The following is a 71,306-nucleotide window of genomic DNA, read 5'->3' on the forward strand; positions in this document are numbered from 1 at the left end:
TAGTCAGCGTTTCTCAAAGTGTGGTCCCCGGGCCACCTGCATTACAGTCAACATGGGAAGCTGGTTAAAAGGAAGACATTCAGGCTCTACTCGGTTTGGAATTTCAGACTCAGAAGATCTTAAGTAGGGCCCTAGGACGAGCATTCCTAAGAATCTCCCAGGTGTCCCCAACAAGACACTAAAGTTTGAGAACCACTGCTCAGGGTTCCACCTGGGAGAGAGCACCTGCGTCCCTCCACACACCTGGCTTAAATTGGGAAAGCTCAAAATGTCACTCGCGTGCTTAAACCTGGGGGTGTTTTCCGACCCGACCCCTGGAGTCAAACGCACCACCCCGATGTCCACCAGGAAGCGAGGGAGGAGCTTCCGACCCTTCCCGGAAACCTAACTCCCCCGAGTGCATAAACGAAGCTGCCCCAGACCCCCAGACGCCGCCAAATAGTGGGGGAGGGGAGGCTGGGGCCCCGCCGCCCAGAGGGGGAGGAGCCGGCCTGCCAGCTCGCCCCTCCGCAGGAATTTAGGGGGTGGGGGGAGCTCCAGAAAAAGGCGCCACATCCAACCGGCGAAGAACCTCTCCCCCACCCAACGCCTGAGGTGGGGGGGATGCCGTCCCGTTCCTAGAGAAATTGTGGCCCCGCCCCCTCCTGCAGTGGGCAGGGCTTCGCCCCTCCCCCCCGTGGAGGGGGCTCGGCTAGCCCACCCCCCACGTCCCCCACTGAGCCCCCTCGGCGGCCCGCCTCACCAGGCGCGCGGCCTCGGCCCACGTGCGCTCCTTCTTCCTCTTCTGTTTGTCCTTCATCCTCCTCCTCCCCGGCGGCGGCGCGCTGCGTCAGTCGCCCACGGCGGCGGCGGCGGCGGCGGCGGCAGCAGCGGCGGCAGCCCCGCGATCGCTAAGGAATGCGGCGGCTCCGCATAACCACGGGGTCAGAGGTCACGGCTCCAACCTCCGCTTTCCCGCTCTGCTGAGGGGCCGAGACAGGACTGGCGGTGGGGCAGGAAGGCGAGAAGCGGCTTTCCCTTCGGCGCCCGGGTGTGTGCGTGTCTGTCGTGGGTGTGTGTGTGTGTGAGTGTGTGTGAAGAGTGAGGAGGGGGAGTGTGGGGTTTTTTTTTTTTTGAACAAAAACAAACCGAAAGGGCGGCTGGGAATCGTAGTCCCGACTGCCTCTCTGGCCTCCCCCGCTCCGGAAGAATATGGCTGCAAGAAACGCTTGGACCACACTTCCCGGCGTACCTCGCGGTTCTTTTCCGCCCTCCCCTACCTTCCTCCGCCTCGCGCAGAGCTCGGTAAAGAAGGGGCACGGACAGTCGTTCGGGAAGAGACGGGGCGGAGTCTCGCGAGGTGCGGGAACTGGCTGGGAGCCTGAGGCATTCTGGGAGGCGATGCTGGGAAGGGGCGGTGGCTGGGCTCTCCAGCCACATTTAACCCTTTCGGCTCTTCTCGCATCCCGGCTGCTGGGCGGTTAAGGGTGGAGATGGAGAACTGGTGGTATCTCGACTCCCAGTGCCCACTTTGTGCCTCTCCCCGCCTAAACGGTTCTCACCGACACTTCACGAAGATGACAAGGGACAGGACTTTCCCTTTTGGTCCTGCCCTAAATGACTCACTGCCGCATAATAATGAGACAATGAGACACTCATACCAGTAAAACGGTTATTCCACGTTTGATGAACCTAAACAGTTCCCCATTTCCTCCTGTGCTGTTATGCTCCTAATACCGCTATGTTTGCAGAAGCTGCACCCGCAGCCTAGAGCATTCTTACCATTTGGCTAACTTCGTGATAATGAGGGGTAAGGAACTTGGACTTCAGGACCATACTGACCAGAATACACTTGAGGCCTTTTCAGAGGTGTACCCTGAAAAGAACACAGGCCCTGGAGTCAAGTGGACCAATGCTGGAATCTTGGCTAAGTCACCCCCCCCCCCGTATCGACCTAAAACTAGAGCCTCAGTTTTTTAATCTACATTAGTCTAATACCTCACGGCACTATTGGGATTAAAATTAACATAGAACACTTGGCAGATTGGAAGAGGGTGTGAAGGGAGACCTTGACATTAGGTCCATATAATTTGGCTCCTGGCACAGAATGAATGTTTAGTAATTAGTATAAGCTGAGAGACAATGGACAATGGACTTAGCCTCTCTGACCCTTGGTTGCAGAGTATGAAATGAAATGAGGTTCAGAGTACTACATAGGTTTTCTGTACTTATTTGTCCAGAAACAATCCTAAAATCAGTTTTAAGCTGGATTAATGAACAGCTCTTAACAATTAGGGAGGCAGGGTCAAAGGCCACATTTGAAATGTTTCCCTGGGTGAGGAAAGAACCTTCTCCCTGATGTTAGCACATGGAAGAGCCAGTGCTTCGAGAAGACCCATACTGTGCTGCCTAACCCTAACACCATGGAATCCAGTGCTCCTGCTTTAATGCTCATCACACAGATGTTCCCGCCCAATAAACAAAATACCGCCCAGTGAACAGACTGTAAAAGGTTAACTAAAAAATCTTTCTCCCCTTCTTACTTCACCCCAAGAAAGTGGAAAGGAAGAACAACCCCCTACCACCACCACCACCACCACCACCACCACGACCTGATTTTTTTGACAAAAGTTGTTTTTAATCTACAGCTGACAGTAACCTTTGACAAGTCATTTGACTTGTTTCAACTGTTTTCTTCTTGAGTAGCTTCACCCTCCTGTGACCTCCAAGGAGTAACTAGAAAAGATTCACTCAAAAATTTACATGTTTAATACAAGCCCTGAGGGTGGAATAATGTCCTCTCCAACAACCCCCCCCAAAACCATCTATGCCCTAGTCCCTAGAACCTACGACTATGTTACATTCCACTGGGAAATTGATTTTGAAGATAGAATTAGGGACTATAGAACAGCGAGATTGTCCTAGATTATTTAGATGAGCCCTGTATAATCACATAGACCCTCAAGAGTAGAACACCACCACAGAAGACATGCTTTGGAGAGATGCAGAAGAATCAAATTTGAAGCTTGAGAGGAACTCAACCCAGTGTTGCTGGCTTTGAAGGGGGCCAGGAGCCAGGGGACGTAGGCAGCCTCTAGAAGCTGAGAACACGCCCTGCCAGCAAGTAACACGACCTCAGTTCTAGAAATTCATGGAACAGAATTCTCACAACCTGAATGAACTTGCAAGCCGGTATTCCCCCCCTCCCGCCAAGTCTGCAGAAAGAAATGCAATCCTGGGGCGCCTGGGTGGCACAGCAGTTAAGCTTCTGCCTTCAGCTCAGGGCGTGATCCCGGTGTTATGGGATCGAGCCCCACATCAGGCTCCTCTGCTATGAGCCTGCCTCTTCCTCTCCCACTCCCCCTGCTTGTGTTCCCTCTCTTGCTGGCTGTCTCTATCTCTGTCGAATAAATAAATAAAATCTTTAAAAAAAAAAAAAAAAAAGAAATGCAATCCTGCCAACACCTTGATTTTAGCCTTATCAGAGAACCAACTGAACCATACTATACACGGACTTCTGGGCCACAGAAAGTGTAAGACGTAAATGGATGTTGTTTTAAGCCACTAAATCTGTGGTAACTTATTCCAGTGGCAAAAAAAAAAAAACCACGAATACACTGGAAATGCCTTTAATTCTTTCAGCCAATAGTGACTGGCTCTCACAGTTGGGTCAAACCATGGGGGAATCCAGATGTGACTATTTCAAGGTCTCTGCCCTTACAGAATCAACCAGAAACTAATGACATCATAGTTAAGTGTGAAAAGAGTATGTTCAGAGGACTGTACAAAATATGTTGAAAAATTGATTTTAGTCCTTAAACCTTAAGTAGCTGTGATTTTTTTTTAAGTGAACAAGACAAGTTTATTCTTTTGTCAGAAGCACCAAAAAACAAGCCTCTTTCTCTCTCTCTCTATGTATATATATATATTTGGTGTGTGTTTTTATCACAGTGCTTTTATTACAAATTATCTTTGAAGTCAACACAGGTGCCACAGGATAGTCTAAGATAAACAGGACTGTATTCAACCCTGCTCTGTTTGGGGATGAGTCACTGTTTTCAAACTGCACAGTTATGAGCAAAGCACACATTCAGGAATTTGAATAACACACCACTAGCAGACCCAGGAATTCCCAAAAGGACAAATACACCTCCTGAAACTAACTGTGAGCTAATAGATTGCCAGGGGCTTTTGACCTCAACAGTCCTGGGGCTGAATCGTCTTGCAGTCATTCTCCAGCTGACTGGCCTTGGTCAAGTTCTGAAACTTCTCTTTGACTCAGTGCCATCATTTGAACAACATGATGCATAAACTCAAAAGTGTGGAATTGGGATTCAGTAGGATCTTTGTAAAGTGCCTAGTACACAGGAGACTTCACTAAACGCCAGCTCTCTGCCTCGGGGAAGGTTCAGTCTGAAGTACAATAAATGCCTCATTTTTATACTTCAGCGAACTAAGCTCTGGAATAGAGTTTGCCACTCTTAATGAAAGTTCTCTTTCAATAATTCTGTCTCCCATTTTCCAAATGAAGTTGAAGTTCAGAGGTCAAATTCCACCCCCCTCCCCAGGTTCCAGATGATTAAATAAGATCACATTTACTAAACTTCCAGAATAGCAGATGATCAACAAATGTGTGTCTTTCCTGTCCCTCCCCGTTTCATTTCTTTGTATGATTTTGGGTTTAATGTCTGTGCTCATGTTAGCATCTCAGGTTCATCATCACACACACTCCCAGCATCTGGCACAATCTTGCACACAGCAGGCACTCACTCTGTTGAATGAATGACCTTACTCAATAATTACTTTATTGGACAAAATCCCTGAGGATTTATTTCCCATTGAAGAGCCTGAAACAGTTATTTATAACATGGCCAAGCAGAACTGGGAAAGACTGAGGCAAGATTTCACCCAAACATATCTGTGCAAATTGTAAACATGCTCAGGAATGAAGACTTCATGACCTCCCTATTGTCTTTGGGCACAGAATTGGCCCGCATCATGGGGAGCCCTCACTCAGCTTACCTGCCATTCACCATCATTTAAGTCCACTCCTGTTTTTCAGTCTCCCGTGAGCCTAAAAAAAGGTGTTTAAATTTCATTTGCCCCACCCAAATGTTAATAATGGTTACTTCTGGGTTGTAAGACAGAAGTCAGTTTTTGGTTTGTTTTTTTTTTTCCTACAAAGTATTACATTTTTTTTAATTGAAAAAAATTTTTTTCGTTTAACCACAAAAGAGAGCTTTTCAATTATGGTGGCAGATGTAATGTTTTTCACTTCTTTATACCTGTCTGTATTTTCCAAATCTTCTAGAATGAGTATGTGCTACTCATATATGAGTATGGTGAAAAAATGAAAATGTTAATGCTCAACAGTGTGATAACATCTTTAATAATAATTCTTCCTTTCATTTTACTTAAAAAGATTTGTGGGACCCCCTAAAACGGCCTCAAAGGATGACCTGACCTAGTTTTTACCAAAATTGTGGAAAATATCAGCCCCCTTCCAGATTCTTTAAGGTTTTCAGATGGAGATTTCAAGCCCTCACTAAGGAGCCCATCCCAATTTTTAATCTCTCTTAATGCCAGAGAGATGTACTCCTTCCTACTATAAATCTTTCTGGTCTCAATTTAAGCTATTTTGTCTTTCTCTGCAAAGAAGGAAAAGAAACTTTAAAGTGCATTTTAATACCAAAATTCTAAGAGTGGTGGTGCTAATGTGATGACTGATAGATGGGTTATTTCTTCCTTTTCAATGTTTTATAATGAAAGCAGCTTACACCCTGCCCCCAATGGCTTTTCTCCCTCCCCTTCTTTAAGGATCGCTAATGTCTGTGTGTGAAGTTAAAGGCTTAGATAAATGGCTTTCACAGGCTTAGCTATATCACAACTGCCATGAGAGGTGAGTGAGTAAAATGGCAGGGTGAGTAGAGCAAAGGAACTTTCCCTAGATCCCACAGTTAGTTGTGCTGCAGTCAAGACTTGGACCCAAACTCCTCATTCCAAACTCCTAAGGCACTGGTACCCAGCTTCCAAAACGGCCCCCAGTGATTCCCAATCCTGATTATTCACATCCTTTTTAGTCCCCACTTGGAAGAAGGCTGATCTGTGGACCCAAAAGGATATTTTGGAAATAACTGTGTGTGGCTTCTGGAGCTAGGTCATAAAAGACATGGCAGCTTCTGCCTTGTTCTCTGGGGGAAGCCAGCCACCATGTCACGAGGACACGCAAGCAGCCCGATGGAGAGGTCCACATGGCAGGAGCCCCAGACAAGCTTTCAAATGACTTCAGCCCTAGCCCACAACTTGACTGCAACCTCACGAAAGATCCAGAACCAGAATCACCCAAATACAGTACTTCTGGATTCCTGACTCACAGAAACTGTATGAGATAAATAGATATTTACTATTTTAAGGCACTACATTTTGAGGTAATTTGTTACATAGCAGTAAGTAATTATCACATAGTACCTCCCTCCTGAGTGGTTCTTACATTTTGTGAAGTCTACCAAAAAGCACAGGACCTTCTTTCCAGATCAATTTTTACCCAGACCCAACAGCACAGGGCCTGACACAGAGTGGGGGCTCTCAGGTTGCTGAATGGATTCGTTCAGGCAGGATTGGGTGCTCAGGCCGGTCTGCAGTGGAGGAGGAGCAAGAGAGGGGTGCAGAGTCATCCTGGAAGCCTCCCTGACTGTTTCTTCAGCTAGGCTTTCCCTGCTGCCCTATACTCATTGAGTCTTTTACACGCCCATAGCACCCCGTGCTTCCTTCAAACTCTAATGAGGAAAAATACAATTCACTCTTGACATTGATGATGACATCTTCAATGTCTGCTTTTGAATTAGACTGTGAGCCAGATGAGGTCAGGGACTGTAGGCCTATTTACCGCCCTGCCCTCTGTCCCAGAAGACAGGCTCCTGACACTAATACAGGATCGAGCACCTTCTTTCATTGTCATGGATAAAATCCTACAGGGATGTAAGCTCTGTTCTGAGCCCTGGGGATTAACGGCCCAATTAGACACAGTTCTGCTATTACATAGCCTGGATTACAAGTGATGGCAAACCAATGTGGTAGGGGCCCTAGTGATAGGAGTCTGGGCCAGAGGGAGCCTCTTGGAGCCGAAAGAAGAGAGGATGCCCCAACGCTGACACTAGGTAGGGGAGAAATTATTTCCTAACTCAACACTTAACAGCTACCCTGGGTACAAAATAAACATTTAGAAATGAACAACTAGATACTGAGAACAGACTGGTGGCTGCCAGAGGTGGGGGTTGAGAGGTAGGCAAAATGAGTAAAGGTGACAAACTTCCAGTTACAAAACAAGTCATGGGGATGCCGTGTATAGCACGGTGACTATATAGTTAACACTACTGTGCTATATATTCGAAAGTGGCTAAGAGAGTAGATCATAAAAGTTCTCATCACAAGAAAAAAAATGTGTAACTCTGTGGTGACAGATGCTAACTAGACTTATTGTGGTGATTGTTTCTCACTATGTACAAATATCAATTCATTTTGTGGTACACCTACATTAATATAATGTGTCAATGATATCTCCATTTTGAAAAATGAATAACTTTTGTATGGACTAACAATAACCCCATTTGAACATAATGGTGGATAAAAGATCCCATTCACAAGAACAGTAACAACAACAAAAAACTTCCACCATTTGCAAATAAAGTTAACATAAAATGTGCACATGTTATATGGAGAAAACGATAAACTCTACAAAGGAGCATAAAGTCTGAACCAATAAAGATCAGAGATGGCCTTAGACTGGAAGACCCTGTAACATGCGGATATTAATTATCCCAAAATTAGCCTACCAAGTAAATGGCATCCCAGTCAAGATTCCAGTGATCCTAAAATTCAACTGGAAAAACAGATGCATCGTTTCCACAACAAAAGGACCTAACATTTACTAACCATTTACCACTATTCCATGGACTTGATATGTATGCCTCATTTCAGCTCATCTTCACAAAAATACCATAAGGCAGGTACCATTACTACCAACATTAGACAGATGAGGAAGCAGAAGTTCAGAGGCAAAAAAATAACTTGCCCAAGATCACACAGCTAGTGAACGGCTGACCTGGGATTGAAGCTCGGACTGGCTGAATGGACCCAAGCTCCATGAATTTAACCACTCTGCCCTACTGCCCAAAAAAGTTTGAAGAAGATTAGTGAGCTGGGACTTGTTCTACCAGATATTAAAATGCATTAGGTAGCTATGCCAACTAAAACAGTGCAATTTTGACGAAAGAAAAAACAGGCCAATTAAACTGAAGGGAGCACAGAAATAGAACCGAGTGTATAAGAACTGTAGTGTATGATAAAGGTAACATTTCAAACTGGTGGAGAGAAGATGGAAGGTGATAAATGGCACAGGACCACTGGGTAGCCATTTGGAGAAAAAAATCCACCTTGGTCAAAGATTTATATGTCATGAAAGAAACAACGGAAGTATTGGAAGAAAAAAAAACAAGTGAATATTTTTATAATCCTGGGACTGGAAGTATTTCTAAGCATGCTATAAAAGTTAAAAAAAAGATCCATCAAGTGAGATCTATAGATTTGACTACATACAATTAAAAGTGCATATGTTGCAACAAAATACCATACACAAGGTTAAAGACAAACAGCGACATGGGGGAAATATTTGTCACATACACAACAAAGAGTTAAGATTCCTAATAAACCGAGTTCTTAAACCTCAATAGGAAAATGGTCAAATTACAATGGCCTAAGCAGGCAATTAACAAAAGAAGACAAATGAAAGTAAATATTTGAAGAGATTGTCAATCTCACTAGTAATCCTGGAACTATAGGACTGAGACACCATTTTTCTCTTTCTTTCTTTCCTTCTTTCTTTCTTTCCTTCTTTCTTTCTTTCTTTCTTTCTTTCTTTCTTTCTTTCTTTCTTTCATTCATTCATTTATCTTAGAGGGAGAGTAGGGGGAGGGGCAGAGGGAGAGGAAGGAAGAGTCTCAAGCAGATACCCCGCTGAGCATGGAGCCTGCCACGGGGCTCAATCCCATGACCCTGATTTCATGACCTAAGCAAAAACCAAGAGTCAGCTGTTTCACCGACTGAGCCACCCAGGTGCCCCTACATACCATTTTTTTAATAGACCAGACTGATAAAGCCTGACAGAATCCAATGTTAGCAAGGAAGGATATGGGAAGACAAGCACAATTTCTGCGCTGTTGGTGGGAGTGCAAATTCACACGGGTCATTGTGGGAGGCAGTTCAGCAGTATGTAAACAGATGATAAGGGGAAAAGCCTTTGATCTAGTAATCTCACTTATAGAGATTTATCCCAGAGAGGAAATTAAACAAGTGAATCTTACACAAGCACAATGATCTCTGTACAAGTTTGCTTAATACAGCATTGTATAAAATAGTAAAAATCTGGAAGTGACTTCTGTGACTATCAATAGTGTTAAGTAAATTCTGGTATTCCATCAAATAGATTACCAGGCAGCCATTAAAAATGGTATCATATAAGTCTATATTTATGAACCGGACATATGTCCAGAACATGTTATTGAGTAAAAACTGGACAGATGTGTACTATGAACCCATGTATACTACGAAGATCAAACTAAAAGTTTACATAAGGAGTTACCTAAAAGATTGGCCATCAGCTAGCTATGGTTATTGGAATTTCCAGTGATTTGTCATTACTTCTTCAAATGTTTCTATATTGTTTGAATTTTTTGTCATCAGAATATATAATTCTTATAATCAGACTATTCAATAAAGCTCACTGAATTTTGATTTAAAAATAGCACTTAACTGAACACCTGTTATACAGCCTAGAAACGTTTCATTATCACATTCATTCCTTACCTCAACCCGACAAGGAAGGTATTATGCAATCATTTTACAGGAAAGAAGGCAACTCAAGGCTCAGAAAGGTTAGCAACCTGAGCTGGATGTATCAGGATGTGAACACAGTTCTGGTTAACATACAGGACTCTCTCAGTAATGCTGCACTGTTACTGATAACTAATATTGCAATTGCTATTTAATAATATATGCCTCTTATTATATGCCTAGTAAGTGCCAGGCATTTGATGGACTCCCAAAGCAATAGAGTTGGTATTAACCCTCCCACCAAGGTGCAATCGCTTGCTGCGGGTAATAAGTGCTAACCCAAGTTTTTCCAGCCACAGTCAGGCTTTCCTCCGCCTGGCCTCTGGGCTCCCTCCATCTGCCCTCCTGACCACACCTCACTGCTTAATAGCCCCAGCATCCACCAAAAGTGGAAGTCACTAAATGCTGGCTGAAAAGAAGAAAAAAGAAAGCTCTACACCATAAGGGACACGGATTTCAAGCAGGCAATTCGAGAGGAGCCTCGGAGGCTGAATGAAATGTGATTGAGCGGAGAGGAGGTAAAGCTTGAAAGAAGGCAACACGCTCCCAGTCCGTCCCCAAGACACCTACCTCGATGTGCGCTGCCTGGCTTTACAAGTGCGGTCACACGGTGACTGTGATAGCTACCATTTATGGAGCGCTTGCCACGGGCCGGGCACCCGGTGGTTTACATACACTCTATCTTCTTCATGCATATTTTATTCATTTTGATGATTATCATCCTTGTGATTATTCTTTACTTTCTGTCTCTCTCCACTAGTTCCATGAAGCCCTAGGAGGGCAAGGTTTTCTCCCTGTTGTGGTCACAACAGTGCCTGGCAAATAGGTGGCTCAGGTCATCACTAAACCCTCCCCAGAGCCCTGTGAAGTGAGAATGACTTTGACCGAGGAGCCTGGGTGGCTCAGTCGGCTGTGTGTCCATCTGTTGGTTTCTTGGTTTCAGCTTACATCATCATCTCAGGGTCCTAGGATTGAGCCCCGCCTCAGTCTCCAGCTCATCGGGAAGGCTGCTTCTCCCTCTCCTTCCACCCCTCTCCCTGCTTGTGTGCATGCGCTCTCTCTAAAATAAATCAATCTTGGAAAAAAAAAAAAAATGAATGACTTTTACCTTCACTTTACAGATGAGCAACTTGAAGCTTAGAGGCAACGAGTGACTTGCGAAGGTACAGATCCAACAAGAGGACTACACTAAAAACAGATCCGTGGACTCTCTCTCTCTCTTACCTCTGCAACCATCTGCATTCAGAAATGTCCATTCTTAGCCTGGACGTTGGGAGTCACCTCCAGCCTGCAGAACTCCTTAATTGACTAGCAATGATAAAACACTGCAACAATTACCAGTCGCTAAGCACTTGCTACATACCAGGCACGTTCGCAGTGACTCACAGCAACTTGGAAAATAATTGCTATGACCCCTTTCTGACAGTTGAGGAATCTGAGGCCCTAGGGAGGTTAAGAAACTGCCATAATCACAAAGCTAGTAAGTGGTGAATTCAGAATTCACAATTCAGCAGCATGGATCCGGTGCCCACGTGTTCGCCACTGCCCGTGCTGCCGCAGGAAGGTGATGGACCAAGAGCCAGCAGCAGGAAGGGCCGGCGTGCCCAAAGCACTCACAAGGCAAGGCCGGTCTGCTTGGCCCATTAGGCATGCCCTCATGTGCTTCTTCATGTTCTCTTTAAAACCTCGCAATTGCCCTGTGAAGTTATAGATGAGACCCAAAAAGAGCCAGACCTGTACAGAAAATTGACCGGTGGCTGCCTGACGCCCTGCCGTTGGGAGCAAGGGTGGAGTGGCTGCATTTGGTGCATTAGGGTGAGGAAAATGTTTTAAAATTAATGGTGGTGATGGTTGCACAGCTCTGTGAATACACTAAAAACCAGTGAATGAGACACTTTAAATGGGTGAATGGTGTGGTAAGTGAGTTATATCTTAATCAAGCTTTTTATTTTGAAAGTAGGGAGGACAGATAGGAGGAAGTGGCAGCGGTGGAATTTCCACTGGCTTCAGATCAAACACCCTGGAACCACTGGTACCACCGTGGCCTTTTCAATTTCTCTTGCTTCACGCATCCAGTTACCAGAAATCAACACACACCCTGAGGTGCCTACTTCTCCTCTCCTCTCCCAGTACCTGGTCCAAGTCATGGCCCCTCACCCCAACTACTGCACCCCTTCAAGCAGTCCCCTCGCCTTGCACCCTTGCTCACTACCTCTGTTCTCCACAAAGCTGCCAGACAGATCTGTTTAAAGCATTCCTGTCAGACTTCCCTCTTTTGCTTAAAAGCCTCCAATGGTCTAAAAATAAAATTCACTTACAATTCAGAGCTGGCCCCCGGCCACCTTTCCAAACTCACTGCCCACCAGCCACTCTCGCCTCCTTGCTGTCCCCAAACACACTCCCACCTCCAGGCCTCTGCACTGTGGTTCTTTTCCCTGGAATACTTTTCCTCTGGGTACCAGATACCCACATGCTTGCTCCCTAATTTCACTCCGGGCTCTGCTCAAATGCCGCATATCACCGTTGCAGAGAAGCCTTCCCTGACTTCCCAATCTAACCCAGCTCCCACCTTCCCCAGCTTGGCACTCTTGTTGGACTTGCCTTGTTTTCCTTCAGAGCATTTCTGACTACCCAACATAACACATACTTCTTTTTTGTTTGTTTTAAGTAAACTCTACCCCCAATATGGGGCTCAAACTCACCACCCTGAGACCAAGGCATGCTCCACCCACTGAGCCAGCCAGGTGCCCCAACACATACTTCTTTGTTAACTATCTGTCTCCACCACTAGAATGTGACATTCCTGGGCATGTTTATCCTGGAACGCCAGGACTAGAACAATGGCTAGAACACAGTAGATACTCAAAAGCTGAATAAATGAACCTACTGCCAAAGCTTTGGCTTCTCTCGCTGCCCCTCAGATAATCCAGGACACTCCTTATTCAAATCTGTGACCCTCTCTGGATCCCATCAGAGGTACCCCTGACAACCTGGACTTGGACTTAATTTGTGAATGGCAGTCATTCCCTACAAAACTGGGAACTCTGGAAGGTCAAGGGACTGAGCTGTGGCTCAGGCCATGACACCCACCACAGACTTGAACAGCATACTTAAATATGGATAAAGAAGAGAAATTTCAAAACTAATAGCAATTTAATTTCTCTCTTCCCAAAGGCAGCAACCTTTCAGCCCACTGCACTGAAAAATGCCTCAGCCCCAGTCCTAGGAAACTAAGACCTTGAAGTCAAGTTCAAGTGCTTCTTGGAATTCCTTGGGTAGCGAGCTGTGCCAGGGAAAGCTCCCTGCAGAATGGAATCTGCCAGCCGAGCCCAGAAAAACCTGTGTGAACAGCAGGCAAACTTAAAGCAGCACTTAGTGAAATTGCTTTCTGTTACCTCAAAGAGAAATAATAGCATACGAGGCTGGCTTAAGGAGAAAATGCTCAAGTGTAAATGCCATGTTACACACACACACACACACACACACACACACACACACACATGCCTTCAAGGACTATCTTCAGGCTGTGTCATGAAGTCAAGACCCTTCCCAGCCCAGTTATTCTCATTCCCATCACTCTCCAGTTCCCCAACCACCAGAAGCCCCTCCTTCATATCGTTCCCTTTGTCTGGCACACTCCTCCCTCCTTCCCAGGTGGGTAAAACCCTACCCATTTTCACAGAGTACAGCTCAAATGCTGTCTCCTTGGCAAAGCCTTGCTCCACCTCTCCTTCCTGGAGTGGCACATCACCCCTTAGACGTGAGGACAGCTGTAGGCATCACACCCATACAATCACCCAACTCGTATAAGGGTCACACTTGGAGAAGACTATAGGACATGCCCTCAGGGAACTGTCTGGTAGGGGAGAGGAAAGCAAAAAAACAAAAAACAAAAAAACAACAAACATAATCATAAGTTGGGAAAAGGGCTGAAAAGGGAAACAAGATGAAAGGATACCACACAGTCAGGTGGAGATGGGGAGAAACCAGAATGGAGGCTTGGGGAAGGTTTCTTGGAAGAGGTGATGACATTAAACAGGTACCGGATGGATGAGTAGGAGGTAGCCCACCAAAGAGTGGGGAGAAGTTTCCAGAAAGAGGACACAGGACATGTGAAGGTGCCGAGGCATGAAAGCAGTTGGCATAACCAAGGAACCAAAAGGAGGGCTGTGTGGCCCCAGCCTCGAAGGGCTGGGAGAGCAGTGTGAGGAGAGGAGGCAGGTGTTCTCGTAGGTCCTAATTGCTCTGAACTGTGTCCTCAAAGGGCCTGAGAACATTCTATTCCTCCCCATCTCCAGTGCAGAGCAAGCCACCTGGCACAAAATAGGCATTCAACAAGTTCCTGAAGGCTACACTGCCCCCAGAGATGCAGGAGAGCCACCTCTCTCTCTGCCCAGTCCCCCACTCCAAAAGCAAGTCCCTGGTTGGCTCACCTAACCCAAGCACCCAGCGATGGTTAACCACAGTTCTGGGGATGGAAACAGGGGTCAAAACAGGAGCAGCTGCAAGAGCTACGGTTACGTCCTTGACAAATGCTACTGACAACCCAGTTGACAGATGTGACCACATGATCCGTGGAGACCAGACTCTCGGGGTAAACTTCAAGCTTGCCAAAATCACATGCCCAAGACTGAAGCCATTAGCGTGAAGTTCAAAATACAGTTTCCAAGGTCAAATGTTAACTATTCACAACACCCTGACAACCAAATATATGGTTTTTTCTTCCATTCAACAAGCAAATCTTTGATTCTCCAGACACCAAGAATTCCGACCCTAAGTGGGGTCAGCGCAGACTCCACAAGTTAAGGGCTCAGTCCCACAAGATCACCCCACTTCTGATGCCAGTTCAAAGTCCCAGGCTGCCACTTGTACTTCCAGCCAACTATCAACTGGCTCTAAGTCAGGGGTTCCTATGACCCACACAAGTTCGATCATTGCTAGAACAGCTCGCAGAACATAGGGGCGTGTTTAGTTATGACTATTATGATAAAGGATGCAACTCAGGAACAGTCAAATGGAAGAGATGCACAGTGCAAGGTATGGGGGGAGGGGGCGGAGCCTCCATCCTGTCTTCGGATGTGCCACCCCCCCAGCACCTCGATGTGTTCACCAACCTGGGAGCTCTTGGAACCCCCATCCAGTAGGGGCTTTTACGGAGGCTTCACTACATAGGCACAATTGACCAAATCATTGCCTATTGGTGATTAACCCAATCCCGCTCCTCCCCCCTCCCAGGAAGTCAGCAGCTGGGGCTGGAAGTTCCAACCCCCTAGTCACAAGATTGGTTCCTCCAGCCACCAGCCCCCATTCGGAAGCTATCTAGGGACACACCTAGAGTCACTTTATAAGCATAGGTTCAGGCAGGGTTGAAAGGTAATACCAAAAAATCCTCCTATCACCTCGGTCACTCAAGAAATTCCAAGGGTTGTAGAAGCTCTTCAGGGACAAAGACCAAACATCTATTTCTTACTGAATCACACAAGACTTGCGTAGTTTCTTGATTTTTTTTTGTTTTTTTTTTTTTTTAAAGAACCACCCAGCAGATGAGAAGACAACTTGGTGAGCCACAGGAATTTCCAAGTTGCCCAGCCACCCTGCCCTATACCTCCCTTATGAATTAGCCCCTGGCCTATCCAGAATTCAGTCACTTTCAAGAACACACTCATAATTCTTCAAATCACATTTTGAACTCTTGCTTTCCGGCTAATGGATTTTGAATTATTCTAAACTAATAATTATTTAGGCTAAGCCAAGCTATGTTTTTAACTCTTCTTGGAAGGAAACAGGGGTATGGGAGCATTACATATAGTTTGAGAGCATCTTATGAAGAAACACAATTGAAAATCCTTTGCCTAAGTCACATAGGATGCTATCCTTTCTATGCTCTTGAAATTTGCTGCTTCGGTTTTTGTTTTTGTTTTTTAAGTCCTATGCTGTAATTTTTTCCCTAATAGTTCTCCATGCTTCCCTGTAGTGAGGGTAAAAAGGACTGGAGATGCCTTCCTATGAAATTCTGCCTCAAGAACTTCACAGACTCCCTCCCCACCTTCACCCAGCTAAGCTCTCATCCTTCTGGTTTTTAGGTGTTGTTTTTTTTTTAAGATTTTATTTATTCATTTGAGAAAGACAGCAAGCACAAGAGTGGGGTGAGGGGCAGAGGGAGAAGCAGGCTCCCCACTAAGCAGGGAGCCCAACTGGGGGCTTGATCCCAAGACTCCAGGATCACGACCTGAGCCCAAGGCAGACGCTTAACCGACTGAGCCACCCGGGTATCCCTATTTTTTTTTTTTTTTAAGATTTCATTTGAGAGGGCACCTGGGTGGCTGAGTTGTTAAGCATCTGCCTTCGGCTTAGGTCATGATCCCGGGGTCCTAGATCGAACCCCATGTCAGGCTCCCTGCTCAGCGGGGAGCCTGTTTTTCCCTCTCCCACTCCCCCTGCTTGTGTTTCCTCTCTCGCTATCTCTCTCTCTGGGTCAAATAAATAAAATCTTAAAAAACAAAAAAGATTTTATTTGAGAGAGAGTATGAGCAAGGGAGGGGCAGAGGGAGAAGCTGACTCCCCTCTGAGCAGGGAGCCCCACGCAGGGCTTGATCTCAAGACCCCAGGATCACAACCTGAGCCAAAGGCAGACGCTTTACCGACCAAACCACCCAGGTGCCCCCTTTTGTTTTTGTTTTTTTTTAAGTGAGCTCTACACCCAAAGTGCGACTTGAACTCACAACCCTGAGATCAAGAGTCACACGCTCTACTGACTGAGCCGGCCAGTGCCCCAAATCTCTTATTCTTCAGATCTCACTGTAAATGCCATTTCTTCAGAGAGCCTTTTCCTTACTTATCCACCCAATCCCAATTAGGACCCTCTTAGTCTCCTAAAATATGCTATAATATCATTTCATGGAATCTGTCACAATTTGTAATTGTACACTTATGTGCATTCTGTTAACATTTATCCTGCCTCCCTCCTCATTAAAGGACAAGCTCTGTGTGGGCAGGGACCAAGACAGGGCTGCTCACATCTATACACCCGGTGCCCAGAACAGTGTGGCACATAGTAGATACTTAACTTATATTTGTTAAATGCTTAGCAGCTTTTCTGTCTTCTAAACATGGTATGCCCAGTCGTAGCTTCTAGTTTCCTGGGATACAAACTATTCATGGTGTCTTCTGAACACAGAGCCATGTCAGAGCAATAACCACATTTTTAAATGGCTGCTATAGTCCACATACTTGTGTGCTGTTCCTTTAAATGCATTGCTAATCTTCACAATGGCCCTGTAAGGTGGGGATTACTACCCCATTTTATAGACAAGGACACCAAGGTTCAGAGAGGTAAAGGAAATTCCTCACAGTCAGATAGCTAGAAAGTACACACAATCAGAACTCAAACCCAGCTCAGAGTCCAGGGTCTGTGCCTCTTCTTCTCAGCCCTCCAGGGGTAGAATCCAATAGGCCTGAGCGTATGAGAGACCACGAGAACAACATGTGGCCCATTTCTGGTACTTCTTTTTTTACCTGATGGAAAATAACATAAAATATTTTTGTGTTTAAAAAAAAAGGACACATTTTAAAGTGTAATATGGAATGAACTTAAAGGAAATTTTGAACCCAAAACACAAAAGTTCAAAGAAATGCCATGCCTGTTGCCAGGACCTATCTCAGGAAGCTCCATGGGAAACATGAGAAGTGCTTATCTGTCACTCTTTCTTCATTTTACGTCCCTTTACCTTGTTGCTATTTTTTTTTTTTAAATGCCAGCCTTCCAACTCAGTCTTCATTTTCCACTCCCACCCTCCTTTCACTAAAAAAGTTTAAATGTTTAAACGAAGTGGCAGTGCATCGGCCACGGGCATGTCATTTTCAAAAGCGTTAGTCATTTACGAGGACACCTTTTGGTAGGTACGATAAATCTGATTGATTTTTATTACACATCTTAGTTTAGAATCACTTTTACATTCCTAGACAAAGAGATGATACAAATAAATATCAATTGTAAAACTTAGAGCCCCAAGTATTGGCATATTCTTTGTCTAAAGGTAGCCAAAGAGAAGGTCAAGATCAACAGTAACTCCAAAGAGCCATAAAGCCCACTGCCCCCTGCCTGCCCCAGGATCACTCCTTTCATAAATAACCTCAAAAGCATTTCATTCAAGAAAACAAAGGCGGGGAGAAAGGGGGCAGATTTCCAAACAGTACCGGACAAAACCACGTGCAGTAGACAACAGCCAGGCCCACTGTCCTTATCCAGTTCCCTCTGAGCATTTTGATTATGGCTTTTAGAGTATATTAATAGCCCCATTTTCGTCCACTGATGGTGTGAAGATGGCCCAAGGTGTTGTTTGCAATGAGCCTGGACCCCAAGTGGTAAATGTGAGGCAGAACTGATATCCCGTGTTAGCGGGGAATCGACACTTCTCAAAAACTTGGCAACAATTCTACATTCAGTGAGGGAGGACTTACAAGAGTCAGACAGGAAAAGCAGAGAGTGGCCCAGGCCTGAACTGCAGAACTCTCTGACGCCCTTGGCCATGGAGGTGTGGGTGGTACAATTCAAGCAGCATGCAGGCATTCGACGGGGAACAATCCAACGTTAGGTCAGAGTCTTAAGAAAGTGCTTCATGCCTCTGATTTGTGGCCTTGGGTTCTGAATCCAGGGATCTGGGAGACATGTGACTTACAAACAGGAAGCCAGATACATTCTTATTGATCAGAGCAAAAAGGGGCTTGATGAGGGCTGCACACACAGTCTCAAACTCCTTCTCCCCGATGATCTTCTTAGATCCTATTCAGACTTGCTTCCAGACTTCGCTAGCTGCTCCTTCATGAAGGCCCTCAGGTGGCTTGGAACATTCTAGTGTGACTACAGACATGAAAACCAAGTCGGTCCTCTACATATTTGGCTCAATTCAGAGCCCAAAGCAGCAGCTTTCTGGTCGCAGTGAGACATGCTCCTGTCTGCTCTACTCAAATATTTATCGGATCCATTTTGGGAGAAGAAAAGCACCAGAGACTGCTTGGGGAGGGACAGCTCCACCTCCTCACAGCTGTTCTACCTGGTCTCACAGACTGCCAGACCAACACAGCTGTGTACAAGGCAAGCTTGTTTTAATAATCCTGCCTGCCCATTTGGCTTTCTTTTTTTGCCCTCTTAGAAAAGTCCCACGGTCACTCAACCACCCTTGCTCAGAATAGCCACCTCGAGACATCGGTATTAAGGTACAGTGTTATCTGCAGTGTTCAGTTCTCAGATGTGCTAGATGAATATTTTCAGCCTATGGAATTCGGACTAGCTTGGAGGGAATGTGGTGCAAGAGACAGGTGTAACTGGCAGATAACCATCTCAGACTAGCCACCTCATCATTTGGTTCCTATTCAAACAAGTAAATTCTTAATAAATAAGAAGCAGGGTTTGATCCCAAGAAAGATGAGGGAAGGCTCCATTATGCTCTGGAAATTGCTGAAAAGGGCCCTGGGTTTCAGAAAGAATGGTAACTAAAAAGGAGATAAGCTGCCAGATGCCGGATCTCCATTTGTAGAATGCTAAGACATTGCACTTGGTACCTCGTCTTTCCCACGGATTCTGATCCAGAAATGTGCCCTGGGAACTCAGCAGCTGAGTTAAAATATAACTCAAGGCCCACCTGAGTCGCCACCGTCCTGAGGCACCGTGCCAGCAAGGTGCACCAGTGTGGCCGACCTGGGGACTCCTATCGTCCCCTCAGACTTGGCTCGTGGACTCAGACACTCGCATGGGAGCACTTCCAGCCTGGATTAGTCATTCAATGGGCCTTTAATACAGACAAAGGCAACAACTGCACATTAGCATGTTTCTAAATCTGGGCAAGTCCTTGGTCTCTCTCTTACAGACACACATGGACACACTCAAACAACATAGGCACCACTGTGCTTGCACACCCACACACGCTTATGAGCTTCTCTTGGGGGAGAAATGAGTAACACTCACCTAATGACCAACATAAAATGAAGCTCTGAATTTCAATAGTACAAAGAACGAAAACTTACAAACCAAACTAGTATATGTAAACAGGAATTCCTAACTCTCTCCTCTGAACCTATTCGGTCGCACGGCCACTCCTGGCCACCACCTTTGGCTCTGCGGGCAGGAAGCCACAGTTCTAGCCTCAGGTGAGTGTTCTGCGGAAGGCAGACAGGACTCCTTCGCGCCCATGCATTATATCTTCCTCTCCCACTGCCCCGAGTCCCACGTCTCTGTCTCTGCACTGCCTCATCACCCTTATGCAGACAAGGAACAAAATGGGGAATTCAAAAGTGCCACTGTATGTCTCATTCCCCCAACTCTTGTCCCATCAGAGAAAGCAGAGCCGACCTCCCTTTTCCCATAAGACAGGCCCACGGCTGAGCATGCTGTGCGGGCAGAGGATGGGCCTAGGCAGGGACACTCAGAGGATGTGTGCAAGGGAAAAGATGGTGACAAATGAAGAGTAAAGTGACACAGTGTATGGACATGGCATCAGCTTACAGATTTATGTTTTTGAGAAGGATGGTCATGGTTTTAAGGTTTTAAAGAAGCTGTTTCCCTAAACTCTCCAAGGAGGCAAAGGGACTGCTGTTTCTATTGCTTCCAACATTCTTGGAAAACATTTCCTTATTCAGCAGATCCCAAAGGCCTATCGAGCCTATCGGGGGCTTGGATCCAAATGAGAAATCTCATTCTACCTACAGGAACAAGCACCTATTCAAGTTCTAGGGCTTTTACTTTTCAACTTCGCTGTCATTTTATCCTGAGGCTCCAAAGACTTGGTCCTGCTCAGGTGACTCCTGATTCTGCCCTGTTGTTCAACAAGAAAGGAGCCCAGCACAAAGAACAGGCTAGAAAAGGAGAGGGGAGAGGGAGGGAGGGCGAGGGAAGGGAGAGGAGAAGGCAAGGGAGAAGGGAAGCAAGGTCACTGGTCATTCTCTTGCTTTCCACTTCAACTATCACACTTTACCTTACCCATGCATTTCTGAGATGCTAATTAAAGGACATTTCCCAGAGTCGCTGTGTGCCAGATGAGCACCGGCACGTTTCAACCAGATTACGATGGTTAGTCTGCAAAGAGGCCATAGCTTCTCCCCAGGGGCATGGTTCTGAGTGTGGGCTTAAAGTCCTCTCTGCAGGTTTTCGCTCGTCTCTTCTCTCAGAAGGCAAATGCTATTTACACCCTGGGAGAGGAGGACTGGCTTTACTTGGGCACCAGTCCTCGAGACTGTGGATAAAGCTGAGACGCAGGGGTTCCTGAGGAAGAGGAGGATCCCGACTTCCTTCCGCTTTTAGGCCTGCAAAAGTCAAGCACACGTTCACATGTCACGTCCCGTCTCTGTCCCTGACACAGATCAGATTCCTTTCTCACCAAGTATCCTTAGCCTTTCCTCAATGGCCTGAAACCCAGTATACTTTCAACCGTAAAACCACCAGACCAGCACAGTCCAACCCTCCGTGCATGGCGACGTGGCCTGCCAGCCGAGGCATGACACCTCAGGGAAGGGACCTGCTTCTTGGCAACTGCTCTTCCATTTAAATCAGATCTTGACTGTCTTTTCTGAATTGGTAAAAAATACTGTTTGCAGGTAGAATTTCTTCCATTTTTGGTTTTTCACCCATTTGCTGTCCTTAAGCTTCTAATTTCTAAATTTTGAATTTAGTACCAAATTAAGCACACTTGGTTATTTAATGGGTTATTTAAATGAGGTAAATTCAGCAGTGAGGCTCAAGACCCTGGGTTGTGGAGACACACCTAGGTTTGAACCCTGGGTACTTTCTCGAATTCTCTAAGACTCAGTTTTCTTATCTTATAGATTTTATAAATGGAATTAAGGACAACATTTATAAGTTTTTGCAGGAAATCAGTAAGAGAATTTTTTTAAAGCACTTACAACTGCCTAGTGCCTGGCAGCGACCAAAGAACTGTCCCCTATTTCACGAGAACACACGCTCTTTATGGTAGGAACTTGGGCACATTAGCCATTCTGGTGTTCATTAGACTTGACATAATGCCTGAGCCATAAATATTTGTGGAATAAACGAATAAACAGAGGAGTAATATGGAAGTGTTTTCTGGTGTGTTCTGTAAAGCGTTCCATGATAAACCTCTACTTTTGTGTGCCCTTGTTCAAGCATGTTCTGTTTAACCACAGGTCATCAAAAGCCACTCACCTGGCCTTGGATTTCTTATTTGTCGTGCTTTCAAAGGACGATGCGTCCACCTGTATCTCATCTTCGTCCTGTAGAGCGGCATCCAGTGCAGCCTGGACTTTGGGAGCAATGGCGGGGCCCTCGTAGTCTCTGGTGGTCCGGCTGGGCATGTCCAGCTCTAACAGCACGATGTTCTCTGCCTACAGAAGCACAGCCATAACCAGCGAGGCTGGCCTCCGATCAGACACAGAGAGTACAGCAAACATGCCCCCCTCCAAAGAACTGAACTGCACATTTCTTGCTCCTCAGAGCCTACCAAGAACCTGGAATGACACAGCTTTACAACTTTTTTGCCTGGTGAGGATACAGATGTTTTTATCTTCTTCTCTGGGCTTTCCTCTATTTCCTTAAAAAAATTTTTTTTCAACAATGAACATATATTATACCGTAAGGGGAATAAGCAGGGAAAAATAATAAGCAGAACCCATTTACTGCAGACGATGTGAAAATACAAAAAAGTATAAAGAATAAGATAGTAATCACTGATAATCTCACCACCCACAGCAGCTCTGATGAACCTTTTGGTTGCTGAGGGAAGGAGGCAAGCAGGGAGTATGCACGTGGAAGGTGTGTGGCAATGGGTGTCTTGTAACCACACTTCATAAATCATACTGGGCCCTGCCTCATAACTGGCCTTGTGGCGGGATTCCTTCACCTGATAGCCTGCGCTGGGCCTTTCCCTGGCTCCTACACACGGAGATGAGTGTGTAGAGGGAAGAACACCCATGGTACAGATCTCCTCCTTCAGCTCCCCCCACCCAGGAGAGTTCAAGGCCCAGAGCTCCAGAGAGGGCAGAAGGGCCACTGCAGGGAGAAGGTGGGGAGATGGAGTGGCTCCATCAATCAATTTTATATGTTGAGAGGCTGCTTAACATTTCTCTTAATGGAGTGGGTCCACTGCTAAAAATATCTGAGACCCGCTGCTTTAAATTCTACCTTTGGATCAGGTTAGCCCCCTGGAAAACCACACGTTTTGAGCTGTAGGCTTTGAAATCATGTTTCTGTTTTGAGACATGAAAAAATGGGCAAGAGACGCGCCCTCTGAGACTGCTAAGAGAATGCTTCTGAGGACTCTGATACATCATTCACCTTCCACTACAGAAAACCCCACCTAATGTAGCTTTTTTGCTTTTGTTCCCTTTATTTTAAATAACTCAGCACCAGGAAGAACAGCACCTGAAGGAACTAATTAATCCCAATCTGTTTTGCTCTGGTGGCCAAGGGAGACTCAAAAACAGTTTAAATTTTTCAAGTGAGAAGCTATCCTTTTTTTTTTTTTTAAGATTATTTATTTATTTATTTATTTATTTGTCTCAGAGAGAGAGAGCCCAAGCAGGGGGAGCAGTAGGCAGAGGGAGAAGCAGGCTCCCTGCCGAGCAAGAAGCCTGATGCGGGACTTGATCCCAGGACCCCGGGATCATGACCTGAGCCAAAGGCAGACGATTAACCAACTAAGCCACCCACGCGTTCCATCAAGTGAGACTCTATCCTTAAAAAAAATAATACAGGCTCCTGCTCATATAAAATATACATAAGCAAAAAGAAGGCAATTTAACTTGAGCGCACTTCCATTAACCAGAGATAGCCAGTTCATGTTTTGATATATTTTGCAGCTTTTTAAATTCATATGTAAACTTCCAGTACCAGCTGTTTTATAACTTAACAATACGTTGTGTCCCCTGGTCCACCCACTTACCAGCTAGCTACTAAGCCATAGGACGTGCTGCGGAGACGAGGTGGGAGCGTTCAATCAGAGAAAGCAGTAAAGCGCTGAGTACATGCCTGGCATACAGCAGGTGCTTATGAGCAGAAGTTCGTACAGTATTATTACTGTAAAATATGTTTGGGTCGTTAAATAGTCCTCATTTATGTCACTTTATTTTTTTTTTAAAGATTTTATTTATTTATTCGACAGAGATAGAGACAGCCAGCGAGAAAGGGAACACAAGCAGGGGGAGTGGGAGAGGAAGAAGCAGGCTCATAGCGGAGGAGCCTGATGTGGGGCTCGAACCCATAACGCCGGGATCACGCCCTGAGCCGAAGGCAGACGCTGAACCGCTGTGCCACCCAGGCGCCCCTATTTATGTCACTTTAAATAACTACCTGACTGACCCACATCCCGTGAAATGGAAGTACCGAAAGTTCTTTAACTCATCTCCATCTCCTGTCTTTACACATCTGCATTCCCTCAGCCTTCGCCTGGAGCCATTTTCAGGCTTCGAGTTGATGTTTCTTGGCCATTGACAGTATGTTTGTACTCTCCTCCTTCCCTAAGCCTACTTTTCTAAATCTCATTCTATTTTACCTTCTTATTCATAATTATTTGTTCTTTTTTTGTTATTTACTTCGTATATTTATTATTTGTTATAACTGTTATGTTAATGTAAATGTCCTCAGGAACCTCTGGAAGGAGTCAGGATATAAACTGTGACTTTGCAGGACGGTGCCTGAGGGTTTACATAAATCTAAACTCCTTGAATAGAGATAAGAGAGAAACACAAGGACGATCTTCTCACCCTATATCGGGCCTCTGGACGAATCATCATGGACATTCTTGCATGTTGGCTCAATGGTCTCTTATATCCCACAGCTGAGACTGGCCGCTTCATCATCTGCTGATTCCTAGAAATGGACTGCAGTGGTTAAAGCCCTGGCTGGGGTGTGTTCCACAGTCCCAGGATCGTCCTGTGGAACCAGCTCTCAGAAGACACTGAGCCTATTTAAATAGAACGTGAACCTAGTAACTCCCTGGACTGAGGGCTGCCATGCACATGGGGCAGAAACTGCTTATATTTTCTGTTTGAGTTGCATTCTGATTCAAATGTGAACATGACACACCTCTTAATCTGGAAGGGATCGGAGTCATCATCCAGATCTGAGATGGCAGGCGTGAGGCACAGCTGTCAATATTCCTCACCCCTACATCCTTGGCGGACCATCTCCCATTATTCCAGCAAGACCCAGACGTAGACTGGAAATCCTCCTCAGTGTTGCATCAGATTGCCGTACAATATGACACCTTCCTAGGTACTGCCCCTACTTTGGCCTAGCACGCTTCACTTGACAGCTGGGGAAGCGCAAATGCAGGAACTTGGGAAAGGTCATGAATTCCCTGTGATGGTCTCCCAATTCCTAATAATACCATCCTACCATACCCCTTGGGCCACATCCAGCTTATCTACATTTTTCCCCTCCTCCCCACCTTAAAATCAATAGTGACTTACTCCAGTCTGGTTATAGGATGTAATTTCCAATGATCTTCCTCTTCATCAAAGAAGGATCTATTCATAATTTTACTTTTTTCTTCCAGAGGGATAAAGTTCTCTATAATAAGATGCCTGTAAGAGCACACACACATGAGTGAACACAGGTGGACAGAGAAGACCGCTGGAGAGCTGGCTATCCTACATGTGGGAGTCATTAGATAAGAGGCAAGCCACTCAGCAAACATTCACTGGGCAGGCACTGCAGGCTGACCATCGGGCAGAGAGGTGGGGTACAGAAAGAAATGACACTTGGTCCCTGCCTGAGACAGAGGGGTAACAGTGTGGCCCTCTTAGACATGACAGGTGCCAATGGCGGGCTGCCCTAGAACTCTAGGGAGGTCACTTCTGCCCAAGGAGGAGCAGCTTGAGGAGGAGAACGGACTGAAGAAAAAGTGGCCACGCCTGGGCTACACTGGAGTGAACATGTGCTAACTGCTGTCTCTTAGAAGGTCACTGGTACTGCCAACCCAGCGCATTCACTTCCGAAATGCTGAAAACAGATCAGAAGTTAAACGGTCTTCTTCCAATCCCATGGATTGTTGCCCAAGCTAGAAAACTTCCCACTCTAATCACCAGGACAAGGAGCAAGACTGAGTGGACTTCAGTCCCTTAGACCACTGAGAATAAAGGCTGTTCCCGAGAAGAGTCTCAGCCTGAGAAGAGCTGGGGAACACTGCGAACAATGAAACTGGAACCCACTAGGTTGTGTCTTTCTATGGTGACGACTGTCCCCTGCCACATCTCTGCATTCACACTTGCAAAACCTCAGGACAGAACAATGCCAAAGGAGTGTTAACGTGGGAAAGACACACAACAAACACCACCGTGAGAAAGAGGCTGACTCACTGTTTATTCAAAAGATATAAATAGGAGCTATAACAATGAAAATGGCTTCCCTAGGGGAAAAAATATTTCAAAGAGATGAAATTTTCTACTTATTTTATTTGAAACATTTAAGAAATTATTTTTATGACATATGTTTGTTTTTTTCTGATTTTTAAAAGTCCTATTTATATAGTAGGAAATGCAAAAATTAACTACACGTAATTTCCCTATCCAGAGATAGCTATTATTAATATTTTAGCCTATTTTGTTCTGATTTTTTTTCCTAGGTGTACATACCTAGAAAGAGGACACATTAATTATAAGGGTTCCTTCCAAATTTAAAACTTGGTCATTAAAATAAACCCTCTGAAGAATTCTTTAAAGAAAAATTCCAGCTAGGGGCACCTGGTGAGCTCAGTCTGCAGAGCATGTGACTCTTGATCTCGGGGTTGTAAGTTCAAGCCCCATGCTGGGTGCAAAAATTACTTTAAAAAAGAGAAAAGCAAAATCTCAGCGAATGTTGTGGAAGGACTGATAGAGAAAAACAGTATTTTGTAACCCTTTAATAAATGAAATAATAATTTCAGAAAAATTATTGTTGGTTGAAACCATAAACTTAGTGGTTCTTAAGCCAGGCTGCAGTTAATATCACTTACAGAGCTCTGAAAAATGTCTTGCCCAGACCTCATGAGAGACCAATGGTTCTCAAAGTGTGTTCACAGAACCAACAGGGGCAATAACTGGAATTTGTTAGAAATGCGAATTCTCAGGCTCCATCCCAGATGAACTGAATCAGACTCTCTGGGTACGGGGCCCAGCAATCTGTATTTAACAAGCTCTTCAGATGATTTGGTGCCTGCTAAAGCTGAAGGACCAATTAAGTCAAAATCCTTGGGGTGGGGCCTTTTTAAAAACTCCTCATATGATTTCAGTGTGCAGCCAAGGCTGAGAACCAGGGCTTCAGAGCCAGCTTTCAGTTAAAGCTTTCAGTTAAAGCTTTCAGTTAAAATCCAGACTGTGAGATGTTTCTATAGGCTGACCTGGCTTTTATTAAGTCAACTGCAAAAAAAAAGTTTTTAAAAGGAAAAGGGATTGCTCCAGAGTAAAATAAACTGAAGAGAAATAATAACCAAATGCAATATGTGGTCTTTGTATAGATATTAATATGAACAAAGCCATAAAATCTGAATATGGGTAAGGCATGAGATAATACTAAGAAACGTTAGTTTTGTTAGGTGAAAAGATATCGTTATGTATACAAAAATCAACTGTAATTCTATACACTAGCAATAAACATTCTGAAAATAAAATTAAGAAAAACAATTCCATATACAACAGCAAAAAAAAAAAAACCCACTTAGGTATACATTTAACAAAAGAAGTGCAAAGACTTATCTACTGAAAACTACAAAACATTTTTGACAGAAATTGAAGATCTAAATAAATAAAAAGACATCCCATGTTCATGGATCAAAACACTTAACTGTTAAGATGACAGTATTCTCCAAATGGATCTATAGATTCAACACAGTCCTTATCAAAATCCCAGCTGGCTTTTTCACAGAAATTGACAAGCTGATCTTAAAATGTATACGAAAATGCAAGAAACCCCAAATAGCCAAAAACAATCTTGAAAAAGAAGAACAAAGTTGGAGGACTCATACTTCCTCATTTCACTTACTAAACAGCTACAGTAGTCAAGACAGTGTGGTATTGGCATAAAGACAAACAAATCAATGGAACAATACTGAGAGTTCAGAAATAAACCTTTCCATTTATGATCAACAAGGATGCAAAGACAATGAGAGAAGACCCTTTCAACAAATGGTGCTGGGAAAACTGGATATCCACATGCAAAAGAAGGCACCTGGAACCCTACTTCAGGCTATATATAAAAATTAATGCAAAATGGATCACAGACCTAAAAGTAAGACCTGAAACTTTAAGGCTCTAAGAATGACCTAAGAGAATTGAAAACGTAAGTCCACAATAAAACTTGTACACAAATGTTCATAGCAGTATTATTCATAATAGCTAAAACACAGAAACAACCCAAAGGTCCATCAACTGATGAATGGATACATAAAATGTGGTATATTCATACGATACAATATTATTCAACCATAAAAAAGAATGAAATATTGATATGTGCTACAAAATGTATGACCCTTGAAAACACTATACTAAGTGAAAGAAGTCAGCCACCAATGGCCACATTATTCTATTATAAATTGATATGCAATATCCAGAATAGGAAAATTTAGATACAATACCAAAAGTTTAAGCAACAAAAGAAAATAAAGATAAACTGGACTATATCAGCATTAAAATCTTTTGTGCTGCAAACAAAATACCATAAAGTGAAAAGACAACCCACAGAATGCGAGAAAATATCTGCAAATCATCTATCTGATAAGAGATTTGTCTCCAAAATATAGAAAGAACTCTTAAAACTCAATAATAAAAAGACCCAATAAATTACCCAATTTTAAAACGGGCAGAAGATTTGAACAGACATTTCTCCAAAGAAGTTATGCAAATGTCCAAAGAGCACATGAAAAGACATTTCATATCATTAGTCATTAGAGAAATGCAAATGAAAACCACAATGAGATACAACTTCACGCCCATTAGGAAGGCTATCATAAAAAGGACAGACAGTTACAAGTGTCAACAGGATGTGGAAAAATTGGTGGTGGAAATGTAAAATGATGCAACCATTCTGGAAAACAGTTTGGCAATTCCTCCAAAAGTTAAACACAGAGCTACCATATGACCTAAGCAATTCCAGTCCTAGGTATTTATCTCAGAGAAATGAAAACGTCCATCTAAAAACTTGTCTATGAATGTTCACAGCAGCATTATTCATAATAGCCAAAACCTGGAAACAATGCAAATGTCCATCAACTGATAAATGAATAAAATGTGTGGTATACGCATAAATCTAATCTCATTCAGCCATAAAAAAGAATGAAGTCCTGACATGTTACAACATGGATGATCCTTGGAAGCACCATGTTAAGTGAAAGGAACCAGTCCAGAAGGCCACACAGTATACGATTCCATTTATATGAGACGTCCAGAATAGAGAAATTTACAGACAGAAAGTAGACTAGTAGGTACTTAGCACTGAAGGGGGGGCGGGTAATAAGGAATGACTGCTAACTGGTACTGGGTTTCCTTGGGGGCACAGGGAGACACAAAAAATGTTCTAAAACCATACTGTGGTAGCAGCACCTGGGTGGCTCAGTCAGTTAAACCTCTGCCTTCAGCTCAGGTCATGATCCCAAGGTCCTGAGATCAAGTCCTGCATTGAGTAAGCAGGGAGCCTGCTTCTCCCTCCCTCTGCCTGCCACTCCCCTGCTTGTGCTCTTGTGCTGTCTGTCAAATAAATACATAAAATCTCTAAAAAATTTAAAAAATTAAAAATAAAACTAAAAAGTCAGATTGTGATGCTGGTTTTACAACCCTGTAAATATGTATTTTTAAAACTGACTTGTACAATTTATTTATTTATTTATTTAGGGGGCGGGGAAGGGCAGAGGGAGTAAGAATATTAAGCAGGCTCCATGCCCAGTGGGGAGCCTGACACGGGGCTTGAGCTCACAACTCTGAGATCACAACCTGAGCCGAAAGCAAGAGTTGGATGCTTAACCCACCGAGCCACCCAGGTGCCCGCTGACTTGTATACTAATTTAAACAGGTGAATTGTATGGTATGTAAATTATATCTCAGTAAAGCATTTTTTAAAACAGCATTATGATTATGTATGTAAGTATGCAGGAATGAGATAACATGAGGTTAATATTACATGAGATTTTAGAATACTTCTATGAAAGATAAATGGCAAAAGGTTGTTTATCAATGAATCCGGGTGGTGGGCATTTGTGTGTTCATTATACCATTCAGGAAATTCTACTTAATAATAGATTCCCTCCTATCAATAAAGGCTAGAGCCTTTAAAAACTTCAAGCAGGTAGGGCGGAAGGAAATTTGGAGATCATCTGGTAAAGTCATTCACCAAACAGATGGGACCCAGAGACAGAAAGTGACTTTCTCAAGAATAAACAAAAAACAGACAAGGTGGGGAGAAGTAGGCAGGCGCCCGGTCTTTAGAGACATATTTCTTACTCAACAAACAACCACCTGGCCAGTGGCTGGGGGTGCCATGAAAGGCCCAGAACTTACTTGAGTTTCAGCTCCCTTGTGAGCTCATTCTGAGTCTGTTCCAGCTCCTGACGCTCCTTGATATGCTCTTCTTGGAGGTCATGGATCTCTGCCTTCACCGCCTGAAGCTTGGAGAAGAGCTGGAACAGAGGGGAGGGGCAGGTGAGGAGGGGAGTCCTCCAGACAACAGAGTTCTTCCCTTTCCCCAAGTCTCAAGAACCTTTGGCTGGCCTCGTTCCTTTATACCTTCTTGAGTTTTTTGGTCTTGATGTCCACCTCTTGCTGCAATGAGCTGTACGTCTCTTTAAGTTCCAGGGTCTCCTCATCTCTGCTTTCCATCTGTTGCTGGATTTCTCTTTCTCGACGTTTCTGAGCAACATCACAAAATTCATCAGCTTGCCTAGAGACAACGTCTATACAAGAATACAGGGCTGGGCACTCCAGATCAGGGTCTCCCACAAGGGGCTAAACACGTCGTTTTCATTCCCTCTGAAGAATCTAATACAAGAGATATTTGCTCTGTAGCATTGGTGCGCCTCATCCCACCCCGTTCTCGAAAGGGAATGAAAATTACCTGCTCGGCAATTTCCTGCCGTTTCTGTTCCAGGATTTTCTGCTGTTCATTTGTATGATCTACTATATTTTTTCCTCCAACAAGCAGCTTACTCTCCATGGCCTGAGTGATAAAAAAGTAGAATCCATTTCGTGAATGATCTCCCTCAGAACATATCTCCTCATAGGGAAGCCTGTAAAAAATAATAAGCTCAGGACCGAACCAAAGGGGGTGAACTCTGGGGGAATATATTGTGCACAGCGGTGTCCTGACCATCACCGGGGTGGAGCTCAGGCGGCTCCACTGGGGCTTTGCCTTAGAAACAATGACGATACAGATTCCCCAGGAATATAGGAATTTCAGCTTTCTTTAAAAAAAATTTTTTTTTTGGTTTGTATGTACAAAGTATTGACCTACTTAAAACATATTGAGTACCTCCTATGTGCTAGGTACTGGGGCTGCAACCGAGTATGAATCTCAAAGCTGAAGACCCCATTGAGGGCCACAGACAAGTGAGCAGGCTCGCACGCTATGGAGTCAGACACCATCGTGAGGAAAAGACAGAGTAATAATGGGACAGGCATATGGGGTGAAGAGAAGTCAGGGTCTTGGAGGGAATCAAGGAAAGCTTCCTGTCTCAAGAGTAGCTTAAGTAAAAATAGGAATTCGCTTAAAAAAAACAATTGCAGCAGTGTCTGGGTGGCTCGGTCAGTTAAGCATCTGACTCTTGATGTTGGCTCCGGTCATGATCTCAGGGTCGTGAGGTTGAGCCCCGCGTCGGGCTCAGCGCTGAGTGTGCAGTCAACTTGAGATTCTCTCTCTCCTTCTCCCTCCGCCCCTCCCCCTGCACACACAAGCCCTCTCTCTCTCTCTCTCTCTCAAATAAATGAATAAAATCTTTTAAAAAAATCAAAACACCGTGTGTGAGAGAGTAGCGTAGAAAGTGGTGATACATGAAGTTGGCAAAGCAAGCAGGGGTCAGTTCAAAAACATCAAAGCCCTGTTAAGGGAAACTAAAGTTGATCTGAGAACCGCAGGAATCACGCTGACTGTTCTTTGAGCATAAGGGTACACAGTCAGATTTGTGTTTTAGAAACATTCTTCCCAGGGACGCCTGGGTGGCTCAGTCGTTAAGCATCTGCCTTCGGCTCAGGTCATGATCCCAGCGTTCTGGGATCAAGCCCTACATCGGGCTCCCTGCTCAGCGGGAAGCCTGCTTCTCCCTCTCCCACTCCCCCTGCTTGTGTTCCCTCTCTCGCTGCCTCTCTGTCAAATAAATAAATAAAATCTTTAAAAAAGAAAGAAAGAAAGAAAGAAAGAAAAAGAAACATTCTTCCCCCACCACAGGAAGGATGACTGGAAAAGGGCAGGCTGGGTGGAGGGAGACCAGCCACGAGGCTGTTTTGAGGATCCAGGCCTGGGCTAGGGCAGTAATGGTGGGAGAGTGCAAAGTGGATGGGTCCAAGAGATCCAATCTGATGGCGCAGAATTCAGAGGCCTTGGGACTGACTGGGCCGAAGCGAGAGGGAGGGATGCTAGCAGGGATAACTCCTAGGGGTCTGGCTTGACTGCGAAAAGGAAGGTAGGAACAGGTTCTGGGTGGCCATGGCCATCTCTGGAAATGTCCAGTAGGCAGAGACTATAAGGCTTGAATGTTAGGAGACAGCTCTGGGCTGGCTATATAAATAACACACCTTGAGCATTTAGATGGTGGCTAAAGCCAGGGAACAATTTGCCCCTGAAAAGCACAGAATCCACAAATTCCACGACCTTGCTTTTAAGAAACTTAAAACATTAATGGTAGCCCTGCTGCCATCTTTCAGTGAACCTTTAGGCCCATTTCCTCTTCTCTCAAAATGAAGTGGTTGGACTGGATTACTAACCCTCCCCCCCCACACACACACTCCTTCCAGCTCTAAGATACTTTGGTCCTATGATTTTACAGCATCCAGAGATTTCGAGAGACAGAAGTAGTATCATTCTCCCACAAACAAAACATCTAAGAGATTTAGTGACCTTGAGGTAATATTGAGTCTTGCCACACCTGGCCTCCAAGAGTTGTCCAAATAACCCAGGTTGTTCAGAGAGAGTCTGGGTGTTCCTGGGTTTGAATAACAGATGTCATCCTAAAAACCAGCATGCACATCCAACATGGACACACCCTGTTACACTTCAAGTGCAGGAACGAGGAGGGGTGAAGTGGCGTCTGACGTTAAGGAATCCCATAGTAAGCCCCTCCCTAGAACAAAGTGACCTCCTAACTTTGTTAGGAGGTTGTATAGGACTCCATTTTCACATCAGGTCTTGAAAGCTCTGAAAAGGACCCCTGCCTCTGAAGTAAAATAGAATCCAGCTCTGTGAACGGGCTATTATGAACCTACCGATAAAGCACAGCTCCATACAGTGGGGAAAGGGGAGGTGAGAAAGAGATTACTGGTCATTTTTAAATTAATAAACAAGGATACATTGAAATCAGAGTTTTCAAAAATTCACTAAGAGAGAACGCAACACCTCAGAGCCGTTCTGGCTTGTGGTCAGGCAGCGGTCATCCTCAGATTTCCAGGGCTAGCTCTGTCCTCTCCTCTGCCAGTAAAGGCCTGTGGCAGCCCAGAGTCCAGGCACCCGATGGAATAGTACACTGGCATCAGAAAGAAAATAAACAGGAGTGTCCACGCTCTAGAATGCTAGCCAGCCACGGACTCATAGGGGTGGGAGGTTGAGGGAGGGGACTGACTACAGGGGAGCATTTGGGGGGCGATGGAACTGTTCTGTATCTTGTCTCGTCGGGACACTGCATATTAAACCCACAATGAGGGGCACCTGGGTGGCACAGTTGGTTAAGCATCTGACTCTTGATCTCAGCTCAGGTCTTGATCTCAGGGTTGTAAGTTCAAGCCCCAAGTTGGGCTCCACACTGGGCGTGGAGCCTAGTTAAAAACAAACAAACAAAAAAACCCACAAAGAGATACCATTTTATATACATCAGACACATGAAAATTAAAGCAGATAGTCACAAGTGCTGGGAAGGACAAGGAGCAACCAGAGTTCATACTGTGCTGGCAGAAGCTTTACTTCACATGGCCACCTCCAAGAACAACCTGTGATTATCTAGTAAAACTGGGGCTGCACATACTCGACGACCTAATGGTACCAGGTAAGAAATTCTTGCTCATACATGTTCTCCTGGAGCCAAGTACAAAAACGTTCATAGCAAAAAATGGAAACAAACCACTATCAGGAGAATGGAATACCACACACTTCTCAGAGCAGTAATAATGAATGAATCACAGCTACAAGCATCAGTCTGGACAAATCTTATTACATAAGGTTGAGCAAGTAAAATCAAATTGCAGCAGTGGGATTCCATTTATATAAAGGCACAAAATCATGCGGAACTATCTTTTTTTTTAAGACATATACATATATGAGAACTGTAAAGAAAAGTCAGGAAACAATAAACACCAAATTCAAAACAAGAGCTAGCTCTGCGGGAGGGGGACACAAAGCTTGTAAAGATACGGAGTATGTTCTGTTTCTCACACTGGCTGTGGGGCCCATGGGTGTCAGTTCTATTGCTGCTTTTTATACCTTGCACATATGTAACAATTATTCTTCCTACGAGTTCAATATAAACTTGAAGAAACGGTTTTTATTTCAATCCAACAAATGCTTACTGGACACTGGATCCCATGGAGCTGTTGGGAATGTAAAACTGAAAGGGACATCAGCCCTCACACCGTTTTTGGGATCAAACAGAAAGCACGAAAGAAGGAAGGGCCCGAGGAAGCATGTGGTACCTTGATTTTGGCGCCCAGCATCTCGGCGGCATCCTTCTCCCGCCGCAGGTCCTCCATCTTCTTCTCCTTCTCCTTCAGCAACCTCATCTTCTCCTCTGCAACCAAGCTGTGGTCCTCTACAATGGCCCGCTTCTCAATCTCCAGTTTTTCTTGCTGTTCCCGCCAGTAATCATCCTTATCATCCCCTTCCTCCTCACCCTCTTCTCCCTCCTCCTCCTCCTCCTCCTCCCCACCCCCACCACTGCCACCACCTTCCCTCCGCTTCTCTCGCCTCTTCCTCCTGCCAATGGACCGTTTTTCCAGCTGGGCCTTGAGCCGAGCAATCTCTTCCTGGAATTCTCGAAGGAGGGCATCTTTAGGGTCCTCGTTGACCCTTGGCTTGTTCTTAATGTTTTTGGCACGGTTGGCATATCTCAGAGTGGTCAGAGTCTCTTCTACATTGTACGAGGCAGGTCCCACGTTGGCTACCATAACAGTTTTAGCATTGCCACCAAGAGAATCCTGGAGGAGCCTGGTCAACTTTGAGTCCCGATATGGAATGTGAGTGCTTTTGCCGTCCACGAGGGCAGAGATGACGTTACCTAAGGCTGAAAGGGACAGGTTGATCTTGGTCGCCTCCTTCAGTCTTTCTCCTTGTGCACCAGTCTTGGCTTGCCGTTCGCTGCCAGCAAGATCCACAAGGTTCAATTTCCCTACGCGGATGTGGTTTTCTCCATCAAGGCCTACCTCACTGCACTCAATGGTGATTACAAAAATCGCATGAGAGCGTGAGCTGTGCTCATTCATGTTGGTAGCGCCAACGGAGCGGTTCTGGTTCCCCACGTTCATCACATGCTCTATTTCCTTCACGCTCTTGGTGACAAAGGAAGACAGGTCTTTCACGTACACGCCAGTGTCAGGCCTCTCTTTGAGCTCAAGCCTTTTGGTCTGATCCTTTGAGAGCAGATCTCGGATCTCCTCCTGGTAGATCTCCAAGTAAGAAGCCCTGACCAGGTACTGTTGATTCTGGGATCGAGAGATATGGGTGAAGATGTGGTCAAATGAGTTAGGGATGACCCCTCTTTTCTCAGGGTCACCACGGACTCCTTCCATCGTGTAGGTTTTCCCAGTCCCGGTTTGTCCATAGGCAAAAATCGTCCCATTGAAACCCTGCAAGACAGAGTCCACGAGTGGTCGGAATGTCTCATCGTAGAGTTCAAACTGCTTGGCGTTCCAGTCATAGACTGCATCAAAGGTGAAGGTCTTGGGCATTTCATGGGCCACTCCTTTAGGGTTCTTCACTGACACCTGCCCCAGCTTCACATCCACATCCACCACCTTATCATATGAAGCAGCCTTCTCCTTGCCGTTCATGGGCCGACAGCGAACCACCACCCTGACTGACTCCGAGCTTTTTAACTTTGACATGATGAACTCTGACCGGGTCAATCTTGAGGGCTGTGAATCCGAAATGTCTCAGGATGCTAAGATCCTAGAAAAAAAGCAAAAGTAAGTAAGGACAGTACAGTTGTCACTGAGGGTTGCTCAACAGCAGCCGACACACCCGTGTCACCCGCATACGGCTAACCTTCTGATGGCTACATGAAACAGCGGTACTGCACACTGTATTTCTATTTTTTTAATAAAATTTTTTATTATATTATGTTAGTCACCATACAGTACATCCCTAGTTTTTGATGTAAAGTCATGATTCATTACTTGCGTATAACACCCAGTGCACCATGCAGTACATGCCCTCCTTACTACCCATCCCCAGCCTTTCCCAGTCCCCCACCCCCCTCCCCTCTGAAGCCCTCTGTTTGTCTCACTGTATTTCCTCACGGGATCTTAGCGAGCTTCAGTGTGAAAAGTACACTTTAGCCCACCAGTAGTGTGACCGAGCCTGTCCTCCCTCGGACTGATACTTTATCTTATACTCCAGGAGCCTGGATAATCTTCTGTCCTGTTGACCTACCATAACCTCTACAGAGAGCAATTTAGAACTATCTATCAATACCTTTTGACGGAGCAGTTGTATTTCTAAGAATGTATCCCACAGATACAAGGATATTCGTTGTGGCATCATTTGTGGTAGCAACAGACTGTGGGCCACCCCAATTCCCATCAAGAGGGGGCTGACTGAATAAATTAAATATATATGTAATAACATATATATAATGGAGTTCTGTGCAGTTACTGAGAAGAACGTGCTAAGCTAAATGTAACCCTAGACTAAGATGCACCGCTAAGTGAAACAAGTAGATGAGGAACCGTGTGTATAGGACAGTTAACATGGTGTGTAAGCATGTGGACATAGCATTCAGGTTTATGTTTGATATGCAAAACAAGATTAGAAGTAGGCATATCAAAGTGGTAACAGTGGCAGCCTCAGCAGGGGAACTGTGGGCCTAGAGGACTCTCAGGTCAAGAGAGTGAGAAAAAGCTTCGCTGTAGGCTTGTTTGTACTGTTTGCTTTTCCTATTTTGTGCCAATAATACTCTTCCATTCTAAAATCATAAACTATGGCTTCGGCAGAATGTATGCAAATGAATGAGGATGTGGTATAATACATTACATAGAAAGCACTTATTCAACCAACAGAATGAATACAATCTGAATGCAAATTAGAAAATAAGTGTTAAATTTTTTCTTAAGTAGGGGCGTCTGGGTGGCACATTGGGTTAAGCGCCGGACTCTTGGTTTTGGCTCAGGTCATGATCTCAGGGCTGTGGGATCCAGCCTCGCATGGGGCTCCGTGCTCAGCACGGAGTCTGCCTGAGACTCTCTCTCCTCTCCCTCTGCACCCCCCTTAGATAAACAAATAAATCTTAAAAAAAAAATTTTTTTAAGTAAAAACAAAAAAGAGGCCTTCATTTGACGCCGGAAAACTCAGGGAAAGGAAGAGTAAACGGGTCCTTTGGGAAGGGGTAGCGAGCAAGCAGGTCAGAGTGAAGAGGTGCATACGAGGACCCCAAATTCCTAAAAACCTCACTGTGGGGGTGTTTTTTGGTTTTAAGTAGGTGATTATCCTGTTTGTTGATTCAGTGACCTCTTCAGTGACAGGTCCCTCTCCCTCACGTGTTCTCTAGCCTCCCAGGTCCCTGCCCACAAGGCAAGTATTATTCGGTTTTTAGTCTTGCTGGGCTAGTTAATGCATAGCAAGCAAACATGTATTAACACATACTTACCCCCTCCTTTTTAACACAAGCGTAGAATGTTATTCACAGTAATAACAGTGTCCTGCACCTTGCTTTTCCTTACTAAACCTATCTTGGCATTTGTTCCCTCAATAAATACACAGCTGCCTTATTCTTTATGACAGCAGCAAAATATCCCACTGCATGGAAGCGTCATAATTTATTTAACCACATTCCTAGCACTTAAGCTGTTTCTGATATTTTACTGTGAAAAAACCAGGCCCACATCCTTTCACATGCGGGAAAGTGTATCTGTAAGATAAATTTCTAAGTGCAACTGCTGGCTCACAGGATATATGCATTTGTAATTTTAATAGCCACTCAGGACAGTGCTAACAATTTCTTTTCAGTTGTGAGGGTGACTTATTCCCTGCCAACAAAGGAGTGCGAGAATGTGAGGCAGTGATGGGCCAGGCTTATGTGCTGTACGTTAATAAATATACAGTCAATGTGTTCTCCCATTAAGCTTTTATAAAAAATTCTGCTAAGCACATGGAAACATGAAAAGTTACTTATTATACTTCTCTAGTTACATGTAATAAAATAATGTCTAGAATGAAGAGCTGGAAGACCTCCAGCCCTCTTGGAACCCATTTTCTATAAAATTGGTAAAACAGGGGGGCGCCTGGGTGGCTCAGTCATTAAGTGTCTGCCTTCAGCTCAGGGCGTGATCCCAGGGTCCTGGGGTCGAGCCCCGCATTGGGCTCCACGTTCCGCTGGAAGCCTGCTTCTTCCTCTGCCACCCCCCCCACTTGTGTTCCCTCTCTCGGTGGTAATCTGTCAAATAAATAAATAAAATCTTTTTAAAAAATTGGTAAAACGGGTAATTCTCCTTCCTTATAGATGATTGTGAGACTAAGGGGCACTTACAAAGGTGGAAGTATGTTATGAACTAACATAAAGCTGGATTAAAATCAACTGATACAGATTCATCCAAAACCCTTGTCAAAGGGTCATTCCAGTGATTACTGGTGAGCCCTAACTCTTATTCTCTTATTCCGTTTGTAGTCATCACCCTAAAAAAAAATCAGATTTAACTGAGATCCAAATACCTAATCAATGTTCAATTGGTAGTGAAGCTCACGGGGCGCCTGGGTGGCTCAGTCGGTGAAGCGTCTGTCTTTGGCTCAGGTCATGATCCCAGGGTCCTGGGATCAAGCCCCGCATCTGGCTCCTGCTTCTGCCTCTCCCTCTACTGCTCCCCCCCCACTTGTGCTCTCTCACTCTTGCTCTCTCTCAAATAAATAAATAAAATCGTAAAAAAATTAAGTGAAGCTCAAGCCATTTAAGGAAAAAACATGTAAAAGACAGTCCTCATTCCTCACCTTCTATATGCTATTACAATTTTGCCTAATGAGAAGAAAGAACTAGATGTTAGAATGGCCAGTCTGCTTACTGCTTCTCCCTTTCTCTTCCAGAGCAATGGCCCCCAAGCTACCACGTAGCCGATCCCATGCCTGTCTCTACCTCCATGTCAGCAGAGACCTCCAAATGCTGCCCAGGTGCCACGTTCAACCCCCAGCCCCCTGAGCCTCCTGCAGGGAGGCGTCTGCTGCGGCGCGTGGGACAGTTCACACAAGGTCCTAAACTCGGAGTAAGAAACGTAAGGGGTGGGGGTGGGCAGGCGCCTGGCTGGCTCAGCCGCTGGAGCCTGCAACTCTCTTGATCTCAGGGTTGTGAGTTCGAGCCCCACACTGGGTGATTACTTAAAAAAATAAAACGTTAAGGGCACCTGGGTGGCTCAGTCGTTAAGCATCTGCATTCGGTTCAGGGCGTGATCCCAGAGTCCTGGGATCAAGCCCCACATCAGGCTCCTCTGCTGGGAGCCTGCTTCTTCCTCTCCCACTCCCCCTGCCTGTGTTCCCTCTCTCGCTGGCTGTCTCTCTCTCTGTCAAATAAATAAATAAAATCTTTAAAAATAATAATAATTAAAAAATAAAATAAAAAAAGTTAAAAAAACAACAACAACGTGAGGGGGCGGTGAGTGGAGAATGCGTCAGTAGAGAGACAAATTTTTCTGCATTGCATACCCCTGAAGAGGCAGAGCTGTCCCGCTTTTACCTATGTGGCCCCAAACCTGTTTAAAAAAAAAAAAAAAGCCTGCAGCAGGGTAACCTTGATGTTCAGGGCTTGTGTTAGAGCACCGTCTAATTTTTGAGCTCTCCAAAACGATAAAAACAAAGGAATGATAATGACCTACAATTATGTTTAAAATGTTTTAAAAAGAAGGAATTCCCAAAGCCTGTGTCCCCTTAATTAAATCTCAACTCAGAACCAGAACACCATTTCTTTTCAGAGCCCACTGAGCTCGACTGAACTAGTCATGTATCACTGACGTAGTACTTCAGGAAGATGGGCTAATTTAATTTCCTGCCACCAGGGCTTAAAAACTTGCTCTGGGTCCTCCTCAAAGGAGAGGGTTTTCTTGGAAGGATGCCCTGACACTCTTTCTTTACTTTATTACCTTCCTCACTCTCCTTCTAGCCGGTCTAATTACAGTGATAAATCTTTAAAGGAACTCACAGCATTGCCAGGAAAGAAGCAACCACAGGTCAGCAGCTTGTCACCTTCATCCTGAATACCTTTTCTGTTAGAACTTGTCATTTCAACATTAACAACCACAGTCTGAATGGCCACTATACATGAAAAACCGAGTTTCTCCCCAACTTCACCTCTTTTGTCCACTGAGAAAGTCAGTTACACGTTTCTAATGGCAAAGACACTCTTCCAGATCATTCTCCAGCTCTTACATTTGGATTAATGCGCCCTCACTTTTGCTAGTTGTCACAGAGTCTTACCTCAAATTCTAGAACTCAGTGTGGACTGGATTCTCACTATTGGCTTCCTATAGAGATTCTAAGACAGAGGTCACAAACTGGTCACATTCTACCTGAAGCATTTTATTTGGACGATTTAATTTGTTTAAAAAATAAAGGCTCAGCAATTCCACTTCTATGGTATGCGTATGTCCTAGTGAAAAACCTTTGCACACGTACACAAGGAAACATGGACAAGGATGCTTCCTGCAGCATGTTAAAAAAGAAAAATGGGAAACAACCTAAACATCTATTTTCAGGGGAACTGAAAAATAACATATGGTGTAATCATCATAGACACTATACTGTTCAGTAGGTAAAAGAAGTGCATTAGAGCAGCGGTCAGCAAACTATAGCCCATGGGCCAAATCTAGCCCACAACCTGTTTTTGTAAATAAAGTTTTATTGGAATACAGCCATACCCCTTGTTTACATATTATCTATGGCTGTATTAGCTATAAAATGGCAGGGTTGAGTAGCTGTAACAGAGACAGGCTGGCTCACAAAACCTAAAATATTTACTGCCTGATCTTTTACAGAAAAAGTCTGCCAACCCCGAATTAGACTTATATATATTTACATGGATAAATAAGCAGGCTGAGTGAAAAAGCAAGTGCAGAGTGAAAATTATGATTAAAAATTTATAAAACAATATGGTGCTCATGGAGTTGCATTTATTTATATGTAAGTAGTAAAACATGAGATAGAAAGATATACAACAGGGGCGCCTGGGTGGCACAGCGGTTAAGCGTCTGCCTTCGGCTCAGGGCGTGATCCCGGCGTTATGGGGATCGGGCCCCACATCAGGCTCTTCTGCTATAAGCCTGCTTCTTCCTCTCCCACTCCCCCTGCTTGTGTTCCCTCTCTCGCTGGCTGTCTCTATCTCTGTTGAATAAATAAATAAAATCTTAAAAAAAAAAAAAAAAGAAAGATATACAACAATCTACGATAGCAGCTGCCCAAACTGGGCAGGGCAAGAGGTGGAGAATGGGATTAAAAATGGGAAGGATATTTCCATTTTTTCTGTAATATTTTATCACTTCCCTTTAAAAAAAAAGAAAAGAAAAGAAAAGAAAGCGGGGGGCACCAGGCTGGCTCAGTTGGTGGAGTGAGCAACTCTTCTTGATCTCAGGTGTTGTTGAGTTAGAGCCTCACGTGGGGAGTTAAGGATACTTAAAACAAAAAAATGGAAAATGAGGCTTGAAAAAAATAAGAGAAAATGTTAACAGCGTTCAATCCTGATTGTTTCTCATTTTATTCGCTGAATGCTTAAAATTTTCTCAAAAATGTTCCCCCCCCCAAAAAAACAACAAACCCCCCCACCACCAATTTCACATTTTAAAAACGCCAGGTCTTCTGCTTCTCTTGAAGAATGGAACTATCTAACAGCCCCTGGCCTGTGCCCTAAATGGGAGCTGAGAAATAGCTGCCTCTTTGGAGGACCTGACTTCTCCAATCCTCCCCAAACCCACTCCTTACTGTCTCACTCCCAGCATGCTTTGCCCGTTTGTACTTCCTGCCTGGCTCCTATAGGCGTCTCTGTCCATAACCGAATTCATGTACACATGATCTGATTAGAAATGCCTGCCATGCTAGCCCATCTTTTTAAATGACATTTACCAAGGTTCTGTAATGACACGGAAAGTGTTTATCATAAATGAAAAAGCAGTTTATAAGACTGCATGCAATCACAATTATATAACAATAAGACATATCAAAACATCAACAGTGGTCGATTTGGGGTGTGGGACTAGAGGTGATTTCCCCTGCTTCCTCAACATTTCTGTATTTTCCAAATATTCTTTAATGAGTATGTGGTATCTTCAAATGGGGAAAAAAATAAAGGCCTGGCAATTCCCGCAAACAGGCCTGCAAGGAGCAGCGATCTGCAGGCACACAGAGCGCACACTAATGCATCTGTAATCAATGCATTCCGACGCAGTGTCTATAAGATCAGACCAGGCAATCACCTGCCAACTGCCTGGCCTGGAGTTCAAGGACTCAGACTATCTGGAAAGCAGCTGAAGCCACGGATCACGTGGGCCATCCGAAAAAACACTGCAACTCTCAGGCAAGAAGATAAAGCAACTCCCTATTAAGCAGCCGAAAACCACTCCCTGCGCAAGTTTCTCTAGGGGGAAGCGGCTGCTTCTACTCTGCATCCACCTCTTCACCATCAACACCACACTCTCACAACTGCTGCTACGTGTGTTGAAGTACCAGGGCTCCTTGTGTGCAATCCCTGAGCCACCCCAAGAGAGCAAGTCCCATTCTGGGCCTCTGGTTCCCATGATGGCCAGTGACCACAATGGGAGTTACACAATTTTCAAAGCAGGATTATTCAGCTCCTGTTGAAAATTAACATCACAGCCCTGCAGAACTTTTAAGAGGACACTGGATTTGTGTTGAGGGAACAGCTCTGTATATGCTTATATATGCATAAAATATATTTGAAAGGCTATTCATGAGCCAGAAAACAACACTGGTTGCCTGTAGGGAAAGGGCTGTATGGTGAGGGCCAAGAGTAGGAGGGAGACTTTGCACGTCTACCCTTTAGATCTCTTAAGTTTTAAATTGTGGGAGTATATTGTGTGGTCAGAAAAATAAAATTAGGGGAAAAAAGGAGATGGAAAAAATTTGTGAAATTAATTAGCAAACTAATATCCAGGTGTTAAAACTCATTCTTTTCTTCTTTTCATCTATCTAGTTTCACTGACCACCACGAATATAAGGTAATAAAAATGTCTTGAGACGCCTGGCTGGCTCAGTCAGTGGAGCGTGCGACTCTTGATCTCAGGGTCATGAGTCTGAGGTCCACGTTGGGTGTAGAGATTACTAATAAAAATAAATAAATAACTGTTTTTTTAAAGGAAAAAAAATGTTTCAATTGATGAACAAAGGGCCCTAGGAATAAAAGTACTTATCTCAGCTTTCTCATGAAGTGTCATAAAAGAACTTCCATGAGGTCTACGGTAATGGCATCTTTAACATTCTAATGTCATTGTAGCCTGTCATGTAGCCTCAGCCCTAAAGGCATTTAGAGCAAAGATGTCAAAATACCAGACTAATAAAACATAGTTTGTTGTTATTACAGACAATGTTTATAGCCAGTAGTTGCGCAAACGTCTAAAAACCTTCACACTCTCTCTTATAGTACATATGAGAGCCACAGCTTCTCAAACTGGAAAAGACTGTTTGAGAAGAGTTGAGTCATCAGTATCTTGAATCAAACAATCCATTGAAATGTAATGCTCAAAATGTTATAATCCCTTGAAACAGCAACTCCATTTCTTGGAATTATTTTAAGGACATCATTTAAGGACATCAGTAACTGAATATATGTGCAAGACGTACATACATGTTTATAATTATTACAGTACCATCTCTGACCACCTAAATACTTACCAATAAAGGATTGGTTATGACACATCTCTACAATGGGAAGTTATGCAGTTATTAAAATGGCAATACACCTCTAGGTATTTACTTATAGGAAGATGTTCATGACATTTTGTTGATGCAGGCTACCAAACAGAAGAGTTATTATAATGTGATTTATATTTACGTGTGTACATGCACATGTGCAGAGAAAGATGTGGGGGAAATGGTGTAAAGTCATGGTTAAAAGCATGAGCTTTAGTGTTCAACAGGACAGGGTTTGCATTTCTGCACTGCCACTTAGCTACAAAATCTTGAGAAAGTTACATAAGTCATAGTTTCTTATATAAAATGCAGTTAATAACACCTACCTGAAAGGACTAGTCTATGGATTACATAAACTAATAAATGCTCAATACTTAGCCTAGTGCAAGATGTGTAATGAACACTCAGGGAATGCAAGCAACATTGATCTCGGGAGTGAGCTTACAAGCGATTTTTTTGCTTTCTTTGGCCTTTTTGATAGGTGCATATATTTTGTTTCTTATAATCAAGTGGGAGAAAAGCAAAAAAGCTATTTTTTCTTTGGGGGAAAAAAGTCTAGCACTTTGATTTCAGGGCTAAGTGTCCTAGGAAGACAGGCTACTTATCTGGAAAGAAACCTACAAAGGTCACATACAAGAAACATGAACAAATAAATTCTTGTCCTGAATTCAAATTGGCGCCAGGCATGCCCTATCATTTGGGAGCCCAAACAGGCAAGGAAAGCATTTATCTAGGGAGGAAAAGAGGGAAAGAAGTCCCTTTTTTTTTTTATCCCATTGTGAAACATTCATAAAATACATTCATAAAAATATATTCAAATCTAGAGGATACTTCTCATTAGAATCAGTGTGGGTCTGGGCTTTTGTTGTATTCGATAGTCACAACTCATAGCTTATCAAGAGTGACTCCTGGGTGGTTCAGTTGGTTAAGCATCTGCCTTAATCTCAGGTCATGTCCTGGGAGCTAGTCCAGCTGAGCAAGGAGCCCGTTTCTCCCTCTGCCAGCCACTCCCCCTGCTTGTTGTGTGCTCTCTCTCTCTCTCTAACAAATAAATAAATAAAATCTTTAAAAAAAAAAAAAAAGGATTAGGGGCACCTGGGGGGCACAGCGGTTAAGCGTCTGCCTTCGGCTCAGGGCGTGATCCCGGCGTTATGGGATCGGGCCCCACATCAGGCTCCTCCGCTGGGAGCCTGCTTCTTCCTCTCCCACTCCCCCTGCTTGTGTTCTCTCTCGCTGGCTGTCTCTATCTCTGTCAAATAAATAAATAAAATCTTAAAAAAAAAAAAAGATTAAAAAAAAGAGTTTAATGTATATTCCTCTTCTAATCCTCAAAATCACCTTAGGAGGCATAGGTATTAGCCTTATTTTAAAAATAAGAATGGGAGGTTCAGAGAAATTAATTTGCTCAAGGTCTCACAGCAAATAAGTGGAACAGTCAGGATTCAAAACAGGGCTTACCTTATGTAAAGACCTACGTAAGTCTTTATTCTGAACACACACACATATGTGTATGTACATGTGTGTATCAATATATGCATAGATAAAAACAATTCAAGCTAGATAGGTAAGTATACAGTAAACGAGTAATCTTCTGCCTACCCCTTGGGGAGATACTCAATGCATGTGCAAGCATTAATGTATCTGTATTGCTCTCCCACCCTTTTCTTTCTTTTTTTTTTTTTAATTCAAGTGGAAGTATACTATGTACCATTCTCCATCTTACTTTATAGATGTTTGAGGCAATTTCTGCACCACCTCCCCCTTTCAACAGCTGCCCAGATATCATGGTGTGGTTGCTTCATAACGTTTTTGATGGGGCACCTGACTGGCTGAGTCAGTGGAGCGTGCAACTCTTCATCTCAGAGTCATGAGTTCCAACCCCACAGTGGATGTAGAGTTTACTTACAAAATAAAATAAAGGGGTGCCTGGGTGGCACAGCGGTTAAGCGTCTGCCTTCGGCTCAGGGCGTGATCCCAGCGTTATGGGATCGAGCCCCACATCAGGCTCCTCCACTATGAGCCTGCTTCTTCCTCTCCCACTCCCCCTGCTTGTGTTCCCTCTCTCTCTGGCTGTCTCTATCTCTGTCAAATAAATAAATAAAATCTTAAAATAAAATAAAGTAAATGTATAATGTATTTGATTATTCAACTACGGAGGGATCTTCTCATGGTTTCCGGTCTTTTGCTACTGCAAACAATGCTGCAGTGACTATCCTGAGCATAAACTTTAACTGCGGGTAGGAGTAAGGAGCAGGATCCATTTCCAGAGGTGTAAAGCTATACATGTTCCTTTTTTGACAGACGGTGCCATCTTATATCCCACTCCCCTGCTAATCCCCCCCGCCACCGGTGCACCCTGTTGCCCACACCAGTCCAGCATACAGAACTTATGCTCTCAACCACCACAAGGCTATGAAGCCTGAAGAGCCTTCCTGCCAGGAACTTCTCATTGCATGTACTAATCCAGGAAAGAAACAAAGTTGTTTCTCTGCTAAAAATGTACACTCTGTTGATGTCAGACACTTAAATCAATCAAATATAACATTTGGCTCTTGACTGGGGCCCTTTTTGGATCTTGATTCATATGAATCAACTTATAAAATGTATGAGACAATCAAGGACATTTGAATACTGGATATTAGATGATGTTAAATAATTATTATTACTTTTTTTTAGGTCTAAAAATGTTGTTCTTTAGAGAAAGTTCTTACTTTTAGGCATACACACAAAAGTGTTTTCAGATAAAGTTACGTGCTGTCTGGGATCACAATAAACCAGAGCGGGGTGGGATGGATGGGAGCTTATTGGTAGAACAGAAGTGCCATGTGCTGATAACTGCTGGAGGTGGGTAATGGGTTCATGCTTCACTATACTATTCTATTTTTATGTATGCTTGGAATTTTCCAAAACGAAAAAAAAAAAAAGCCTTCTGACCCATGGCTTTTCTTTCTTTTTTTTCTTTTTTCCACTTTTAGGAAATTTTTAATTGTGGGGGTGCCTGGGTGGCTCAGTCAGTTAAGCGTCTGCCTTCAGCTCAGGTCATGATCCCAGGGCCTTGGATAGAGTCCCGAGTCAGGCTCCCCACTCAGTGGGAGGTCTGCTTCTCCCACTCCCTCCGCCTGCAGCTCTCCTTGCTTGTGTGCTCTCTGTCAAATAAATAAATAAAATTAAAAAAAAAAAAGAAAAGAAAATTTTAATTGTGGTAAATAAAATATACCCTCTTAACCATTTTTAAGTGTACAGTTCAATAGGTGTCCATTACATCCACATTGTTGTGTAACAGATCTCCAGAACTTTTTCATCTTGCCAAACTGAAACTCTATACCTATCAAACAAAAACTCCCCATTTCCCCCTCTTCCCAGCCCCTGGAAACTACCACTCCACCACCATGTTATAGCATGTGACAAGATCGCCTTGTTTTTTAAGGCTAGATAATAACCTATTGTACGTATATGCCACATTATTTTAATCCACTGATCTGTCCATGGACATTTGGACTACTTCCACCTCCTGGCTATTCTGAATAATGCTATAGTGAACATGGGTGTGCTCAATAACTTTTCTTTTCTTTTCTTTTTTTTTTTTAAGATTTGTTTATTTATTTGAGAGAGGAGAAAGAGTGTGGTGCACAAGCAGGGGGAGGGAGCAGAGGGAAAGGGAGAGAGCAAATCTCGAGCAGACCAGGACCCTGAGATCATGACCTGAGCTGAAATCAAGAGTCTAACCGATGGAGCCACCCAGGTGCCCCTCAATGACTTTTCATTTTAATCAGACTGCCTTTCTGCTGGATAGAGAGCCACAGCAAAATCTACATTTAAAAGAGGTAAGTGGCCTGGAATAAGGAGAGATAGATTCAGGCACAACTGAGATTGAAACCCGGTCCTACCATCCCTCACTGGGGCTCCACACAAGTTCCTTCACCCCTTTCGGCCTATCCGCTGTCTGTAAAATGGGAAGACTGCCAATCCCCTGCCTGCTGCCTGGGGCTGTGTGAGGATCAGAGGAGACAAAGCATTACAGTGCCTGGCCCGCAGGAGGTGCTTCTGCCCTGACCCAGTTTAGAGGAGAAAAGTCCTGAGACGGCGAGAGGGAAGCAACATGGCACACCAGGTTAATAAGTGGCAAAATACTTAGAAACCAGGTCTACCTGGCTCCAAAGTTCATGGCCTTTTTTCCACACCAGCCCAAGATATCAGTCATCCGGTTGTCTCTTCACCTTTTTTACCATTTCCAGGCACCACCTGTACTATTATTTACTCAAGGTTTTTCTTTAAAACTACTTTTTTTAACCCAAATTTATTTTTAAAAGAAACTTTGTATTACTAACATGAATAGGAAATCAGTATCACTCACTGTAAATAGAAGGTAACTATGAAAATAAATATAAGGACACACAACAGTGTTACTCAATTCTAGCTAGATACTGCAGGTTCCCTAAGGACTGAGGTCTGATCTCTCTTGGTTAGAAAGCCAGCTTAGCAAGTGTTCAACAGAACCAAGCAAACACTCTCCGAGACACAGTCAGAAGAAGAACCAAAGGAGCTGAAAAGGGAATAACGCTCGGCGCACCTGGGTGGGTGCAATCCGTTAAGATTAAGCCTCGGACTCTTGGTTTCACCTCAGGTCGTGATCTCAGGGTCCTGAGACTGAGCCCCGCTTGGGTTCCGTGCTCCATGCTGAGCGTGGAGTCTGCTTCGAGTTTCTCTCTCCCTTTCCCTCTGCCCCTCCCCCCAAACAAATCAATACATCTTAAAAAAAAGCGGGGGGGGGGAATAACGCTCACATGCCATTCAATGTAATTTAGGCTGTTGTATTTGAGGGCCACCAAACATCTTCTCCTGTTCCACCTGGTTTAACTCTGCAGCATCCAACCACATCTAGATCCCCAAAATCAGAATCCCGTTTTATCAAAATTTCTGGTGATTCATGTGTATGTTAATGTTGGAGAAGCTCTGCCTACGTGTGTTACCTCTACAGTAAACAGTTCCCAAAGTCCGTGAGGCAGAATTTCCTACAAATTACAGCACTCATTTTAGTTAGATGATGAGGGAAATACTTTTTAAAAAACCCTCTCGGAAAGTCCACCGTCATGGTTCCCTGTCCACAATGGTATGTGTGCTCTCGCAGCTCCACACAGTGCACAAACCTGACAATGCGTGCACAGTTTCTGGTCGATGTCACCAACCAACAGCCCTGCAGGGAATGGAGGGCTGAAATAGGCCCACGTTCCAGGTCTTACACATTGGGAATTCTGTATCAAAAAGAAAAGTGGATTAAGGAGAAGCAGCAAAGAAGGCTGAGAAAAATCACTAAGATCCTTATGATATGTGAATTAGATCTCAATAAAGCTTTTTAAAGTACTTTTAGAAGCTCCTAATAAAATTTTAAGAAGGAAAATTTACACTTCTTTAGAATTTTTTCAAGTTCTAACTTTCCCCAAAGCATTTATTTAGAATTGTTCTCTTATGAGACTGAGAGAGAAGCAGAGATGTTCATTAGAGCACTATATGTGATTATAAAAAGCTGGAAACAAACGCCCAATGCTAGGGACAGTTCACCATAAACATGGAAACATGGTTATGAAATGTTAAATGAACATTTCCAAATGGAAAATGAGAAGTCCGCTTTGAGTACATCTATCTAAATATATATCTGCAAGTAGACAAGTGTGCTGAAATTGAGACAGAATACCATTTTCACCGGTAATCCCTCCCACCAAATTGTAATTGTAATCTAGTTAAAAGAAATGGTCAGAAATGCAGACAAAGGCATTTATGCAAAGATAATCATCAAGACGTTCTCTGTAGCATTATTTATAATATTCAATATTGAAACTAGCCTAAATGACAACAATAGGGGAAATAGGTAACAACTGTGCATCCACGAGAAAAAATATATATTTAGGATACATTTGCCTTTGGATAGTAAGATGTTACAGAGATTAGTTCTGGGTGGTAGGACTTAAAGTGAATCTTTTAAAGCATTTTTTAAAAGATTTTATTTTTAAGTAATCTCCACACCCACCGTGGGGCTCAAACTCACAACCTCGAGATGAAGAGCCGCACGCTCCACCGACTGAGCCAGCCGGGCGCCCCAAAGTGAACCTTATTTAATCTTCTCAGGACTTTCCTCATTTTTCCTCAACACAAATTCATTATTTTTATAATCAGGAAAAAAATTCTATTAAAAAATGCTGGGAAATAAATAAATAATTTAAAATGCTGGCAACTGAAGAAATAAGGAAAGAAAAACACGATATATTTCTTAGGCTAGAATCTGAGTCGTTACTGCAGATCTTGCAAAACCAGTAACTATTTCCACCAAGAACTATCTTCTTGAGGTTATCTTAAGTAACCCAAACTGATAATTCATTCTCACCTGAATGGAATCTTTTGTGATTTACTAGCTAGATTTTTTTGCTTAGGTTACTGAAATGTGTTATAAAGTAATGATTACCGCAATCTACTATACTGCTCCGGACGGTGCTATGAGCTTTTAGTTTCTATTTACTTTATTCCCACCCAAAAGCCTCAAAGCAAGCAGTTCCTGGAACCACGGTGAAGGTGAAATGAAGGACCCCAGAGTAGGTAAGAGCCTGTCATGTCTCAACTACCAACAATCACTTACAATTTCTAGTTGCCTTGGACCCTCTTCCATTTATACACCGTGTCCGAATATGACAAAACGCACGTGCTGCAGATATCTTGCCAAACACTTTAAAAAGAAAACCACACCCACCACAATGATCACTGGGTGCTCTCTAATGCAAACCCTGATTTAAATAAATCAGCATACTAAAGAGAGAGCTGCCTGTGTGTGTAAGAGCTCAATGTCTGCAGTGTGACAAAGTGAGGAGACACAATGTGTCACCATGACTAACTGAGCCTTAAACAAGAACATCCCGAGCTGCAGTGCAGATGTGTGACGCTGATAAGCAGAGCTGATTGCAATCAATGATCTCTGGCTGCCAAGAAATATGCTCTAAAAGCCCCACCCTGGAAGGTCTGGGTGAAAGCCCAGCATGAAGTCACCAAGAAGAAGAAAATACCACTCAACTCCACGCTCAGTCTTCCAGGCAGGGCTGGAAGAGCCTCAGAAGGCTGTCCCAGGTCCTTATTTTGTGTATACAGAAACAGGTCCAGAGAGGTCCAGGCATTTGCCCCAGGTCACACAGCAAGTGGCAGAATTGCTACTAAAATTCTTGCCCCAACCCCCCAGATCCTACCTCCTTTTCACACCAGAATTTCCTGTGACAGCACACCTTGACCAAGAAATCTTTCTAAGACTCTGGAGAGATCAGGAGATGTTCAAAGGAAAATAATGTGCCCACGGGGCAGAGAGGGAAAACTGAGGCACCACAAAACTGAATCCTTCGCAGTCAGTCAGCAGGGTGGTATGGGACTTGGGCTGCCCTCTTCTCACCCATACAGATGTTATCACCACCACCGAGAAACAGTGTAGGGCCAAATGACTCAGTACAAGCTCACAGTTCCCACCCGCGTCAGCTGTTTTGGCCTCGAGTGTTGGACTGCTAAGAAGTGTGAGAGGTGGCTTATCTTATAAATTGGATATCTGTTTACCGACTACTGGTCAAGTGGTTGACATCCAGGTTCAGTTAGAATAGCTCAAGGGTTTTTCCCCTGATTTCCTCAAACATTCTTTGAAGTCACTTTTTCATCAGCATTTGACATTGGTTACCCACAAACAGAAGAGAACGGCTCTTGACAAGACAGCAGGGATATACTGCCCCCCACAAAGTGAATGAACTCAGTGGTAGAAGGAGTAATGGACTCAGACTTAGCAGATCTGGGGAAGTTATTTCACTTTTGTGTGCCTCTACTTTCCTCTTCTGGAATGTGGGATTCATAACAGTACCCATGTTCGGGGTTGCCGTGAAGACTACATGAGACAACCTGTGTCAAGTACTTATGACAGTGCTTCGCTCAATAAACATTAGCTATTCCTATTACTTTTATTATCATTATCATGGGCAAGGCCTAGTTTTGCCACATATTACCAAATGAGTGCACCTGAAGTTTCCACTTGTGCAGGACACACCCGGGGGTCTTGGTGAAATGCAGCCTGGTGTATCTGCTCAAGGCCCAGATTTCTAACAAGCTTCCAGGGGACATGGGTACTTCTGTCACACAAACACACTCAGCAGCAAGGATCTACCTAAGCCAGCAGGTGCCTAACACCATGGACAAAAACAGACGACCTCTTAGCGTCTCGGTGACTCGTCTGTAAACTGGGGATAGTACATATGCCACACCATCTCCACCGACCGGCATTAGTAAGTAAGAATGCACAGGAAAGAGCATTCTAAACTGCTCTACAAGTGGAGGTGGTGGGATTATCAGTCTTACTGTTTCCAGCTTGGAACTTACAACATTGTAAAGCCTAAATTTACAAGGGCAATTATTAGTATATTTGAAAAAAAGGCCTGAATTCTCTTGCTCAGAGGAGATACTCCATTCAAGGATCCTCTAGGAATTCTGGCAGAACACAACAGCTTTTCAAGGGATCCCCAAATCAAAAGCTCTGAAACTTTAGATGTCATTTGATGGCCAAGAAAGAACCACTTTGGCAGGGAAACTGTGGCCATGTGAAGCACTGACAGTAAGCTTCATTAGAGACTCCATTCTCTCTCCCAGAGCTGGCCAGCCTCCTTCCAGCCTTCGTCAGCCAAGATCTCGAGTCAGGACAGCGACGCCAAGAGCATGAGACAGATGGCCGCTGCCCTGGCAAAGCCCACGCCTGCCACTCCACAAACTGGCCGAGAGCCAGAGCGCAAGAAAAGCAGGGCTTGCGGATGTCCGAGGTGGGGGCTTCAATGAGAAACATCTGGCTGTCCTCCTGCGGGATAAGCTGGGATCTCTTCCCCAAGGACCATAAGGTATGATGTTTATACCTTCTGCCCCTCCAACAGGTTCAGAGCGAGCCATTGCTCATTCTTCCTCACAGGGCACCTTACCACGAAGTTCTTCCATCCTTTGAGAGGCAGATGGCACCACCAACATCTACCTAACTGCTCAGGCCAAAAACCCAGGAGTCATCCTTGATTCCTTCAGCTCTTCTCCCAACCACCATCCTGCTGGTTCTGCCTCCAAAACACATCCCCAATCCAGCCTCTTGTACCCATGTCCACTGCTACCCCGCTAGCAGGGCATGCACCATCACCTCCCTACTGGCCTCCTAACCACCCTTCTGGCTGCCATGCTTACCCCCCCCTTAAAATTCATTGGCTACACAGAGGCCAAAGTGATTTAAAAAAACAAAAAACCGGGGCGCCTGGGTGGCTTAGTCAGTTTAAGCGTCTGCTGTAGGCTCAGGTCATGATCTCAGGGTCTGGGGATAGAGCTGCTTCTGGCTCCCTGCTCAGCGGGGAGTCTGCTTCTCCCTCTGCCCCTATCCCCTGCTCGCGTTCTCTCTCTCTCTCTCTCAAATAAATAAAAATCTTAAAAATAGACTACTGCCACTCCCCTTCTTAAAGCCTTCAATGGCTTCCCATGTTTGTTTGTTTGTTTTAAGACTTTATTTATTTATTTGACAGAGAGAGGCAGCGAGAGAGGGAACACAAGCAGGGGGAGTGGGAGAGGGAGAAGCAGGCTTCCCGCTGAGCAGGGAGCCCGATGCAGGGCTTGATCCTGGAACGCTGGGATCATGACCTGAGCCGAAGGCAGATGCTTAACAACTGAGCCACCCAGGCGCCCCCCACATTTTAAAAATCAAATCAATCACTTACTCTAGCCGATAAGCCCTGTATAATCTGAGGCTTCACCCCTCCTCGTTGACCCACCTCTCCATTCTCCTCCTTTCACCTCCAACTCACCTGCTCCAGCCACTCTGAGCCTTCTTTCAGTTCCCAGAACTTACCAAGATTGTTTCCTCAGAGCCTTTACCCTTGCTGTTCCTTCTGCCACATTTCTAAATGGGTGGCCACTTCTGGCAGCAAATCTCAGCAAAAATGTCACCACCTTAGGGACGCCTGGGTGGTTCAGTCAGTTAAGTGTCTGACTCTTGATTTTGGCTCAGGTCATGATCTCAGGATCCTGGGATCAAGCCCCATGTCTGGCTCTGCGGTCAGTGGGGAGTCGGCTTGGAATTCTCTCTCTCCCTCTCCCTCTGCCCCTCCCCACTATGTGCACGTGCAGCAATCTCTCTTTCTCTAAATTAAATAAATAAAAATCTTTAAAAAAAAAAAAAGTCACCACCTTAGAGAGAGGCCTTCTGACCATCCAATCAAAGTAGCAGTGCCCCAATCCCCATAAGAAGTTACTCTTTCTGACATCACTGTTTTAGTGTTTTCACAGTCCTTATTTCTATCTACATTACCTGTTCATTTATTGGTTTATTTCTCCATTGCTGCCACTGGAATGTAAACTGCATGAAAGCAAGGACCTCATCTGCCTCTGAGCCATCGTATCTCCAGGCTGGAACAGGGTCTGACACACATGAGGTGCTCAGCAAATGTGGCATGAGAAAACCTGAGGCAGCATAAGGCAAGAGCACTGAACTTGGAGCTGGAAGACCCAATTCCCAGGTGAAATGGGCCACTTGATAGCAGCATGGCTTCTCTTACCTCATGTAAGACTGCAAAATGGGGATCTTAAATCTGCACCTTACCTTCCTTGTAGGGCCAGTAATAATACCAAATGAGTGAAGGCACACTTAAACACTTTTGCAAACCACTAGGCACCATACAGAGAGCGCTGGATTATTAACCACATAAGGGAAGGCTCTTTCTCAGGGACCCACACATCAGTTGTCAAAATGAAGCTTCTAAACCGGGCACCCAACAGAAGCTTAGGGACACAAAAGAAGACATGTGGACCATCAGCTTCACTCTGCAGTAGGCGTAAACACAAGATAGGAATTCATCTTAAAAAGCCAAATCATTTCCAAAGCCAGTAATACGCAAACTAAGTTGGGAGGCCCTTGATGTATATGGCGTGGGGACTGATTTCCACATCTTCTGTTGTGCTTGGCACAGAAGGATTTAGTACACATTTACGGAATTGGGAGTTGGGCTACCAAACCTGATCCTACCATCAGCTTTCATCTTTCTTCACAATCCGTTCTGGCATGGGGTGGCAGGTTCCTGGAGCCACCCTGTCATAATACTAACATTGATGTCATACTGTGACAGCTACTATTTCAAGCTTGCAAGGACCTTCTGAGGTTAACACACCTGGTGCTGTGAGCACATACTTTAATTTATTCACTCACCAACCATAAATAGAATATAAAGTTTGGCACAGGTGCTATGTTAAGCCCGAATAATAATGGCTAACATTTATCAAACATGCCAGGTACTTTACATGTATTAGGCTCAAATGAATGCTCACAACAGCCATACATGGTAGTTGCTATTATTATCCCCATTTTACAGACGAGGAAGCCGCAGCACAGAGGTGAAGTCAGTTGCTCGGTGGCACGTAGCTTCAAGGCAGCAGAGCCAAGCTTTGAACCCAGACAGCCAGACTCCATGCTTTTAAAACACTAGCGTGCAATCAGAATTGCACAACAGCACTGACGGGGCCTTCAGATGTCATCTTCTTTCATTTTAAAGAGGAGGCGAGTGAGGGACAGAAAAGCCCCCTTTTGAATATGTCAGCTCTTTTTTGAGGTCCACACTTTGGATGGTATTTATTTAAATGAAGCTTTATAGAAGATCTTATTTCCCTGCCACTGGGGGAAAAAAAAAAAAGCTCTAGCCACAGCAGTTAGAAGAACAAAAGAATACCCGGTGGCTTTGTAACAGCTATTGTTGAGAAAGCAGAGACATCAGGGTACAGGGGTGAAAATATGGGATTTACCTGGCAAGGTGTCNGTTGAGAAAGCAGAGACATCAGGGTACAGGGGTGAAAATATGGGATTTACCTGGCAAGGTGTCCAGCTCCACCACTTTACAGACATAAGATTCTTAGGCAAGTCATTCCCCTTTCTGAGCCTCGACGTGCGGATAATATCACCACCTACCTGGCAAACGCTACGTGAAGATGAAGTGAGATAATGTACCTGAAAAGGGCTTCTAAATCATATACTTGTAAATAGCGAGTAAGCTTTAAGCACTTTCCAAAAGACATAAGAATAGATATTCCCTTTTGCTCTGGGTCAACAAAGCCCACGTATTTGAAAATGAGACCATAACTTCAGTCACCTACAAGAACTTGACCTCAGGGCTTCCACCACCAGGGCTACCCATGCAGGTCCACATCACATCCCCTGCCCGGAGAAAAGCAGAACGGAGAAGGAAAACTGGGGGCGGTGGGACATCAACATCGAAGGAATACACAAATGAGCCGGTGCTCTGCACACCTGAATCCCAAGCCTCAAAGTGTCTCCTGAAGCCTCGCCCAAACCTCCCCCCCAACATGCCTCATAATAGCTTGTTGAACACTTACCATGTGCCAAGCTACCTGACATACCCGGTTTCATTGGCTTCCCGCAGTGGTTCATTAACTTATTTCACAGATAAAGAAAAGGCGGCTCAGAGATTAACTTGCCCAAGACAAGGCCAAACAATTACTAAATGGAGATGCACAGTCTCCAACTCAAACACTCAACTTGAAACTGGACTCTTGGTCCCCATGGCAGGTGCCCTAAGAATCCTCCCTCTCCTCATTTAGGGCACTTTCAACGTACACACCTCATCATCTTAACCACTCCCAGCAGCAAGTGTTAGGAGATCCCTGAACAGTCAACTGAAGCCTGACAGGGGAAGGGACTTGCCCAAGGTCACACAGTGTGCCAGGGGCAGCGGCGAGGTTCGGACCCCAGGCTCTCGCTTCCCTTCCTCTCTCCAGAGCTGGGTCCCTGACCACCGCCGCAGACCCCACCGGATGGACGCCGAACCCTCGCGGCCGGGTCTGACGGGCCGCACCTCCGCCCAAAGGAGGAGGGGCGAGGCCGCCCGGACCGCTGGAGGATGCCCGGGAGGCAGGGCAGAGGATGCTCCCGCTCGCCTAGCAGCAGCGCCAGGGGAGGCGCCGGAGCGGGCCTGCGGGCAGATGGCGGGCGGCGGCCAGGATGGGCCTGCCCCGCGGGAGCCCGGGCCCCTCCCCGACTCACCTGCGGCGCGAGCCGACAGCGGGCGGCGGCGGCGGCGGCGGCGGCGGCGGCGGGGGCGGTGGCAAACCCCGGGCTCAGCCATTCCCCGCTGCCCCGGATGGGGAGAGACGGCGGCCGCTCACTTCCTTAGCAACCCGGCTCAGCGACCCACTTCCTTAGCAACCTGTGTCAATTTCAATAACTTTATTGGAACAGGAGCGGAGAACAGGGAAGCCCGCGGAGCGAAGCCAGGCGGCTCACCTACGGGCGCTTCGTAGGTGCCCAACGCGCTTCGGTCCTTTCACCCGCCGAAGAGGTGTGAGGCGAGCGCGTCGTGGCCTATCTCCATCTGCCGGGCTTTCGTGCCTCAATTTCCCCGTCTGTAAAATGGAACTCACCGCCTTGGTCGCGCCACGCGATTTCAGCCGCCGTTTGACCTTTCCTAAAGCGCTTTCACATCCATTATCTGACTTAAGTCCTGAACTGCTACTGAGACTGCGCCCATTTAGGGTCACTCAGTCACTGGAGCCAAAAAAATTTAGGAATGATTCCTGTCTCTTCCCTCTCCATCACCCCCTCAGCCGCTCAGTTACCATATCTCTTCATCTACCTCTCAACTATTTCTCCCTTCTCTCCACCTTTCTCCGTCTTCCGTGCCACAATAACAGGCCAGGCCGGTCTCCCCTCACCTCTAGATTGCCTGAAATATGTGCTTCTACTCATGTCCAGCCCTGCCCTGCCGAGCCATTTTTCCCTAAGGCCGCCAGAGTGATCACTTCAACGGTAAAATAAAAGCATGTCATGTTCGTGGCTTAACATCCCTTGATGGAATCTCACTGCTCTTAGCCTCAAATCCAAAGCCCCTTATGGCTTCCTACAAAATTGCTATAAGTCTGTCCAGCCACATTGGTCTGAAAGGCCAGTCTAATCCCCCCATAAGAATCCATATGCTGGGAGCCTGGGGTGGCTCAGTCGGTTAAGCCTCTGACACTTGATCTCAGCTCAAGTCTTCATCTCAGGCTCATGAGTTCAAGACCCATGTTCAGCTCCATGCTGGGTGTGGAGCCTACTTAAAAAAAAAATAAAATAGGGGCTCCTGGGTGGCGCAGTCGTTAAGCGTCTGCCTTTGGCTCAGGGCGTGATCCCAGCGTTCAGGGATCGAGTCCCATATCAGGCTCCTCCGCTAGGAGCGTGCTTCTTCCTCTCCCACTCCCCTGCTTGTGCTCCCTCTCTCGCTGGCTGTCTCTCTCTGTCAAATAAATAAATGAAATCTTTTTAAAAATAAAATAAAATAAATAAAATCCATATGCCATACCCAACCAAACAGAAAGCTCCCTAAGAGCAGAGTCTCTATTTACCGCTATAGCTGCCATGCCTAAAACCGTACACAGCCTACAGTAGGTGTTCAATAAGTATGTGTTGAGTATTACATGAATGGATACCTGAGACACTCTTCCTTACCCCACACCCTACTTTTGCCTATTCTAGCAGATATTGCTACTTGCTCCCCAGAACTTTTTTACTTGCTCCTGAACACACAACTAGACTATACTTCACAGCCTTCCTTGCAGTTAAGACCAACTTCTGGCCAATTGAGTATGATATGTGCACTCTCAGGCCTAGCCCATAAAAACTTGCCATACAATTGCTCACACTTTCTCCGCTTTAAAGCGAAGGACTCCATTGCACATCTGAAACTAACATAACACTGTATGTTAACTCACTGGAATTAAAAACTTAAAAAAAAAAAAAAAAGCAAAGGACTCCAAGACCTAAGCAGATCAGTGAGACACCCCTTAAAGGACAGCTTGCCAGGAAGCCAGCCAACCTCCATCGTTTAAGATGGACAAGAAAATAAACTTTTGTTGGATTCAGTGATTGAGACGTGGAGGCTTTTTGTCATAGTAGTAGTTATAGTAGTTATATAGTAGTTATCCCAACTAAGATACCTAATTCTGAATCATCCTTTGGGTCCCAGTTTACTTCCCTTCTCCTGTTAACCTACCCTAGTATCCTTCCCACTATTATTCAATATAGTTAGGTCAGTAAATCATGTTTACCCTATAATGACTACAAATACTGTTTTTTAGGACGCCTGGGTGGCTCAGATGGTTAAGTGTCTGCCTTCGGCTCCGGTCATGATCAGGTCCTGCGATGAAGCCCTGCATCAGGCTCCCTGCTCAGCAGGGAGTCTGCTTCTCCCTGTCCCTCTGCTTCCCCCCCCCCCATCATGCTCTCTCTCTCTCAGAAATAAATAAAATCTTAAAAAAGAAAAATACTTTTTTCTACTGAATCAAATAATGTGTTTATGTTTCATTTCTTCCACATCTTTCAGTATTTTCTGAGGTTAATAATTGCCTTGATTTTTTTTCTTTTTCATTAGTTTTCTTTGTAGCTATTGTTAATTTTTTTGATATAGGGTCAATAAATCAGGCAAATACTTAGCCATGAGTTTTCCAGATGCTTAGACACAACAAATAGTCCATGAGTTTTGTTTTGTTTTTTTCTCTTGAAGACCTCAGCTCCAGTCTGGACTGGTGCTCTCCAAACCTAATACACAACTGTCATACTTGCTCTTTCCTATATCTTTCTCCTGGATTGGATTCCCTGTTCCCTGGACCCAGCGTCTTCCAGTTTATGGATTTATTCATTTCTGTGTAGCACATTTTTCAGTAGATTCCTGAGAAAGGGTGCATGGAAGCAAATATGTTTAGTCCTTGTATGTCCAAATATGTCTTCATACTGTTATCACACTTGATTAATAGTTTAGCAGGGTATAGAAATCTAGGTTGAAAATTAATTTCTCTTGGACTTTTCAAGGCATTGCACTACTTTCTGTTGGTATCTACATTTAAGACCTCTAACACTGTTCTGAATCCTGATCCTTTGTATATGACTAATTCGTTTTTTAATCTTTGGAAGTTTTTAGGCTGTTCTCTTTATCTATGATGTTATGATATTTGATGATGACTCCCCTCAGTGAGTGTGTTTCCTCATTGTTGTGTTAGCTGAGTCCTTTCAAACTGGAGACTTGTATATCTTTTTTCTGGGAAATTTTCTTGTATTATTTCTTTGATAATTTTCACCTATTTTTTCCCTCTCTGTTCTCTCTTTCTGGAACTTCTCTTAGTCAAAAGTTGTACCTCATGGAATGAGCTCTTAATTTTCTCATTGTTTTTCTCTTATTTTCCCTCTGTTTTGCTTTTTTTTTTTTTTTCTACTCTCTGGGAGATTTGCTCAACGTTAGCATCCATCCTCTCTTTGGAAGGATTCTGGTTTCACCTTTCCATCATCAATATTCCCTTCTGCAGACTCTAGGTCATAACTTCCTCCCTCTGTTAAGTCAGTTACTACTCGCCCTCTGTCTATGTCTGCCAAAACCTTGCTGAAATTTCTGAGCCACTAATGTCTCCCTCCTGTGCCATTAGCATCATGGGATGATACATTTTTTTTAATTCCTTATTGTTATATAAGTGGAGTTCATATAAATGTCATCAATCCACCATATTTAACTGGGTGTCTTTATTGCTTCATAATTTTCAAAAAACAAACAAACAAACAAAAAAAACCAGGTGGATGAAAGGGGATGAACAGATATTTCCAAGAAAAAGAATAGAAAACATGGCTTTTAAACATACAAAAACATGCTTCTGCTCACTCATATTAAAGGAAATGAAAATTTAAACAATCATAAGATTTTTTTTTCACTTAATTGAAAAGAAAAAGAACCTTTGATAAAGCACTGTTGATGTGTTGATGAGAGTCTCGTGTCAATTGTGTTCTCAGCAAGCTGTATAACACTGTGTGAAGGAACAGGATTAGTAGTGGTAATAGTAGTACGAAAGTGTAGAGTGACCAACTCATCCTGGTTTGCACAGGACTTCCCTTGTTTTAGCACCAAAAGTCTTATGTCCCAAGAAATCCCTCAGTCTGGGCAAACGGGGGTGGTTAGTTACTCTAGTGCTGTGAGATAAAATTTTTCTGATATATTACTATTATGGTCCATTTCCTTTTCACAGTATGACACCTTTTCCACCCAACCTGGTCTGGGAGGCATTTATTGCTCAGGGAAGAGTGGTTTCAGAAGAAAAATACGGAAAGGACTTTCTCAGTCCCCAAGTTCCTAGAGAAGAGACTCAAAATGAAAGAAGTCTTGACAAGTCAGAGCAGAGCTTCCAACCTCCTGTTTCCAGAGATTTGCTATGTTAGGAAAGCAGGGGCGCCTGGGTGGCTCAGTCAGTTAAGCGTCTCCCTTCGGCTCAGGAAATTATCTTTGGGTCCTGGAATGGAGCCCCATGTTGAACTCCCTGCTCAGCAGGGAGCCTGCTTCCCCCTCTCCCTCTGTCTGCCTACTCCCTCTGCTTGTACCCTCTCTTTCTCTCTCTCTAATAAATAAATAAAATCTTTTAAAAAAATAAGTTTGAGGAAAGTAATGGTAAAATGCAACAAAGGGAATGAGGCCAATGGGGAGGGGACAAAGGGTCTTGCTATAGAAAGATCATGTGGGCCAGAAAAGAGACCCCTCCCTGCCAGCTGGAGCAAACTCCAGCCTAGAAATGATCTGATCTAATTCCAGTGAGCACTACTCATCATAAGCAATAGACACTAATTCTGACTGAAGGCAGCAGAAATGGGATTCATTAAAAGGGTAATGGGAAGTTCAAAAAGTCATCAGGAATTTTCTAGAAGTGACCAGGAATGAGGGAGGCCAGGTCACGTGGGAGCACGTACTACAGACCGATGAGGACACTGGATGCCCAGCTTTCACCACAGACATCTGGCCGTGGGCACTGTCTCAATACCACTCTCACCCACCCTCCCATAAGGACTTTCCCAGCTTCTTTGTAACCCAAGCTCTGATTGTTTGAGCTTTGATCACATATCTATCTCTTACCCGTAGTAGAAGCTGTAAGAGCAAACATTCGAACTTTGGGGCTTCTATGGTGGCAGGAAGACTCTGTCTTCTTTTACAAAATGAGAATACCCAAACCCTGGAAAGAGTTCTGTTGCTAGGCAGGAGAAAAATAGCTCATTATAACCAGACATTCTCTTGCCAAGGAGCTCCATCAGTCCTCCCTCTCATTGTCACTCGGTGAGGACACCTCTCTCCAGTGGCAAGCATGACACCCAGTGACTACCCAGCCAGAACAAAGCCCACTGTGCCATGAAATTTTGCTCAGTCTTCATCTGTCGTAGCCTATGAGGACATCCCATTTTAGTGGCTGGAGGCATCCCAAATGCTCTGTGACAGAGGAGGGCACTGGACAGTTAGAGGCTTGGGGGCAGGAGGAGAGTGAAGAAAGGGATCTGCGGGTACCTAGCCTCGGTCGGACTAGATGCAGCCAGCTTGCATTCTCCTACCATAGCAGGAGAAAGGTAAATCAGAGCCTGGACACCCATGGACAGTTTTATTATGAGCTCAACCAGAGAAAATAACTTTTGATGAACTCCACACGGAGTTGACAAATGACAAGTGGCCTGGCTCCTCTTGCGAGGGGAAAATCACCAAATTTCCTTTCTTCTCTCTGACATTCAAGGGCAGCACTGTCCAAAAGGTATTTCTACAGTGTTGGAAATGCTCTATCTGCGGTGTCTGACATGGTAGCCACCAGCCACATGTGGCTATTGAGCACTTGACATGTGGCTGGTGCTCCCGAGGAACTGAATTGTATTTACTCGATTTGAATTAATTTAAGTTTAAACGGGCAGTGCAGCTCTGGGCTGTGAAAAATGACAAGCCTGGACTGTGGGGTGCAAGAGGTGGAACTGGGATTCAAACCTAAGACCATCTGGACCAGATAAGCTGAGTGACCCAGTGCAAGTCACATTAACTCTCTGGGACTCAGTTCCCTCACCTGCAAAATGGGGCTATTAATGCTACTGCTCAGGTTTATTGTGAGGATTGACTGAGATATGGTGTGGGACAGGGCCTGGCACTTAGTTCATGCTCCGTAAATGGTGGATATTTTTCCTTCCTTTTTTTGGGTGAGGGCCATAGTGCCCTTCAGGGAAACAATAATTGCAAATGTAAGGAGTCCTATAAGAGAGTCATCTCTTACAGGCGAGTAAGACAGAGAACATTTCCATCATTGTGGAAAGATCTTTTGGACAGCGAGGCTCTTGAATGTCAGAGAGAAGAAAGGAAATTTGTTGATTTTCCCCTGAGTAAGAGAGTAATGTAAGAGAGTTTGATCTTTTTGGAAATTTAATACCAGTTGGGGAAGGGGCTGAAAGGGGATCATATAAAAAGACTGCAAAAGCGAATGAAATAAGTCAGACAGAAAAAGATAAATACCCTATGATCTCACTACACGTGGAAACCAAAAATCAAAATAAAAAACAAACAAAACAACAACAAAAATCTGAGCTTGTGGATACAGAGAACAGACTGGTAGTTGCCTTAGGTGGTGAGTGGAGGGTGGGCCACATGGGTGAAGGGGGTCAAGACGTACGAACTTCCAGTTACAGAATGAGTAAGTCCTGGGTAGGTAATGTACAGCGTAGTGACTATAGTTAATGATTTTTAAATTGCATATTTCAAAGTAACTAAAAGAGTGTATCTTGAAAGTTCTCATTACAAGAAAAAAAATGTTTAACTGTGTATGGTGACGGATGCTAACTGGATTTATTGTGGTGATCATTTTGCAACATAAACAAATATCAAATCATTATGTTGTACACCTAAAACTAATATAATATTATGTCAGTTATCTCTCAATTAAAAAAAAAAAGACTGTAAAGGGAATGATTTATTAGAACGCAAGAAGACGGCATCCCAGAGCCCCTTTCAGGAAGAAACAAGATGTCAGGCTTGGACCAAGGCCAAGCACCTGAGACAACCTGGATGGTTCTTGCCTGGCTGAGTGCCCAGGTTCAGCGTGGAGGAGGCTCTGGGACCTGCGGGAGGCCCTACTAGCTGAACACCAGGCTGATGCCTTCTAAATTCACATCTTTGATGTTTTCTAAAGAAAACCAGATGGGAGCTGGCTGCTAATTGCTTCCTCCTCAGGCACTTAACTGGCTGTATGACCTTGGGCAAGTTAGTTCACCTTTCTGGATCTCATTTCCCTATTTGCCCCCTGGAGGGTCGCTGTGAGAACTTACCCAGAGAATGGGCAATCATGGGAGATGAAGAAAAACAATGATAACTAACATCTCAGAGCCTGAAAGAGGGCATAGATGCCTGATGACTGAACCAGGACCAGAATCAATGTCCCAGGACTGGGTTTCGGTCTTACTTATTTGTATCCTGTGGGAATAGCACCGTGCCTGGCACATAGCAACACACAACACACAATTAAAAAACATATATTATGGACATTCATATTTCACATTAGCAGATTTTTAAAAGCATAATACTCAATGTTGGCAAGGATACAGAGAGGATCACTTTTATCCCACTGCTGATGGGATGAAATTGGCACAAATTCTAAGGAAAATTAACATGATGACTAAGAACCACCTGAGTCAGCCCATTCCACTTCCAGGAATCGATCGTGAGAAAATAATGAGAGATGCTCCTAAAGATTTAGGTGCCGGTATGTTCATCCTGGCTTCGTCTACAATGGGGAAATACTGGGTCCAAAATCAGGAGAATGAATAGATAAACTAAGATTTGTTAGTAAGAAGAAATACTAAATGATATTTTTGAAGAGCATCTAATAATATGGAGAAATGTTCATGAAAATATAGCAGGGGGGAAGGTATATATTTATATCCATTAGGAAAACTTTCAATTCTCCATGGTGGTCACTGAGAAAGAGTCTCTTATACAATCAGCAGAATGAAAAGGCAACTTACAGAAAATAATATTTGTAAATCATATCCGGTATATATAAAGAACTCCTACAATCAACAACAACAAAAAACTGGGGCTCCTGGGTGGCTCAGTCAGTTAAGCATCTGCCTTTGGCTCAGGTCATGATCTCAGGCACCTGGGTTCAAGCCCTGCATTGGGCTCCCTGCTCAGTGGGGAGTCTGTTTCTCCCTCTGCCTCTGCCCCTCCCTGACTCATGCACATGCTCTCTCCCTCTCTTCCTCTCTCTCTCACTCAAATAAAGAAATAAAATCTTTAAAAACAACAAAAAACTAACTTGATTAAAAAATAGGCAAAGGACTTGAATAGACATTTCTCTAAAGAAGATCTACAGTGAAGAAACATATGAAAAGAAGCTCAATATCACTAATCATTAGGGGAAATGCAGATCCAAACCACAACGAGATCCTACCTCACACCTGTTAGGATGGCTATTTCCAGAAAACAGAAAATGACGAGTGTTGGTCAGGACGCGCAGAAAGTGGAACACTCGTGCACTGTTTGTGGGAATGTAAAATGGTGCAATGACTGTGGAAAACAGTATAGCGGTTCCTCAAAATACTAAAAATAGAGTTATCATATGATCCAGAAATTTGACTCCTGAATATATACCCAAAAGAACTGAAAGCAGGGTCCCAAAGATATATCTGTATACCCATGTTCATAGCAGCATTATTCACAATAGTTTCAAGGTGGACTCAATCCAAGTGTCCATTGGATGGATAAACAAAATGTGATATAAACATGCAATGGAATATTACTCAGCTTTAAAAGGGAAGGAAATTAGGGGCACGTGCCTGGCTCAGTCAGTAAAGCATGTGACTCTTGATCTCAGGGTTGTGAGTTCAAGCCCCAGGGTGGGCATAAAGCTTTCAAATAAGTAAATAAATACAATACAATACAATACAATACAATACAATACAATACAATACAATAAAAAGGAAAGAAATTCTGTCACATCCTACAGCATGGATGAACCTTGAGGACATGACGCTAAAATGAGGTAAGCCAGACATAAGAAGGTAAGTACTGTATGATCCCAAGTACGGGAGGTACTTAAAGTGGTCAAAACACGGAGACAGGCCACGGGGTGGTGGTTGCCAAGGGCTGGGGGCCGGGAGTCATGGGGAGTTGCTGCTCACTGGGTAGATAAACTGTGGCACATCCCGACAATGGAATATCTTTCAGCACTAAAAAGAAATGAGCTATTAAGCCATGAAAAGACATGGAGGAAACTTACTACTAAGTGAAGAAGCCAAACTGAAAAGACTGTGTACTGTATGATTCCAACTGTATGACATTCTGGAAAAGGCAGAAGTATGGAGACGGTAAAAAGATCCGTGGTTGCCGGGAGTTGGGTACAGGAAGGGATGAATAGGCACAGCGCAGAGGACTTTTAGGGCAGTGAAGCTTCTCGGCATGATACCATAATGACAGATGTGTCCAAATGCATAGAGTGTCCAATACCAAGAGTCGACCGTACTGTAAGCTTCTATAGTCTCTGGGTGACGATGATGTGTCAATGGAGGTTCATGAATTGTAACAAAGGTACAGCTCTGGTGGGGGATGTTGATAATACGGGAGGCCATGCATGTGGGGAGAAACAAAGAGTATGTGGGGGAAACTCTGTACCTTCTCTTCAGTTTTGCTCTAAACGTAAAACTGATCTAAAAGAGTAAAGTCCCTTAAAGAAAGAACCTGGGTAGGCGTTGTGATCTTACTGCAATCTGTCAGTAGCAATCCCACCATCCTGGTGCAGGTGATCACAGTTCCTGGGGTGGCCACCACCCGGAGGGTCATGAAGATCCATGAGGACACGATTGCTTCCCTTTCCTTCCCCTGAGCAGCAAGGTCACCTCTGCTGCTGCTCACAGCCAGACCCGGTCTCTGCGTCAAGCTGGCATCTGACCCAGGGTAGCCAAACACCTGTCAGGAAATGTTTACTTGAACGACTGTGGGCAGGAGTGAGTGTAGGAGTAACAAGGCACCTGAAGGTGGCTAAGATGTGGAGTGAGCACTGAGCTAAGACTCTGGAAGCACAGGGAGTCTTGGCTATACCAGTTCTGTGTGGCCTTGGGCAGGTCGCTTTCCCTCTCTGACCTTCAGTTTCTTCATCCACGAACTGGACGTGACTCCTGCCGGATGACCTCACAGAATGCCTACAGGAGAGTTGATAATGAAGTGCTCTGGCAAAATGCTTCATTACTTCACGGCCAGATGGGAGAAGCACGGTGATTATTCTAAAGGGCAACTAAAGGTTCCGCGTGAGGACTGGGGAGCACGGCGTAAGGGAGAATCTGCAGGTGTGGAGCCAGGCAGATCTGGGTTTGGATCTCAGCTCCGTCACTGATGCTGTGCTGTCTTGGGCAAGACACCCAATCTCTCACAGCCAGCAAGTGTCAAGCCCAAGGAACACAGTGTGGCAACAAAGTTTACGAGCTGGCGAGTCAGACCTGGACTCAAGACCCCCTCTGCCATTTATTAGCTATGTGTGATCTTTCGGCTCTCCCCGAAGAGCATCGGAAGGAAAGACATTCAAAGACATATTTTTGACCAGTAGGAAAGTGGGATCAGGGATGAAATAAGAGCAGATGGGATGGGAAGACAGGTAATCTACAGATACAAGGTGGTGGCCTATGGTAAGGAGACAAAGCGGAAGGCCACTGGGAGAGCTGAGAGTCCCAAGAAGGGACATTTATGAAGCACTTACAATGAGTCAAGAACGTCAATCCTTACGATTCCCTAGTACGNACATATTTTTGACCATTAGGAAAGTGGGATCAGGGATGAAATAAGAGAGATGGGATGGGAAGACAGGTAATCTACAGATACAAGGTGGTGGCCTATGGTAAGGAGACAAAGCGGAAGGCCACTGGGAGAGCTGAGAGTCCCAGAAGGGACATTTATGAAGCACTTACAATGAGTCAAGAACGTCAATCCTTACGATTCCCTAGTACGAAGGTACTAGTACATCGGCGCCCTACAGATAGGCAAACTGGCCAAGGGGGCATAGTTACCAGCTGGGCCCGGAGCCCACACTCCCCCTCCGCACACAGCCAGGTGGCCCGTGCAGGCCCTCGCTCTCTCACGTCCTCTGCAGATAATAGGAGTGTCTCTAGGGCAGCAAGATTTAAAAAAACATTCTATTTCCCCCTTCCCCAGAGGCTCCCTGACTTGTGGATAGGAGACACAAATTCTACTCTGATTTGAGGGAAGGCCTGTGGAAGCACATTCAGTGGCTGGCAAACCATGATAATTCTCAGTTATCCCTGTCCCACCCCAGCAGACCTGCCCTACCCACACCTGCTGGATGGCTCCTCACCTCTGGGACGAACAGGCCCGAGGCTCTTCCTGCCAATGTGGACCCACCTTGCTGGACATGTTTCTCTTTTCTGTCTGGCCTGGCTCCACCAGCTCACAGGCCTCTCTGTGCCTTTGTTCTAGGGGTTCTTCCTGCCTGGAATGCCCTCTCCCTCAGACCCCCTCACACACACACACACACACACACACACACACACACACACACACACACACGGGCACCGCACATCTCTGTCCCTATCCATTCATCACCTCCACCTGGACATAGGAATATGCTCATATTCTAGCACCTAAGAGGAAAATGGGAACAATTAATTAAAATAATTAAATTATAATTAAAATTTAAACCGTTAAATTAAAATTAAAACAAAGTCCCCTAAACTTTGGAATGTACCTTAAAAACCCTTATTGAAGATCACCTTCATAGGCAGGCTTGGGATCAGTGGACGGGAGCCAGAGAGGTCCTCGTAGTGTGTGTGTTTATTGCATTCATTTAGCACTGCATATAAATATTTTTCTTTCTTTGGTTCTTTGCTCCTTCTTCCCTCCCTCCCTCTCTCTCTTTTCTTGTCTTTTTTCTTTTCTTCTTTTTCTTTTCTTTTCTTTCTTTCCTTCTCCCTCCCTTTCTTTTCTCTCTCTCTTTCTTTCTCCTTTTCTTTCTTTTCTCCTTCCTTCCTTCCTTCCTTCCTTCCTTCCTTCCTTCCTTCCTTCCTTCTATTTACAGCACTGTATTTATTGGTTGCTTCCTATCTGCCAGGCACTGTGGTAAGCACTTTACAGTCTCTTTCTTATCACATATCTATCTCTTTAAGAGGAAGGACCTATTATTATCCCCACCTTACAGATGACAACTAACGCTAGAGTGATTACCAAATGAATAAGGGGCAAAGCCACAGTCAAAGTCTGTTCTAACCCAATTTGAAAGCCCGCTACTTTGGCCTTTTCTGGACTCACAAACTGGTGGATCATAGGCAGCATCTGCCTGCAGTTGGGTTTTATTTGGCCAACTCAACGTTTTATAAAGAATTAATTGCCAATATTTAAAAACCAGATTTCCCATATACATTGGGATATCCAGCTTCTCTTGAAATACCCAAGGACTTGGCCATACTGGACCTGGGTTTCCATGTGGCAATCATTAGCTAGAGGGAGTAACAGTTGCCCCAGATACAACCAATGCGTGTGTTCCACTTGGTCATATGCTCCCCAGCCCCCCACAGACCCACCTCATTCATTTATATTGCCTGTCTGGCTCCTGGAAGCATTTGAGTTTATGACTCCTGGGTTCACACCTTCTGGTAGCTGGGTTTGCCTTGGAATATTGTGAGCTCCCCATCACCAGAGGTGTGCAAACTGAGGCTAGCTGGCTACTCAGTGGGGAAAGGATTTTAAGAGCCAGTTAGGGAATTGGGTCAAATAACATATAGTCCTTTCTAGCCCTGCAGTGCCAAATATTCACTTAAGACTTTGCGACATATATTGTTAGGAACTAATTTCCCCTCCGGTCTCAACTTACTGTTTCAACTTTCCCTTCACCTTGGTTTCTGATCTATTTTTATACTTCGATCACATGATTATGCTGTATGAATTCTTATAAGCTTCCTCAAATCCTTTTGGGAACAAGGCATGGGGAACAGATAAATCTATAATAAATATTTACATAAAGGGTTTGGTTCCAGGAATAGAAAAGAAACAACAACAAAAAAGAATTGTAAGTGGTATAACCTGTACAGCTTGTAAGCTGTGTGAGTTGTAACTGCCAAGTTGTCTCAGTTTCTCTGAAATTCTCAAGCTCAAGGACATAAAGAGCAGAAGGACCTAAGAGTCTGGTGCTGCAGTTACGAGTTTGTGCTTAGGTATTCCCAGGAAAGGGAGCCTCAGGAAAGGCAGCCTCGAAGTTTTATTTCCCACTTTTTACCTGAAATAGACTTTAAAATTATAAAACCATGGGTGGAGCACCTGGGTGGCTCAGCTGGTTAAGGGCCTAGCTCTTGATTTTGGTTCAGGTCATGATCTCAGGGTTGTAGAATCAAGCCCCATGTCTGGCTCTGCACTCAGTGGGGAGTCTGCTTGGGATGCTCTCCCTCTCCCTCTGCCCCTCTCCCTGCTCACATGCATGCACTCTCTCTCTCTCAAATAAATACACAAATCTTTAAAATCATAAAACTAACTGTGGCAGGGTTTTTTTTTTTTTCCACTGCATATTTGTTGACACTCCTATTGAGAGGGGGAATCTACGTTCTCTTTCCTCAATTCTGAGTGGGTTTGTGGATGATTTAACCAGTAAAGTATGGCAGAAGTTATACCATGTGACTTCTGAGACTGGGTCATAAGAGACACACAGCTTTGCCTGGTTCTCTTGGAATATCTTCTCTCCAGATGCTTCCTTCAAGGACATTTTTTTTTTTTTTTTTGGAGCAGTTTCCATTCCCTGAGGAATCTCAAGCCATACCGAGAAGGCATCTGTAGGTATTCTGAACAGTGACCCTCTCTGAGTCCAGGTGCCACAAATGAAGTCACCTCCCACTGTCACAGTCTTCCAGCTTTGGAGCAGAAACAAACCAGTGCTGCCGTGCCTTATCCAAATTTCCAACTCATAGGATCTGTGAGCAGAATACAAGGGCTGTTTTTTTTTTTTTAAAGATTTTATTTATTTATCTTACAGAGATAGAGACAGCCAGCGAGAGAGGGAACACAAGCAGGGGGAGTGGGAGAGGGAAGAAGCAGGCTCCTAGCCGAGGAGCCTGATGTGGGGCTCAATCCAGTAACGCCGGGATCACGCCCTGAGCTGAAGGCAGACGCTTAACCGCAGTGCCACCCAGGCGCCCCTAGGGTTGTTGTTTTATATCACTAAGTTTGGGGTGCTTTGCGCTCCAGCAACAGAAAATTGGAATAGTAACCCAATGATCCAAACCATAAAGAAAAATATGTGTAAACGTGGTTAAGTTCCATTTTGCGACATTTCATGTCATGTCAATCCCCAGAGGTAACGCTGTTAGCTGTTTTAAGCGTAT

General features: G+C 44.4%; 2 protein-coding genes across 7 annotated transcripts in view; both read right to left on the minus strand.

Annotated features, from left to right (window-relative positions):
* Positions 1–1,632, minus strand: part of ASXL1 (ASXL transcriptional regulator 1) — a 74,958-nt gene extending 73,326 nt beyond the window's left edge. For 4 of the 6 annotated variants that reach the window (XM_034641770.1, XM_034641772.1, XM_034641771.1 and 1 more), the window contains exon 1: positions 743–1,090. In XM_034641770.1, the coding sequence (XP_034497661.1) occupies positions 743–799 (57 nt within the window). In that variant the 5' untranslated portion in view covers positions 800–1,090. Of the gene's footprint in view, positions 1–742 lie in introns of all 6 variants that reach the window. The other 2 variants (XM_034641774.1, XM_034641773.1) reach the window with 1 other exon arrangement.
* Positions 1,633–17,765: 16,133 nt separating this feature from the next.
* Positions 17,766–57,318, minus strand: KIF3B (kinesin family member 3B). Its single transcript, XM_034640127.1, has 9 exons — positions 57,180–57,318; positions 34,690–36,160; positions 30,914–31,015; positions 30,586–30,708; positions 30,361–30,479; positions 25,306–25,419; positions 24,598–24,703; positions 22,043–22,221; positions 17,766–21,165 (listed from the first exon to the last, which is right to left on the minus strand). Exons 2-9 carry the CDS (start codon positions 36,094–36,096, stop codon positions 21,072–21,074), a joined length of 2,244 nt encoding a protein of 747 aa, XP_034496018.1. The 5' UTR covers positions 36,097–36,160; positions 57,180–57,318; the 3' UTR covers positions 17,766–21,071.
* Between the last annotated feature and the right edge of the window lie 13,988 nt (positions 57,319–71,306).

The sequence above is a fragment of the Ailuropoda melanoleuca genome, chromosome 13, assembly GCF_002007445.2.
Source record: "Ailuropoda melanoleuca isolate Jingjing chromosome 13, ASM200744v2, whole genome shotgun sequence".
Lineage (NCBI taxonomy): Eukaryota > Metazoa > Chordata > Mammalia > Carnivora > Ursidae > Ailuropoda > Ailuropoda melanoleuca.

Bases quoted from the DNA above. Each gene is read 5' to 3' on its own strand.
- KIF3B (XM_034640127.1), bottom strand. From the start codon at position 36,096: ATGTCAAAGTTAAAAAGCTCGGAGTCAGTCAGGGTGGTGGTTCGCTGT. The intron at 30,480-30,585 runs GTATAAAGGAAC...CCTCTGTTCCAG, and splicing joins AGACCAAAAAACTCAAGAAG to CTCTTCTCCAAGCTTCAGGC. The intron at 25,420-30,360 runs GTAAGTTCTGGG...GTGCTCTTACAG, and splicing joins ACAAGGGAGCTGAAACTCAA to GCATCTTATTATAGAGAACT.